General features: G+C 40.3%; 1 protein-coding gene and 1 long non-coding RNA gene across 3 annotated transcripts; both read left to right on the forward strand.

The window, feature by feature from the left end:
* Positions 1–19,886: 19,886 nt before the first annotated feature.
* Positions 19,887–40,958, forward strand: TPPP3 (tubulin polymerization promoting protein family member 3). Of its 2 annotated transcripts, none has more exons than XM_063438056.1 (4): positions 19,887–20,111; positions 37,170–37,364; positions 38,154–38,307; positions 40,601–40,958. In XM_063438056.1, the coding sequence occupies exons 2-4, from the start codon at positions 37,177–37,179 to the stop codon at positions 40,787–40,789; spliced, it is 531 nt and encodes a 176-aa protein (XP_063294126.1). In that variant the 5' UTR covers positions 19,887–20,111; positions 37,170–37,176; the 3' UTR covers positions 40,790–40,958. The 2 variants fall into 2 exon arrangements, with proteins under 2 accessions (XP_063294126.1, XP_063294127.1); XM_063438057.1 differs by lacking the exon at positions 19,887–20,111 and adding an exon at positions 20,803–20,891.
* A 1,588-nt stretch (positions 40,959–42,546) lies between these two features.
* Positions 42,547–45,740, forward strand: LOC134578958 (uncharacterized). The gene is made up of 2 exons (XR_010086151.1): positions 42,547–43,625; positions 43,659–45,740. It is a non-coding gene; the product is annotated as an uncharacterized LOC134578958 (long non-coding RNA).
* The last annotated feature ends 26,349 nt before the right edge of the window (positions 45,741–72,089 follow it).

The following is a 72,089-nucleotide window of genomic DNA, read 5'->3' on the forward strand; positions in this document are numbered from 1 at the left end:
GGCTTTTTTGCCGCCCCCTGCAAAGTGCTGCCCAAGGCAGATGCCTTGTTTGCCTCGTGTAAGATACATCCCTGGGTTTAGGGCTTTATTTTATATTAATTTTATTTAGTTTTGCTGCTGAATATTATTTTCATCCAACCAAGTACATTAAGCTGTGAAAACAACTTAAAGATATGACAGTTCTTCAGAGTGAAGTCTGGAACTGCATCACAATCTTCAAATCCTTGTTGACAGGTACTGACAAAAGAGTGATTTGTGAGTTAAGTTGCATGGCTCCTAGCATTCCACAGTGAAGTTAAGACGATGTAATTCTTTGAACTGTCTAATGATGCTTAATTTAATATATGTCACCAGAAACCTAGGTTACACAGTAACATGCTTTTTAATTTTAATTAAAAAAAAAAAAACAACTCTGCTAAATTAGTTCTAAATCATTGATGCAAGTAGAAGTGTTTTTTTGTTTTGTTTTGTTTTTTTAAAGTTTTATATCATAGCAAGGGGGGGAAAATAACAAGATGGCAAAGCCACTGTAACAATAAAATATATTTCTAAAGTTTTCACAATGATAGGTTGTGAACACTAGATTATGCCACTCCCAGCACTCGTCCTGAAAGTACACATCTGTGACTAGATCTGGACTGGCCACTGGACAAACCATGCAAATGCCCTTTGGACAGCAATGGCCACAGGCTGAGGACCAACTGGGGAGATCAGCAAATCCCCCAACTGTAAATGAAGGAAGTTTAAAAACCCAGAGTCTGCTGTCTTCCATGTGCAGTTCCTCCACTTCTCACTTCTGACACTGGGGAATTGCACTTCAAAGGGGATATGAACCAGAAGAGTTATTACAGGGAGCATCCTGGGCCTCTTACGCTCCCACAGGCATGGCCATTGGCCAACATGCCACAAGGGAGAAGGAGAATTCCGCGGCCATCAAGAGTAATGGTCCAATGGGGTGGGTTGACAGCAGATCTGGTCAGGTTAAGATGTGCCATGGATGATTTTTGTCCCAGTTGGGTGCTGTCTGTTACAAATTACCTTAACCCCTTAGTGACCAGGCCATTTTTCAATTTTATTACCGTTAAGGACCAGGGCTCTTTTTAAATTTCTGCAGTGGTTGTGTTTAGATGTAATTTGCCTCTTACACATTTACTGTACCCATACATATTATATACCATTTTTCTCGCTATTAAATGTTCATTCTAAAGATACCATTATTTTCATCATATCATATAATTTACTAGAATAAAAACAGTAAAATATGATGAAAAAAAAAACACAGCTGCCCATCATGCACCCATGTCCCAGTTGGAACATGTCTGAAGCCGGCCAATGTAATTCACCTCCGTCAAACCGTATGTTTTTGAAAAGTACACACCCTAGGGCATTTCACATGGTGGCATTTCAACACTTTACATGCACTAATTCTACCACCAGTCTCTGTCAAACGTTTTTGTGGTGTTATTTTTCACTCACACATTCTACTTTGGGCATAGATTCTAAGCTCCTGTTAGGTGTTACTGCCAAAGGACACCCCAATATGTACTCGGCATCATCTCCCGAGTACAGCGATACCACCCATGCATACGTTTGTCGGGTTCACTGCGGGGTGCAAAGCAAAATGTCTGATATGCGTTTTTCAAATTTTACATATCTTGTTTGCCTATCTTCCTTTTGGGGGCCTTATCAGATATCCCAGTGTATTTTCTTGCCATGAGCGTGCATATATTTGAAAAGTTGAAGAACGTGTGTGGAGGTAACTGTTCAATACTAATTTTTACACATGCACACCGCTTTTTGACTATGAGTTAGGAGAGCCCGTTGTTGGTTATTGCAAGAAAACACCCCGGGTTGTTTTCTGCAAGGCCTCCTTAGGACAACCGTACCCCCCCCCCCCCCCCCCCCCACCCCCCCATGCATAGGTTTGCCAAGATTTTGGGAAGATACGGTTACAATTGTATGACTTGCAATTTGAGTTGAAATTGAGAGTATTTCTTCTGATAGGCCTATCTTTTTTTTTGTAAATATATTTTTATTCGTGTTTATCAAGATTTTCATGAGGTAATCCAACAGTGTGGACGCGCAGGTCCAATCAAGTAGAGATATTATAGTGCCTTACAAGACGTCATAGAGTTTTCATGTTCCCTCTAGGGTGGACTCGCAGGTCCTGACTAATATGCAGTAAGATAGGCATGGCTCCAGGTTCCCAGTGTGTTTATTATACCTGGGTCTAGTGGTCGTCCTGGGAGTCACGTTTGGGGTCTCTTACGCTAAGGGTAGGTGTCTTGCACCGTGGAAGGGGGAGGGGAATGGTGGTGCATTCTCCCTCTTGGGGACAACGATGACTGTATGGGTCGGTCTATGTCTCGTGGTCCCTTATGGTTGTCTATCTACCCCTTGTAGGTGGCCTCCTAGTTTGCAGTTTTGGGGTTATCTGTCCGGTGTTCTTTTCCCCATCAGTGACGGTGTGTTAAGGTGCCCCCCTTCTTCCTTTGTCTGCATCCCTGTGCCTGATATGCCCTATGTACCGTGCTTGAGCCTGCCTATCTGTGGTGTCTCATCAATCCCTCCTATCTTTTGCGTGCCCTCGCCCCCTGGCCCACGGGTTGAGTTGGCCGTTGGTGGTCGCGTGGTATAGTCTTGGGACCCCATGTCCCAGGAGGCGGGCTAGCGTCTTTGGTTCCTTCCCTGGAGGGAAGGTCTTGTTGTGGGTCAGCGGGAGCAGTGGGGATGGTGTGGTGGTGAGTGACAGTGGTGTGGCCAGCTTATGCCACACCTGCATAGTTGCTTTGATAAGGGGATGTGGGGCCGCTAGTTGTCTGCCGTGTTGGTGGTCTAGCCAGGGGAGGATTGAGATGGGTCTGCCCACCTGTGCTGCCTCTATGTCCTTCCAGGGTTTGGCCACTCCTGGTTTAGTCCAGTCTACTATCCATTGGATATGTGTGGCTCTATAGTACCCTTTAAAGTCTGGGAGCGCTAGCCCTCCCTTTTCTTTTGGTAGTGTGAGTACGTCGTGTTTTATTCTCGCTTTCAATTTCTGCCAGGCGAACCTGAGGGCCATGGTTCTGAGAGAGGCAAAGAAGGCCTCCGATATGGCGCTGGGGATGGCCTGGAACAGGTACAACACCCGCATGACGGGGAAAAAATACAAAAAGTTGAAGAACTTGTGTGGAGGTAACTGTTCAATCCTCAATTTTACACACGCACACCGCTTTTTGACTGTGATTTAGGAGAGCTTGTTGTTGGTTATTGCAAGAAAACACCCCAGGCTGTTTTCTACAAGGCCTTCTAAGGACACCCATGCCCCCCATGCACGGGGTAAATGTAACAAACCCCCACCCCCCCAAAAAAAGACACAAAAAAAAAACTGAACGGCAAATTAAAAAATTAAAGTTAAAGTTAAAAAATGAATTAAAAATGGACCAGCGTGTGGTATCGTTTGAAGCAGTAGCCAATGCAGAGTCCAGGCTGTCCAGGGCAATCAGGACAGTAATATACACTATCTTTTCTCTGCCCCCTCTTAGAACAGACCCTGCATCTTTTTGGGGGATTCTGCTTTGCCGCAGTAGGGGGAATTTTAAAAATAAAATGTGTAGCCCCAACTCTGCTCTCTCCCATCACCGACCGGGGAGCAGGTGCATCACGGTACAAAATGCCCGAAATGATCTGGAACTGAAACTGTAAAAATCTCAGTTGCGTCCCGGGGTTTGCTTTTTTGAACAACAAGAAAGCGTTGTGGGTTGCAATCTGCATTAGGTAGATTGCAACCTTTTTGTACCCTTGTCTTTCGTATAATTAGGTAGGGCTGCAGCAGCTGATCTACCAGATCAACCCCACCCATATGCCGGTTATAGGCCTTGATGCACACTGGCTTCCTTGTTCTCTCAGCTCTGCCATGTACAGGGACCTCCACAGTCCCCTCAGTGTGAAGGGTGGTAAGAAGGTACACATCCTTCTTGTCTCTGTACTTAACTGCCAACAGCTCCTCTTGGCGCAGAGCTGAGGTCTCCCCCCTTCGTAGCCTGGTGCGTGCAAGTTGTCCTGGGAAACCTGTGCTGTTCTTTTTAATTGTGCCGCAAGCTACTGTATCAAAACAGTACAGTAGCTTGAACAAAGGGACACTTGTATAAAAATTGTCAGTATACAAGTGGTACCCTTTGTTCATCAGGGGGAATATCAGGTCCCAGACAATCTTGCCACTGGTTCCCATATGTTCTGGGCAACCTGGAGGGTCAAGGTGGCTATCCTTTCCCTTGTACACCCGGAAGGCGTGAGTATACCCAGTCTCGCTATCACAGAGCTTATACATCTTTACACCATACCTAGAGCGCTTGGAAGGAACATACTGCTTGAATCCCAGCCTTCCCTTATACTTCATCAGGGATTCATCCACGCATATATTCCTTTCAGGTGTATAAGCCTCTGCAAACCTGGCAGCAAAGTGGGTAATCAGGGGGCGGATGTTATACAGCCTGTCAAACTGGGGATACTCCCTAGGGGGACACAGGCTGTTGTCGCTGAAGTGCATGAAATGCAGAATCATTTCATACCTCTTCCTCGACATACATTGGGAGTAAATGGGGGTAGAGCAGATGGGCTACTGCTCCAGTAGGAGCGGATGGAGGGCTTCTTTATGATGCCCATCAGCATAGTCAATGCCCAGAATCTTTTAAATTCTGGCACATCAATGGGGGCCCATTGCTGCTTTGCCAAAAAAGAGTCAGGATTTGTAGCTCGGAATTGATGGGCATATAAATTAGTTTAGGCGACAATGTTCCCCAATACATCATCACCCAGAAACACCTCCATAAACTGCTGAGGGCTAAATCCTGTGACATCCAAATTAATGCCAGGATTTGCAGTAAAGGATGGGATGTCTGGCCTCTGGCGATGAGGCACTACCCACTCCTCAGCAGTTCTGGCGGCTGGAGCAGCACGTCTCCTTCTGGCAGGGGGACTAGCAGGCACAGATACAACATCACTGGATACATCACTAGCAGTAGACACTGTATCTAGTGATGATGTATCTGAGCATCTGGCAGGGTCAAAATCAGGGTCAGAGTCTGACATAGATGCGTCAGACTCTTGCGCAAGGGTGGCATATGACTGCTCAGCGCTGGTTGACTTCCGTGACCCATGTGACATGATCACAATCACTTTACTTAGTGACCTCTCACAAAAAATAAAATGAAAAAAAAGTCAAAAAAAATTAACCCCTAAAAAAATGAACAGACAGCAAAATAAGTGCTGCTGTGCAAGAGCCTGTGATCTGCATAGTGATCACTGGCAGGACAGGGGTTAATCGTTCTGAAAAGAGCTTTTGGGTCTCAAAAAAGAAAAAAGATCACAAAAAAATTAACCCTTTAAAAAAAAAGGCACAAACAGCAGAAAAGTGCTGCTGTGCAAGAGCCAGTGATTATAGTGCTCTGAAAAGAGCCTTTGGGTCTCAAGATTTTACAAATACCTACCTATAAATACCTAAATCTCTCTAGCTAAACCACAGATCTCTCTCCCTCCCTCACTAAACACAAGTGAAGAGAGGGAGGCAGATCCACACTAATCAGAGAAATGGGGAACACACTTGGGATGAAATTGCTAATGGGGCAAGCTGTGATTGGATGACCCCAGCCTGCCCCTTATGATGTGGCATGCTAGGGACACCCCCAGAAGCCCCATGATTCACTGCCTTTAGAAAAGGGGGGGGTTAATATTGATCATTTTATTTATTTTATATTTATTTTTTATATATATATATATATATTATTATATATGCACTGAGTGCCAGGACCCCTCAAGGCACTCAGCACATGCAGAGCATCACTGCAATACTATCAGAGCTTCCAGAGCTCAAAATAGCTGCAGACGTACCAGGTACGTCCAAGGTCATTATGGACCGTTTTCTGCCAGTCGTGCCTGATACGTCCACGGTCGGGAAGGGGTTAAACCTTGCCTATCACCAATCAACGGTTAGTGTTAACCACCTGGTTAATTAGAACTACTCGTTCTCATCTCGCATTCTTGCCACCACTAAGAGCATCCCTATCCTTCTGAGTCATGAAGAATCAGTTTACAGACTGAGATTTAGTATACCTTTGGAAATACTTATGTTTGTTTTACTAAACTGGTTTTAGGCATTATGGCTGGGGAAAACATTGTTACAGATACATGCTGGTAATGTAAATGTTAAATGTCTAGCACAAGGCATGGAAAAGAAGTCACTCCTTGTAATCCTATTTTGGTTTATTTAATAGTATACAAAAAGGGCCGTAACTGAATACATCATATATATATCAGATGGCAGTGCTAGGGAAGATACATTTGAAAGAATCACATGCATTATACAGCATATATTATCTTCCACTGACACTTAATATTTACGGGAAATGGAAAAAGATATTTATAAATAATTCAGTACACGCTGACCATTTACCCATCTATCTGCTTGCTGGAAAATTGGCCAAGCAATGAGCGATAGACTCTAAGAAGCCCCAATGAGAAAAGAAGAGTTAAAGCATGGTCAAAGAGATGGAAAATGAAAATGACTTTACATCATTGAAACTGAATCGATGAACAAGCAATTGTATTCCCTGCACACATGTCCGTGTAATAACAAAAGGGTCATGCATTGCACATCAATGGTACCATCCCTTTACAGTCTCTGTCTGTCCTCGGATCCATTGTTTAGTGTTTACTAATGTGATCATGTAGATGGGTCATCACACAGCAATCCAAAAAGACCATTTGAAATCAAAAATAAATGCAAATGGCAATGGGAACAAACTTTTAATGTAAAAGTATTTTTTTGTGAGAATATAACTTGTCTACCTTACTCCCTAGAAATATTGATTCTATAATAATGTAAAATCTTCTCCGGAGTATTCTGTAGTGAAACAAGAACTATAGTGACATATCGCAACTCCAGTTGAATGATCATCCCTGGCTGGACCTCACCCAGTCACCTTAGTTACAACAAAAAGTTTTTTTTTTTTTTTTATGTCATACACTTCTAGTTCACAGTATATCTTAGATGTCGTAAATAACCCTACAAGCTCTGTGGTCATTTTATTAAAAATACAAAATGGCTATAACATATTAAGCAAGAGTGCCAACAACCAAGGAACCTGATATATAGATACAATTCCAGAGGCCATGGTCAGATATTAGGCTGCTATCTGGAAACTGAAACATGTCACGTAAAGCGTCACTCACATGACCACTAGAGGTGCTTCCTACTTCGGCATCTCCACACTCTTCATGAGCCGTGGAATATTCCCCATAGATATGCATCGATTCAGGGCCAGTGGAAGGATTTTTTCTGCCCTAGGCAAAAGAAAAACGTGCCCCCCCCCCCCCAATGTGACATCACAATGCCCCACCCATATGATCTGCCATATGAACTAATGCCAGTGCTGCACACAGTGTGTGTTTACATTAAAAAGCCTGTAGAGACAGGCTATAGACACCAGAACCACTTAATTAAGCTGCAGTGGTTCTGGGAATTACAGTGTCCCTTTAATGTGAGGTAAATTAGCGATTAGTGTCACAAATAATATACTAGATTGTCTACTTACAACCAGATGAGGATGATGATGGGCTCTGGCTGAAGTCTGGCTCCACTGGTCTGGTGTAGAACAGGCTGTCTGGCGGCTGTTTGTAACAGTGGTCACAAAAGTCAATGTTCTGGGGGAACGTGATGCAGCTCATTTTTTTGGGCTCCTTGCACAGTTTTAAGTCTGGGCCCCCTGGGCCTGACGGTAAGTATGTCCATAAGGCCCACCCATAAGTCCACCTACATGTTCCACCCATGAGTTCGCTCACAGGGAGTGGAATGTGTAGGGGTGTTATGTGTTAGTGTAGAGGATCTAAAGTGTGTGCTTATGGAATGTAGTGTATAGGGATACCAGTTTGTGTGGGTGATGCAGTGTGTGTGTAGTGGATGCAGTGTGTTTTTGTGTAAGGGATAGAAAGCAGTGTGTGTTTGTGTGTAAGGGATGTATTGTGTGTTTCTGGTTGTGTTTAAGGGATGCATTGTGTGAATCTGTGTTTGTATGTGTAAGGGATGCAAGGTGTGTTTCCGTGTATGTAAGGGATGCAGTGTGTGTGTCTGTAAGGGGTGCATTGAGTGTGTATGTTAGAGATGCATTGTGTTTCTGTGTGTGTGTAAGAGAAGCAGTATGTGTGTAAGGGATTCATTGTGTGTTTCTGTGTATGTGTGCAAGGTATGCATTGTCTTTGTGTGTAAGAGTTGCATTGTGTGTGTGTGTGTGTGTGTGTGTGTGTATGTGTGTGTAATGGATGCATTGTATGTTTCTCTGTGTGTAAAGGAAGCATGGTGTGTTTGTGTGTGTAGGGATGCATTGTGTGTGTACTATGAAAGAGAGAGTTACTGGGGTAGGATAGGGGCTGAGTCCTACCAGCCCCTTTGTGCTTCTCTATTCCCCCCTTCCTCAGCCTTTCTCCCTCTTGTCCCTTACTGCTCTCCTCTCCTGTCCCTTAGAGCTCTACCCTCCTGTCCCTTAGTGCTCTTCCCTGCCCCACTGCCCCTTAGTGATCTTCCCACCCCCTTTCCCGTAGTGTTCTCTCCTTACCACCCTCCCATAGAGGTCTCTCCTCCATCCCCCCTTCCATGGTGGTCTCTCCTCCACCCCCACCCTCCCTCAGTGGTCTCTCCCCCCCCGTTCTCTTTACCTCCCCCTTCCCCAACCTGTGTAGCGTGGCCGAGCTCAGGTCCGATCCGCGGTACAGGAGCTTCTGTTTCCTTTACCCGGCAGGACTGACAGGAAGTGCTCACATAGAGAGCTCTTCCTGTCAGTCCAGCCGGGTACAGGAAATGGCCACGGTACAGGACTCGGCCACGCTACACTGAGGGACTGGCAGGAGGGAGTGATGTGCGCTTCCTTCCTGCCGATCCCTCTTTTCTTGCATGCCCAGGCCAGTGCGCCCTCATGGAGCACTCAAGCGGCTGCAGCATTTGAGGGGCTGCCCAAGTCGCTTATAGGAAGGGCCGGCCCTGCATCGATTCAATGCATCCCTATAAGGAGGTGCTGATCATTGCATTGGATTGGTTTGGATCATTAAGATTGATGCTGTGGATAAGGAGCCAGGCGAGGCCAGCCGAGTCGAGATCAGCGCAGCATGGGAAAAAGGTAAGTAAACTCACCTTTTCACTACACAGAGAGAGGGCCAGAGATTTAATTAGCTATACATGTTAGTATTCCTGACACTTTAGTGCTCCTCTTAACACTTCGGTTATTTTAGCATTAAATTAGCAATTCTCTTGTTTTTTTCACAATCATTTTTTTTTTTATTCTCTTACGATACATTTTTCAGTGGCAGCAATCTGGGTATCTTCGGCTGCAAAGATAACAAATAATTTTTTATGACAAATGTTTTGTTTGCAGAGTATGAAATGAAATGAACCGTAATGTCACTGGTTGGCTGGTTCCACTTATAAAAAAAACTATATAAACAGTCCTCAGACTGAGCACATAAGGACTTCTAAAAGTGGTTCTGTGTCTGCATATCATAAATTTTCTGCGCAAAAATAAAGAAGTTAAGAATCTTGTTTCTAGCTAAATCTTGGTAAATACACTGGTATCCTTGACAACTAATTGAATAAAAACATGTTTTTTTTGTTTGTTTTACCAGTATGTGTCTGACTATTTTTCATCAGTCATTCTTAGAATGTTCGTAAAATATTTGATTTAAGCAAACAATAATTAGCTGAAGGTTCCGGATCTTGGTATTAAATACAGAACTGAGTATAACTCAGTATTACCACAAATTATGGATAAAAAATAAAGATTATTAAGGTTAGTTACTAAGCTTCCAATGTTTAAAACATGCTTAAAAGAGGAAATTTGTAATCATTTGTCTAGGAAATTCACTACATTTACATTAGATTTGTGCACAATTGTGTCTCAGCCGGTACGAAGGAATCACATTTAATCTGCTTCCAAACAAATTGATCTATCCAAGATTCAACAAATAGGACTCATCAAGTAAATCCTGGATAGAGCAATCTGTTTAGTCTAGGATGAAAGGTACAGTAACGCCTCGGTTAACATCATTTTCGGTTTACAAATGAAAATCCATTGAAAAATATGCCTCAGTTTACAAAAGAAATTTGCAATACAAAGCATGTTTCCCCAGGATGCATTGCACCTGGGAGGTTTATAGCACCGCCCCCTGCATGCTAGAGCCTGTGGGTAGCACGTGGCATCGAGTGTGGAGGTGATGGAGCGGCTTTTGCATCAAGTTTTGGAGCCATTCTGGAATTTGTTTTTAGTTGTATTGGGACTTTTTGGTGCTTTTCTCAAGCTGTGGAAAGGTAGGGAGCTGAGCTTCATCGTTTGCATGCCTTTTATTGTGTGTTCTGCATTGTGGGTTGGTTTCCATGCCAGCTCATTTTGACTTTTTCTGACCTCCAGAACGGATTAATTGGTTTTCAATGCATTCCTATGGGAAACCGCGTTTCGGTTTACAAATTTTTCGCAATAAGAAACATCTTGAAGAACGCATTAAATTCATACACCGAGGTCCCACTGTATTTTATTTGCTCATACCAACTGAAATGCATTTGTCCACACGTCAATTTGCATTCCATTGTATTGCATAATGACACTGCCATTTTGAATCGAATTTGCTCTGAAATGCAGGACCTCTAAAATTATCCAAATTAGCCCCTGATACCCCCAAACAGCCCAACTCAGAAATTGTTCCCAATATTAATTACCCCCCAAAAGTCTTGAATAAAATATAATAAAATAGTGAGGGGAAAAAACAAGCTGAAATCTTTGAATCATCTACGAGATGGGCAAATATGGTGTAAATATTTGATAAATATTGAATTAATAAATTAATTTAAAAAATGTCCGAATTACTGTGCTTGAAAATTTGCCTGTTTCTGTGGCTCAATTTTCATCAGACACCATACTGCTCAGTAACGCCTTAGCCTATTCACAACAAATATATCTGTTTATCCTGCTACTGCCCTTCAAAAGAACCGAAATTGTATATTTGGTCAAATTTTCATAACATTTTGCAATTAAAGATACTTCCGAAACATAATTAAAAAGAAAGAAGAAAAAGAAGATGAAGGCAGAAATCTTGAGGTAAATGTTCTTGGGAAAACTGCAATTAAAAGGCAAGGGAAATTTACATCCTCTGAACAACATGTTTTACTTTGCGGTGGCACCCAGGGCCGCCATCAGGGGGTGACAACCATGACGGTTGTCACGGGCCCGGCGGCCCTGGGGGGCCCGGACTGCTCTGGCAGTCCTGGGCCCCACTTTCCCTCCCTGCACACATAGATAGCGAATATCGCTATCTATGTGTGCAGCCGCGGGCCCCCCAGCTCCCTGTTACCGCAGAGGGGGCCCAGGCAGCACACAGCTTCTTCTCTCTTGTAATAACTCTCGCGAGACCCGGTTGCCATGGCAACGCTCCGCGGGTCTCGCGAGAGTTATTGGAACAGAGGACAGAAGAGAAGCTGTGTGCTGCCTGGGCCCCCTCTGCGGTAAAGGGGAGCCGGGGGCCCCCCCACCGGACCACCAGGGATCATGGAATCTCCCCCCTCCCTGGACAAGGTAAGCAGGGAGGGGGGAGAAACATGTAATTAGATAAAAAAAAAAATATGTAAAAAAATTTCCCCCGTCCTCTGAGTCCCACCGGGTGGCCCATGCACTTAGGGCCACCCGGAGGGCTTGTATCAGCAGGGGCCCGGTCGGGCGCTTTTTCCCCCCACGACCGGGCCCCTTGCTTTCCGGCAGCCGGCTGGGAGGGAGTGAGGATGGGGGATCCTCACTCCCATCATCCTCAGGCACCACACTGGACCCCAGGGAATCCACCCTCCAGCAAAAGGTAGGTAGGTTTAAAAATGTACATTTTACATGTGTGTCAGTATGTCTGTGTGTCAGTATGTCTGTGTGTCAGTATGTCTGTTTGTCTGTGTGTCAATATATCTGTCTGTGTGTCTGTATATGTCTGTTTGTCTGTGTGTCAGTTTGTCTGTGTGTCTGTGTGTCAATATATCTGTGTGTGTCAGTAGGTATGTCTGTGTGTCAAAATATTTGTGTGTGTGTCAGTATGTCTATGTGTGTGTGTCAGTATGTCTGTCAGTGCATGTGCATGCATGTGTCAGTCTCTGTATGTGTCTGTGTGTGTCAGTATATGTGCCTGGATGTGTGTCAGTATTTCTCAGTGTATATGGGTGTCAGTGTGTCTGTCAGTGTATGTGCCTGTGTGTGGGTGTCAGTATTTCTGTCAGTGTATGTGTGTCAGTATGTTGATCAGTGTGTGTGTCAGTATGTCTGTATATAAGCCTGTGTGTGTCTGTCAGTACGTCTACAAGTGTATGTGTCTGTGTGTGTCAATATATGTACCTGTGTGTCAGTATGTCTGTCAGTGTATGTGCCTGCTTATCTGTATGTAGTCAGTGTATGTATCTGTGTATCTGCTTGTGTGTCAGAGTATGTACCTGTGCATCTGAGCCGCAGCTTTATATACAAATACACCCCTCCATTCAAACTTCAACACTACATACAAGCACACTCCTACATTCAAAAACAAACACTACACATAAATGCACACTTGCATTCAAACTCCACTACCACATACAAACACATTAACACAAACATACTTCATACAAACACATGCTTACATACAAACACACAAAACAGTGCTAAATACAACCCTGCAAGCATGGGAAATTGGTAGAGCCCCACCTGTCAAAGCATTGTTAGAGTTGCACGACAGATGGGGTTCTACCTTTAGTCCAATCTTGCAATTGGGTGTCCCAATAAAATTCATTCTATTTAATGCCGCCACTGCATTGGGATGGATGCCGTGATTGCATACCAGGGAGTGAGGGGCGACGGCGGCAGGGCCCAGGGGGCCCAAGCAAGCGATTGCCCAGGGTCCAGTCGTTATTAAAGACGGCCCTGCACACACACACTGCATACACTGACACAACACACACACTGCATACACTGACACAACACACACGCTGCATACACTGACAACACACACTGCATACACGAATACAACACACACACACTGCATTCACTAATACAACATGCACTCTGCATACACTACACACTAACACACTCACTGCATCCACTACACTGACACACACTCTGCATTCACTACACTAACACACACTCTGCATTCACTACAAATTTACACACACTACATTCATTACACTGACACACTCTGCATTCACTACACCCTAACACACACTCTGCATTTATTACACCCTAACACACACTCTGCATTTATTACACACTAACACACACTCTGCATTTATTACACACTAACACACACTCTGCATTCACTAAACTATGCACACACTCTGGATTCACTATACTGACACACACTCTGCATTCACTGCACTAACATACACTCTGCATTAACTGTACACACAGCATCCACTACACAAAAATCCTGTATTCACAGTACACACACTACATCCACCATAAATTGAAACACTCTGCATTCACTATACACAGACACTGCGTCTAATACACACACTGCATCCACTACAGACACTGCATCCACTAAACACATTTCATATAGTACATACAAACACTACATCCACTACACAAACACACACTACATCCACTACTCAAACACACTCTATGTTCACTATACACACTGCATCCGCTACACAAACACACACTCTGCATTCACTGCACAAACAGTATCTAATACACACAAACACTACTTCCATTACACACATTCTAATTTACTTCCACCATACACACCACATTCAGTCCTGCATCATTGTCAGCGGACTAGGTAGGGCGTGGGCGGGCGGGGGGGGGGGGCCCAGACCTTGTGCTTTGTCAGGGGCCCCAAAATTTCTGATGGCAGCCCTGGTGGCACCTACGGTCAGATTAATGTCTCAATTGTATCATTCCTTTGGGCACATAAATGTTTGGCTGTATATAATAACTTGAAAAGGGCAATTAACCAGCACTCATTTTATCTGCCTCAGAAGAATGATGAGCTGAGTAAACCCTGACAGGATTTGAACCGGAAACACACAAGGGTCAGACTCTACTGATTATGCATTAGCCCACTGAGCTATCTCATTGGCCTTTAAGTAATGCATTAATGCATATCCATGTGCAGTATCATAGGAATTTATGTGTCTGTGTGTAGTGTTGTGTAATTGCATCTATTGGTGCATAACATACATGTATTTTAAAAAAGCTAAAGGGTATTCAGCGCCAAGCAATAACTGGAACAGTCCAAACGGCAGCTAAATCACCGGAGCCGGGGGTCTCTCGTCCCTCCACAAACAGATAAAAGTACAAGGAGTGGTGCAGCGCCTAAAGTGTCCTCAAAAATATATATATAAAAGTAGGGAGAAAAAGAAAAAAAAGGGAAAATATATAGTGTAGTATGTCACTGTCCAAATAAATAGAATAAAACAAAAGGAATACACAATTTCCTGCAGCTAAAATTGTAGCTCCAACATGAACGCCTGGGCGGAACAATCCCCACCTATGCATATAGTGTGGCTCTTGGTGGTTGCAGTCACTCAAATAGTGCAAACATAAGCAGCTTTGCGGATATGAGCTTAGGATATTATAGTGTAGTGCCCACTTGTAAGTATAGATGATGGTCTTTTCCCTCCAGAAATATAGGAGAAAAAGGAAAAAGAAAAGCCAAAATAGTGTGTACCGTAAGACACAGAACACAATTAAAGTGGTAAGAAATGTACTCACATTTGATAGAGCAGTTGTGGATTGCCCTATCCCTCAGGCTTGGGTGGTACAATCTCCACCACGGATACGGTAGTTCAAGCAGAATAGCAGCAAAGGTTGGTCCAATAAAAAAGTACTTTATTTAAAGGTAATTGATATAAAAATATAAAACAAGAAAAAATACACTCAAAGTGAAGTAGATAATAATAATAAAAATAATAATAATTAATACACTTAATGCATTTCACCTGGCAAGAGGCTTTATCAAAAGTGTTTTACAGACATGGGGAACCTCAGCTGCTTAAATAGGGGGGGAACATTTGAAAATACGGGTTCTGTGACATCACAGGTCACATGACCAAAAATAATTAAGATAATCAATCATACAAAAAATATTTAAAAACTTAGTAAGGTAAAAGAGAAGGGTAGTGGGAAGTGGATGGTATTGGAATAAGTAAAAAAAAAAACAATTGTTTTTAACGCTAAAAATAACTTTGATCCAAGGAGAAATTGGACTGCTATTTTGGCATCAAGAGTAAATGTTTTCCTAATTTGTGGGGAAATTACACATTGTTTCAAATTGTGTTTCTTCTCTTCTTTTGGATCAACAGCAGAAATACAGATGTGTGAAAGGCTGCCCATGGAGTTTTTCTCACCTATAATCATGAAAAATCATAAAACCAAAATTAAGGTGCGATGTAACTTTTCATGAGTATTCCCACTCTCATATAAAAGTGCACTATGCCTTTTTAGGTGAAAAAAAATACTGTGCACTATTGTTACAATAAAGTTCATCAAACAAAAGTGAAAAACATTAGTGTACACACACTTCCTTGTAAAATGCATACACATATATGATAAAGTGTAAAAACACTTAATCCAAAAGTGCATCAAACATATAGTGCAAAGATAACTTCAAAGTGCTTAGAATTTACAACCAAAGGTTGTTCCATTCATAAAATATATGTAAGGAAAAAAGGGAACAATATAGTGTAATACTGTAAATGCCAATAATAACTTATACTGTACATAAATATATGCACACTCACAAACAGGGAGCAGGTGAACACGGCTCAGGCTATAGATGATCCAAATAAATTATCCACCAGGCAGCAGCTTTCTTCCAATAATCTTTATTAATTAAAACAGGGAGAAGTTTAAAGAGACACTCCAGTGCCAGGAAAAAAAATCATTTTCCTGGCACTGCAGGTCCCCTCTCCCGGCAGAGGAGACCTAATGCGCATGCGCGGCAATGCCGCGCGCGCATTAGACCTCTCCCTAGGAAAGCATTGAAAATGCTTTCAATGCTTTCCTATGGGGAATTGAGCGACACTGGAGGTCCTTACGTAGCGTGTACTAGAAGCCAGGAAGTGCCCTCTAGTGGCTGTCTAGCTGCAGGGTTAAGGGTAGTGGGAGTTGGCACCCAGACCACTCCAATGGGCAGAGGTGGTCTGGGTACCTGGAGTGTCCCTTTAACATAATTCTCCCTGGAAATTAAGTCCCCCACAGACAAAGTGAAAAATCATGTTGTCCATAAAAAGGCTACATGCACAGACACGCACACACATGTACACATACTCTTTGGCAATAATTACACAATGTGTAATATTACAGCATATGATACAAATCTAGAGTTTAGTGATTATTTTTCATGATTTTCTCATATTCTAATTATACATTTTATATATACTTTCTATCACATAATGGATCTGACATATCGAGTTTTGACAGCTATTTATTTATGTGTATAACTGTAATTGTGGTAACCCCTCTATCAACTTACCCCTTGGTCATACATCTTCCTGTTATCTAATTACATTAAGTCATTACATGGAGTAATCAACCAAAACATTAAAACCACCTGCCTAATATTGTGTAGTTCCCCATTGTGCTGCCAAAAAGCTCTGTTGCATTGGGGCATGGACTCCACAAGACCTCTGGAAATGTCCTGTGGTATCACAGGACATATTCAGAGGTCTTATATTGGCTATTGGCATCAAAGCATTAGCAGCAGACCTTTCAAGTCCTGCAAGTTGTGAGATGGGGCCTTCATAGATCAAATTTGTTGTTCCACCACATCCCACATATGCTCAATCGGATTGAGATCTGGGGAATTTGGAGGCCAAAGCAACACCTTAAACTCTTTGTCATGTTCCTAAAACCATTCCTGAACAAGTTTTGCAATGTGGCAGGGAGCATTATCCTGCTGAAAGAATCAATAACCATCATGGAACACCATTACCATGAAGCGGTGTATGTGGTCTGCAACAATCTCTAGGTGGGTGGTACTTGCCAAAGTCAAAGCCCAGCAGAACATTGTCGAGAGCATAACACTGCCTCCTCCAGTCTGCCTTCTTCCCATAGTGCACCCTGCTGCCATCTCTTCCCCAGGTAAACTATGCACCCAGCATTGCACCTGATCTAAAAGAAAATGTGATTAATCAGACTAGGCAACATTTTTCAGTTGCTCTAAGGCCCATATGCAACAAACTGTGATGCACCGTGTGTCCTGACACGTTTCTATTATGGCGAGCATTAAGTTTTTTAGCAATTTGAGCTACAGTAGTTTTTCTGTGTGATCAGATCAGATGGGCTAGCCTATGCTTGCCACTTATATCAATCAGCCTTGGCTACCCATGACCCTGATGCAGGTTCAGCGGTTGTCCTCCTTTTTGGCACAAGGCTTGCCATTTTGGAGATGCTCTGACCCAGTCATCTCACCATCACGATTTGACCCTTGGTAAAGTCACTCAGATCATTTCACTTGTCCATTTTTGCTCCTTACAACACGTAAAATTCAAAAACTGACTGTTCACTTCAACTGACAGGTGCCATTGTGCCGATATAATCAATGTTTTTCACTTCACATGTCAGTGGTGGTAATGTTTTGGCTGATCAGTGTATATGTCATATTCGCTGTGAATGATCACAAGGCTGGAAATATTGCTGATTTGGATAATTATTACAGTTTGGCTATTTTAGTTCTTGAAAAAAATCTCTGAATACAACTTATCACTAAACTGTTTATTTTTTTAAGTAAAGTTTAGAAGTGTTTTTTTTTTTAGAAGTGATAGTTCTGCGAGCGATGGCACTGAGGTGTTCAAAGCTAGACATAATATTCTAAGAAAGATCTTACAAAAGATTTATAAAGTACTTTATGTTCTTTCTACTTATCTAGACTTCCGCATTCAGGTATAATCCATAACTGGGAATTGTTGGGAATTGATCAGTAAATTTAAAATCTGGAAACAATATAGATACTGGAATAAGGAAGAACTGAACTGGAGATTTTTTTTCCAGTTGTGCTATTGTGGTCTAAAGTGTACAATTCCCTAACCAATTCCTGACAATTTTATTTGGTGACTAATCTATTGCAAATCTTGGTATCTAAAAACAGAAATGTTATGCACTGCTGCTGAAATGTCCATGAATCTATAGAAACATAAAATGAAAGCCATGGGAACAAGGCACACACATAGACAGACATACAGATACTGAATGAAACAAATAGATAGATAGATAGATAGATAGATAGATGCTGAAAGAAACAGACAGACAGACAGATAGATAGATAGATAGATAGATAGATAGATAGATAGACAGATACTGAACGAAACAAACAGACAGATAGATAGATAGATAGATAGATACTGAAAGAAACAGACAGACAGGCATATAGATAGATAGATAGATAGATAGATAGATAGATACTGAACGAAACAAACAGACAGATATATAGATAGATAGATAGATAGATAGATAGATAGATAGATAGATACTGACAGAAACAAACAGACAGACAGACAGATACTAACTGAAACAAACAGACAGACAGATACTGTCCAAAACAAACAGACAGACAGGCAGATACTGACAGAGACAGACATACAGGTAGATACTGACAGAGACAGACGGACAGACAGACGGACAGACGGACAGATAGATACTGACCGAAACAGACAGATAGACAGATAGATAGATGGATGGATAGATAGATGGATGGATAGATGGATACTGACAGAAACAAACAGACAGCTATAAAAGTGTGTTCAGACCAATGGACAGGGGAATGACAAGAAGACAGGGACAAACAGATCGACAAAAGGCATGCAGAGACGGACAGGATGGCAAACAGGGAGACACATTTAGAGTCCTCAGAGTTGGCCACTATCTGCCTACAAATTTGGCTCATCTGGATTTACAGTCAGTTAGGGTCCTATTCAAATGCAAGCTAATACAGTGCAGAAATCTGTCATTAACACCATTTAGATATTTCACTCCTAGGAACAAAGGTTTAATACATAGTAAATTGTACTCCAATAATCAATGCACAGAAGGTTAGGGTATAAAATGCATTTTATATGATCATTATATACACATTTTACATAGTAAAACAATATTATGTTCTTAATATTATAATTCCACTTGGGCTGCTAGTGGGTAAATACATTTTATTGCATTTTCACCTACAGAACCTACAGGTGAATTTATTTAACACATTTAGCTTATACTGGTTTTGTTGAAAGTGAATCTGGGTGAAATCTTGTGTTTGATAACATGCAAATGCAATATTGATAGAGGATTTGCATGACATTTACTGATTTCAGAGGAGAGACTGGATGTTATCAAATGTAATATGCTCATTCGGTTGAAGTGACCGAATTTGAGCCAAGCTTGCCTTTTAGGAATATGAGAATGGCAAATCCCTTCGAAATTATGTTATTTTATCAGCATTTTGTTTAAAATGTGGTGTTTATTGCTTAACAGTGCAAGTTTCTTGTGTTCCAACTCAACACACAAAAAATAATGTCCACATTTAAAAGCCAGGTAATAATGTCAAATATCAGAAAATACTTATTTTTTTCTGTATAAATATAACCTCTTAATATTTTAAAACATTTGCAAAATTCTATTTTTTTTTTAACAGTTTCATTGCATAAAAGGGCTGAAAAGAAAAAAACATGCAAAAATTAGATCATAAGCAAAGAAAAAAATAAAATAAAATGTAATAACTACATAAGCCAAGAGTCAAATCAATGCAGTAGTGAAACTTTTTAAAAGAGCAGATAGCAAATGAATGAATCCGTATCTAATTGCCAGTCTTTGTTCTGCATGTCACACCCTCTGCAAAGGCACTGCATCCAGATACTTGTAAGGGAGATTCAACCAAGTGAAATCTTGTCTGCTGCAGCAAAGAAGGCAGGAGGGTACATCTCTTACGCCTCTAAGTGACCTTGGTCATTTGTATTTATATTACACTCCCTTGATGTTTTACAGGATGTCTCCATGGATACAGGAATAAACAGAAGATAATAGTCCCACAGCCTTTAAAGCAGCATTTCATTCTACAGGCCAGGAGGACAGAGTAGGCGTCTACAGCTGAACCCAGGGAATCAAGAGGTAGGAAAAGAATTCTGTCTGCAGCATATTGCACATAACACAACACACACACACAAAAAAAAAACCAGAATAATAAAAAAAAAAACATAACACATTCATGCATTTATTTTTTGCATGATTTGTTATAATTTGTTTATTTTTTTTTATAATCCGCAACAAACTGATGTTACAGATCATTATGCTTAGGTATGGTTCCTCATCTTGTTAAAATAGCAGGTGCATTTTTTTTTGTGTTTTTTTTTATAGAGAAAGATTCAGAGAGAGAGAAATACAGAGAGGACATTGCAATAGGAAAAATACACACATTACACATCCCTGCCGAATATTTTCCTACAAGAAATAAAATGATCCTGGGTTTACAGTAGCAGTGAGGGATGTGTTACAATGATAGGCTGCATGCTTTCTTATAAACACTGCTGTGCTGGGAGCTATTTCAGAACCTCTTACCCCTCTACATGAATTATCCCAGTCTCTGCTTCCTGGCTACTGTTTGCTAGAGGAGAAAGACACACTTTACATCTGTTGCTACAACAAGGGGGAAAGCCCTCAATTTTCATAGCACTGTAATGCTTTATTAAGATCCTGCTTACTTTTTGACTGGATGGTGTGTTGTACTTTTATTTTTTTTTTTTTATTTTTTTTTAATAAATCTGTTACATGGAGTATCACTTTGCAGAAATCCTGATGGGAAAAGCTGTTTGTTTATAAGGCTGTCTTTTATTCCCTTTTATGGTTTATATATCACTTGTACCCCTTGGTGTGCTTGTGGAATATTATAAGGTAATAATGGGGATTGGTAGGAAATCATTGATCTGGGGTGTGGGGATGTTTGGGAATGTTTGTTGCTGGTGGGTTGGGATAATATGTGAGTCATTGGTTAATGTCATTGCAGTTTCTCATTATTAGAGATGTGTTTATATCACGGTGTTTACATGAGTCAGATTCTGTGTTCTGTTATTAACCCACTACAGGACAATCATATTAACGATATCCTGAAGGGATTATTCTGTGTGTGAGGGTTTTGTTTAATATGGTAGCATGTTTGATTGAAATAAGTCTTTTATAGGAGGTAAGGTGTGATTTTGTGATGTGGATTGCTTGTTTTGACTGTAAATATGTCACTGAATGTATACTTTGTATCAATAAATGTGATCTGCAATAATTGTTCTGTAATGCGTATTTGTATATGTGTGGTAGTTTTGGGTGTGCTGATTGTATCAGGGTAGGTAGTTATTTGTGATATAGGCAAGCCAATAGCCATTATAGGTAGTTTTACTGGTGTTAAGTCTCCCATCCACTGATGATGTATTACTAACCTAATAGCAGATCAGTGTGGTGCTATGTACATTAGTGAAATTATTTACTAAACTTGGAGTTGTGGTGAATTGGCAAAAGAACTGATTATATGGTAGAGTTAGAGCAATTTGCAGATGCAATATTTTGGTTTCAAAATTGAAAATTGATTTATTTAATTCTCCACAATGCCCATCATTTGAGTGAATAAACCCCAGGGGTAGTCTATGTATTTGTCAGTTTATGTTTTACTGTAGAAAAGGCTGCAGTAGCCATAAGGCTAACTGGAGCAGCTGCCTTGGGCTCAGGTGTTAGATAGGGGGCTATCAACATAAAAATACTTAGCAAAGCTTGGCTCCATTTATCATCCTTATACTAAGATTGAAAGATGACCCAAACTACCTGGAGTCCTGTGGGAGCTTAATTCATCTCTGACTGTATATACATATATATTCAATACACACACATATACATACACATGTATACAATACACACACACATATACAATGCACATACACATATATATGTAGAAAAATGGAATAGCATTCTAGTATTTGATTAAAAAAAATATTTTATTAGGATCAACATTTTAGATTCACATAGAATCTTTTAACAGAACCCTAATATATTATCCATATCATATATAATAGTGTGTGTGTGTTTGTTTTTGTGTGTGTGCGTGTGTGTGTGTTATTAAATAAGCAAAGGGGATGCAATCAGTGTTTATGAGATACCACGCTGCAGTGTTCCCAGCTTTGTCACTGTACCACGCCCAGTATATCTATTTTTTTATGAGTGGGTATTTTAACAGTTCTAAAATATGGCTGTTTTTAATAGGATGTGAAATTTACAAAGGCCAAATAGCCATTAACCCTTAAAGTGCCACATCGCTGTATAACGCCACACAGATTTCGGATTTAGCATCGCTTGCAGTTTGATTTCTGGTACATAGAGTGCCTTGTTTATCCGTCTTGTGTTTTGCAAGCCCCTCTGGGAATGAGCACATGGATCAAGTGCAACAAAATAATTTTACTGAACCCACAGAGAATATCCATTTTATAGTAGAACATCTGCTGCGTTTGACTCCCCTTGAGAATTGGTGATCACTGCACTAGCCCAGAAGACACCATTATCTCTGAAAAGTTGTAAAATTAAATCTCATCCCCTCTCTCCCCCCCATTACATTATAGGCCTAGGTTAGTAGCAGCATGCAGAAAGCAATGTTCTGCAGAACCCACTTTCCAGCAAAAAGACTTCAATTAAAATCTTTATTAGCAGGAACACCATGAGCTTACAGAATGTTAATCCAATCACTATGTGGAGGAGCCCGGCTGTCTCCCACCCTGAACATTCTCACAGTTACACTTTGCTTACAACATTACAGCCTGTTGTCATGGTGATCTGCATGATGAGAAATAGCAGTGACATGATCTGCCTGCAGGGCTCTTTAGCAATATACAGCAGGGTGATGGATCTGCAAGAATAATAAATAAATTAAAAAAGGCACCAATTATGCACAGGGTTATATTAACCACTGTAATGCCGAGGAGTGCAAGGGGATCTAGAGTCATAGAAGAGATTCATATTTTTATCCCCTGTTTTATAATAGTATTCCATCTTTGCATTAATGACGTATTTATATTTATATTCCTAATAATTGTATTGTTTTATCTTTAAGTACAAGAAGGTTATTGTTGTTTATGGGAAAAAAAAACACGTTCATGTACATTTTGAACTAATTCATACACAAATCTTAACATTAAAGGGACACTATAGTCACCTGAGCAACTTTAGCTTAATGAAGCAGTTTTGGTGTATAGAACATGCCCCTGCAGCCTCACTGCTCAATCCTCTGCCATTTAGTAGTTAAATCCCTTTGTTTATGAACCCTAGTCACACCTCCCTGCATGTGACTTGCACAGCCTGGCCTAAACACTTCCTGTAAAGAGAGCCCTATTTAGGCTTTCCTTATTGCAAGTTCTGTTTAATTAAGATTTTCTTATCCCCTGCTATGTTAATAGCTTGCTAGACCCTGCAAGAGCCTCCTGTATGTGATTAAAGTTCAATTTAGAGATTGAGATACAGTTATTTAAGGTAAATTACATCTGTTTGAAAGTGAAACCAGTTTTTTTTTCATGCAGGCTCTGTCAATCATAGCCAGGCGAGGTGTGGCTAGGGCTGCATAAACAGAAACAAAGTGATTTAACTCCTAAAAGACAGTGAATTGAGCAGTGAAATTGCAGGGGAATGATATATACACTAAAACTGCTTTATTTAGCTAAAGTAATTTAGGTGACTATAGTGTTCCTTTAACCCCTTAAGGACCAAACTTCTGGAATAAAAGGGAATCATGACGTGTCACACACGTCATGTGTCCTTAAGGGGTTAAACCCTTACCCTACCCTGTGACCAGAAAATGTTTAAAAACAACAAGAAGCCATTCTTAGTGCCAGGCGTTTCTATTAGAACCTGAGGATGGTTGTGAAAGACAATCACTATTGTTTATATCTTAGTGGTCCACTGTGATAAGTGCAAATTGTGTTTCTTAACGCCTATTATAAATATTTAATGCGAGGCTACAATGGCTAAAGAGTTACTCCAAGCACCATAACCACTCTAGTGATTTGAAGGGGTCATGGTGTCTGGAGTCTGTATATGCAGTGTGTCTGCATGAAACACAGTACACGTAGATTTTACCACCTCTGCTGGCAGAGGTCTTACTCCACCTCGTACAGCTACATTGGGTTGTCATCAGCGAATGTCAAATTTATTTGCACTGAATATCGTTCATTGGTTGAGAGTGGTCAGCTGATATTTTTAGCCAATAAATGCATTGTGCACTTGCGGACCCAAGGAAGAGGGCTAAATGGTTGCCCCATGACTAGGGAAATGGGCCCCGGTACTCCTTACATCATAACCACTACAGCGAGCTATAATGGTTATGATGCTCAGAATAAACCCTTTAAATGAAGAGAATTAATAAAGTCAGTATTGTATTGATTAGTCTTATATCTGCAAAGGTCCAATTATATAGTACACTTTATTCTGTCTTGTGTATTATTATATGTAATATAAATGTGTATCATTTACATCTGAATAAAGTCATTTGAACATGTAAGTCTATGGGTGTATCTGCCTAACTGTACATACAGAGTATACAATATATGTAACTAGCTCCTGTTTAAAGCTGTTTACAAAATAATTTATATAACACACGTGTCTTTATATAGTAAAGTTACCAGATGTCCCCAATACCTTATTTTAGAATTAAACCAAGTACTCTTTCAACGATAACAATGTCTGTAAAGGGATCTTAGGGATTTTAAAAATCAGAATTTATACATCCCTGGAAGCGACATGTATCCACAAATGTTTCCTATAACAGTGTATTCAAGGAAAAATAGGTTCTCATTTTGTATTCTCAGTTTCTTAGTTTTTTTTGTGCACATGAGCAAATTTGGTTGATACATTCTGTTTTGTTAAATATAATTATGCTGTCTTTTAATATTACACATGATTTATTCTTAAGGGGACACTGCAGACACTGTAACTGCTTCATCTCATTGATGTGTTTCTATTGTCTGAAGTCCCCTGGCGCGGTCCTTCATTTTGGCGTTAAATCGTTATAATGTTTTAATGCTAAATGAGAGTCCTCTGCAAACCATTTTTGCTACTTGGGCCAATGAGGAAGCATTAGCCTGAAGAGCAGTGGGCAGCTATGATTGGTTGAGTGTGTCAGCTGATCTCTTTCAGCCTATCACAGAGCCCACTCCTGGTATGCATTGGTATGGCTACAAGTAAGGGTGTAATCTCTGCCTTAGCCATACGTGCCAGGGACATTAAATGTTACACTACTTAAAAATTTTTCAACACTGAAAGGAGGGACAGTGCCAGGGGACTCCATGCATTATAATCAATTCAATGAGATGAAACGGCTATAGTGCCTACATTGTCCTTTAAACACCAGTCCCATCCTTAATATTTCTGGCTCTGTATAAAGATGATGACTTTGGAGATTCATGTCCGATCAACGTAGTATACAACAACAACAAAAATAAATAGTTCAATTCACAGTCATAATTCCCATTAACAGATACAGTAGTGTCTGAATACCATATCCTTTTCTATTAAGGAACCTGTTGTTCCTTAGTTTGAATTGTATTATAAATCCTGCTTTTGCTTTGTTCCGTCTTGATTAATGCAATTGCTTTCTTTGTATGTATGCTTTTGGTCCCTGCTTGTCATCCTTTTCTACTTTAATCCTTAACTGACCCCAGATTCATGCAACCTGAACTCTGTGTATTTTTGTGGTTCTCCTGTCTTATCATTGCCTTTCCCACTCCTGTCCTTTCCATCCCAGTACATCCATCATGCAGTCTCTTTTTTATATATATGTTAGTAGTTGTGTATCTTACTACTCTGTACCTGCTCGCTTCTTTTTTTCCTCTCCAATCTGTCTTACTCTCTTAGTCTCCTGTCCATATTGTGTGTTTTTCTCCTTTTTGGTCCCGTTTTTTTTCCACTGGTCACCGGCTTTCTCACTCTTGTGACCTGTCCAGTAGCTGCAAACATAAAGTCATTTTATGCTGAAGTCAATGTGTATAAAGAGGAAAGACACGTTTAGTGTAATCAAGTAGACAAATCGATGAACTTCAAGTACGTGCGTTAGCTGTGGTGGCTCTGCCAATCACACATTCATTTCATATGACCCGACACTAGTCTATTTGCAATAGGATTCTAAGGAATTCTCTTGGAAAATCATCCCATAAACTTGATATACCACCTACGCACCTTGTGCATCATTAAATATATTTATCAAAAGTACCTGTAGCTTTGTGCTTTTTTTGTGAAAAATTTAGAGATATCTAATTCGTGAACTAGTTTGCATACTAGTTCAGTAAAATAAATCATGTGATACCTCTGTAATTATACACGTGACCTAGCACTTGTTTGCAACTTACTGCGTCTACCCTAGGGCAAGCTACTGAGCTTTTCTCTATTCTTAGTGCAAGTCTTTTTTCTGTTTTTTCCATCTGGAGCATAAGTAATACTTTCTATATCCTGAACTTAACATTGTTCTACTTACTATTCCTTCTAAGGATGCAAGGATGTCACAATCAATCTGCAACAACCAGTGGTCTGGAAAAATTTTAAGGGGCAAAAAAAATCATGCAAATCCTGTAACAATAGTCCAACATAGCTGTTTCAATTCGCATACTGATAAAGTGGATATAATTACATAGTTTCATTATGCATACTGAATTTTTAAACATAGTCATTGGGGAAAGCCGACAATTCCTTCTTAAAGTGGACTTGTTATTCATAAATAGATGACAGGTCAACTTTGGATCTATATTCAAATTTTATTTATACGTTGTGATCTCTGGGGCACTTGCTCTGCTGAGTCAATCATCCATTTGTGACCCCATTGACCACACCGAGTCACCAGTGGCATTCCAGGTCTGCAACAAGAGACCTGAACCATATTGTTTATGTCATAAGACACATTGTGTTCTTCCTCGATGCCTTTTTAACTGACCCCAATATTAGATAGGCCTTTGTGGACATCTGCACAATATTAACCACCTTGGGCATTGACCTATTCATAGCTGGAGTCAGCCAAAGGCCTTAGTATAACTTGGGCCTCCACCCAAAGCCCTGTGCCCCACCATTCTGGTGTATACAGCTAGGCAGGAGGCATAGACAGCAACAGAGCTAATAAGATTGCATGAGATGGAACACTCAACCCTATCGCCTGACTTAATTCTGTGAAAACATATTGGACGTCTTAAAAATAATAAATTATGCCCGTTTGGATCAATTTGTACAGTGAGCTCTGCTCGTATTTCTGAATTCTATCTAGTATAATTGCTTTGTGAAGCCATGTGCAAATATATTTTGCATAATTGTTCGTCGGATGTTTCTTCTTCCTAATGGTCGCCTGAGATAATGGGCATCTTTGCCATTGCTCCCTTTGCATGACTAGTCTAGTTACCATTTTTATATGAGCTGTTATTTTCCTGTTATAATAATTACTCTCTTTTCTCGTTCTGTGATCCCAGCAGTGGTATAGATGCTGTTATTGGGGGTCATACAAGTAATCTCAGTAGAACTTCTAGCAGAAGTAATCACTTGGGCCTTAGTAGCGACAATGGCCTATCCTTAATCAAAGAAGCTTCTGGGACAGATCTAATAGTGCCTGTACAGCAGCAATCTTCCTTTCAATACCGTTATTCTCAAAGTAAGCATTTACCTTGTCCTTCCCAGCATCCATGACACCACATGTCATGATCTCGGAAGAAGTAACTTGTCAGAGTTAAATTCCAGTCCATATCTGAATTTTATTGGAATTTAAAGGACAGGATAAGAGCAGCACAATCATACATAGTTATGATTTTTCACACTACAATTCTATCACTTGTTATCTTATTTTTGACCCTGTGTTGTTGCTTGGTAACAGTTACACACAGTATATACTGCGGGCATACAGAATAGGCTTTACATACCTTAATGTTGTTTGCACAATTTTTAATTCTTAGACATGATCGTGCACATCAAATGCCAGCAAGACTATGCAAAATATAAACATGTTTACAGTTCCGTACAGAAGCCGTATCCTCTGTTTATCTATTTGTCTTAAACTTTCCCATATGGTAAAATGTTTAAGTATGAAGATGTTGATTTTTCAGTATGTCCCATAATCTTTATTTAGGCACAAGCATAAATAAACAGACACAATCCCTCAGGACCAGCAGCTGTTATAACCCACCGTTTCTCTATTTTATCTGTAATCCTTCTTAAGAAACACATTAAATTGTTATGTTCCTGGGAACTGAAGCACAAATCTGAGGCCAAATTGGGTTTAAAATATCTTAAATCTGGTTTCTAACCCCGAAAGTATCCAGCTAACATTTGTCGTTTTTTGAAGTCGTTTACTGTGGGTTTTTTTTGTTGTTTTTTTTAAATCTTCCCTAGTGCCATGGCTCATATCAATGTTGCTTTTTTTTTTTTTTTTACTTACAACACGATCAAACCAATTTCACATCTAGAAACATTTATTTCTGTAGTTAATAAAACAGTTGCTCTTTTTGTACTTGGTGTAAGCTGGTATTAACTAGTTGGTTGCCAAAATGCCTAAGGCAACTCCTTATTTTTTCTCCATTATTTCATTCTTTCGTTATCAAGTTTTACTTGTTTTCAAAGTGAGCCTGCTTCACTGTGTACACATGTTGTTGAAGACAGGATTGTAAAACAGAACTGATTGCTAATGTGCATGTGGCAAAAAGATGGGTTTGCTTGCATTATCCTTATGCTGCCTATGACATCATTAGTACTAACTCTGCTATAAATATATAGTTGAACTGGAGAGTAACTGTTACATCTGCAAATCGGTCATTGACATAGACGAGAGGAGGTAGGCATTTATACTTTGGTTCATCTGTTAGCTAAAGACTTGTTATGCTTTCCAAGCATTTGCCAAACTGTATTTATAAACAGCAACAAAGCAGTGAAACAAGTATAATAAGATGGTTTCCATAATCATGGTGGGGTGGGTGCTATAAACTAAACCTTGCATCTGGTGGCTAAAACTCACCACTTGTGCATCTCCCTCCTGTCTGCTACTTCTCACTGAGTCGCTCAGTTGAATGATTGCGAGGAAGAGTTACAAATAGTCTGCATCTGCAGGTGCGGACCATATGCTCCATTACTGTAGTAGAGGGGCACTCAAGGCAAGCTTGGATATCCTTTGGGGGCAGCTTGACATACATGCCATCAGTTGCCAACCATTGACCATAGATAGATAGAGTGATAGACAGATAGAAACCTAGCGAGGGAAAGAGGTGAAGAAAGAGAGATATGCAAACAATGATTAAAGGATCTTACAAAATGCTTGACCCTTCCATGGCCCATATGAAGTTAATTTTAACTCTGCTTAGTGTCCTTGAAGAACAAGATTAGAGTTGCAAATAAATATGGAGAATATAAGAGCAGAAACGTTAAAATTAATTGAAATATAAAACATATAATTTTCTTACACATATTTTTATAAAGACGAAAAACAGATAAAATATACATAGAATTAAAAAAAATGGTTGTAAAAATAATAAGCATGGCAGTTCAAATGCATGGACAATTTATGGTTATTTCCATTTTACATGTATCAGTTTAACTTTTTGCAGTTTATTTTAAACTGTCTCCGCACAACAGTTGAGAAAATGAAAGCACTGAACTAACACATGTATTTATAAAAGTAATAAACAAGCCAAGGCAGGCTTTTACCCAATTGTTCTTTCAATTTTTACAAGGACATATTTATGTCTACACAAGCTGGGTCATTTAATTCCACTGGCGCAGTGTCTTTATATCCGTGACGTGATAACATACATCACTGAGGATACAGCTGCTTCTGGATTGGGAGTCAGGACAGCAGGGGAGGCCAAAAAGATATCCAGATGTTGCCGAATTTGTAGTGTTCTCATGATTAAGGATAAAAAAGCACCACATCAGTTGTAGTTCTACAACAGTTAGCTCTCTACCTTTTCTCCACTTCCATTAGTGGAATAGATGGATCTGTTCTGGAGCTAGCAAATAACAATTTGAGCTTGGTTGTATACCTGGGGATCTGCCTTTTGTCACCAATGTCCTAGTGGAACCAATTGACATACGATGCCTGTTCTTAGTAATATGGCCTCACAAAATATGGTGATCTCAAGTCTGCTATTCCTTTATTGCTCATATTTATTAGTGCCAGGTACTATATGCCATCTGGTATATTTAACATTTTTGGAGAGTGATGCTGGCATCCTCACAGTAGATGCAGCAAGCCCTGGATATACCAAGGCACAGAATTGCAAACATCATTGGTTGAGAGGGGAGTTCAAAAGCATCTTGTGTAGTACACCCCAAACATGCTCAGCATAATTCCCCCAGGGCATTTTCCTGGCACTAGTAAAATCTGGAAATATGATTTTGAAAGCGAACAGAAATGACTGACTTTTCATAATACAGAGAGTACTTTGATTCAACAATACATTATACTACAATGAAATCTATAATGCAGTTCTGCTGGGGCACATTTGGCCACATATTGCCTACTTGATCCATTCTCATTGCTGAGACATATACAAGAATAATTAATTATAGGTAGTAGTTTGATTCCAGACATCAGCATATTAACTTTACCCAATCTCCATTGAGACCCACCTAAATCCCACCCACATGAAGTTCTGCACCTTTCCATCACTATACGATAAGGGGAGTACAAAAATAAAAAGCTTGAACTCCAAAGATAACCTATGCTAATATATCACAAGCTTGTAAAAAAAAAAAAAAATGCTGTAAAAACTTTGTTTGCAATCCATGCACTCACCTTAAAAATGCTTTTTAAAATAATTTCACAATGTAATCAAATATTTGGATTAATAGTTCATTAATCTAGGGTCAAATGATGGGATACACAGGTCTGTTCGTAGTTTGCAGAGCTATTAAGATATGTGAATAGTATGACAGTTTCACATTACAGTATACATATTTTTTAAATGCACACAAGATGTTAGGGTGTTTGTGTTTTCTATAAGTTTTTATATAGCATTAAAGCCTTATTCATCCTTCCCAAATAGGGTTACATACAGAAGTATTGTTTTATGATTACTCACGGATACAAAAGTAATAAGGAACGATGCCTTGGCTCATCTAACAGTACAAGATAGGCCATGTGCTTACATTCTTCAGGGATGCTTTCGGAATTCAGTTATACTAATTAGCTGAATAATTATATGTCTTGAGATTTATATTTAATCTTAGATCTGTGTCTTCCAGTATCCCTATTGGGATAGCATTTAGGTTAGTGCATGAGATGTCTTTGTGCAGTCTGGTAAGTGAGAGTCATAAGTGGTCAGTGTAGGGTGTGAACATACTTCTTCTCATTTGGTCTGGTTTAAGCTGCGGCGAGTTAGTTCTGCTAGTGGTTGTAAGAGACAGCTCAGAAAAATCTCCCCCAAAAGAATAAGAGAAGTAAGGTAAATGAATGAGTAACATCCAGTTTATATATTATTATTATTATTATTATTGTATTATTTATATAGCGCCAACAAATTCCGTAGCGCTGTACAATGGGTGGACTAACAGACATATAATTGAGATCAGACCACTGGACGTACAGGAACAGAGGGGGTTGAGGGCCCTGCTCAATGAGCTTACATGCTAGAGGGACAGTGGTACTGTGAGTTATGGTACAATAATGCCATCAAAGAGTTAAGGTTAGACTAGGATTAGGGTAGAGTTAGGGTTAAGGTAGGGCTAGAGTTAGGATTGAAGGTGGGAATTGTGTAATAATAATGCCATGCTATAGAAAGGTTAGGATTAATGCCATTTTACTAGTCGGGCAGAACTGGGATACAGATGTCCTTAGATCGATAAGCGTTATGCAAGTGCCATTATTAATTCAGCTCCTCACCCGATAGTGATTTGCTAAGAGAGAAACAGAAGAGACAGAATCACACTATTTGTGTGACCTCAGCTCCCTCCCCACACACACAAACACACACGCGCTAGCAGATTATAAATTAAAATGGCGACAGCTGCATGCACGAAGTGTTGCCCAGGAGTGAAGCTTGGCTCTCACTCACCTAATGGCATGGATGATGTCACTCAAAGTGTGATATCGAAGTTAAAAATAATGTCTGCCTCTTGTGAGGGACAAATAACTGAAGCATGGTTAGATGAGGGCAAATAAAGATTTTCAAAAAACATATGAATATCAGTTCATATACAAGGTTGTTCACTAATGAATAATGTGTTTTGTATTGCTATATGATGATCTTATACTTCATAATACTAGGGAGTTCTATTGCCGTGGGGCTCTAGGATAATCATGCACACTGTGCATAACTGTTGCTTAGTTGCTATGGTGCTCACCAAACATTCTGGAATACCATAAAGAGGGCAGGGATGATGGATAGGTTAATTTAGGCCAGTGGTAGTCAACCTTTTTCTAACTACCGCCCACTAATGCATCTTTTTGGTTGAAAAAATTTCCTTACCGCCCACCAGTTTTCGCGCAAGTGCGGAATATTTTTTTCGAAAGAAGGGTGTTTTAAAAAATAAATAAATGTACGTTCATTTATCTTTTTATTTCCAATTAATGCATGTTTATAATGTTTTTAACTTTATAAAGTTTAATGCGAAAACAAAGTAAATTGAAATTACCTTTACTAGTGATTAATGAGATCCTTGAGGTTGATGCTGCAAGACTAAATATTTGATATCTGGTTCGATTTTCGTAAGGAACAAACGAAGGTCTCCTCTTTCGGTGATATTCAGACGACTTCTCTGTTTGCGCATAATAGGATTTCTCATCTGTGCGTCATCTCCCCTCTTCTCCCTCCTCAATTCCCCTCCCCACCTTTTTTTTTCCCTTTTTTTTAACCTTCCTTATAGCAATGCCCAGTAGGAAGGCTGAGCTAGGTATCCCACTATAACAGACTGGCACACAGGGCCGCCATCAGGACATGACAACCGTGACAATTGTCACGGGCCCGGCGGCCCTGGGGGGCCCTGGCCCCACGTGTATCAGCGGAACTGCCGCCGGTGCATCTGCACCAGGGCCCACACGCTTAGGTGGCCCAAGCATTTAGGGCCACCCAATGGGCCCTATTATCTTCAGGGGCCCGGTCAGCGCTGTAATAGCGCGACCGGGCCCCTTTAAAAAAAAAATGCAGCTCGTCACTTCCTCCCAGTTTACTCCGCGCGGGAAGGAGGAGACAGAGGCCGCGAGGAGAGGCAGCCGACTCAATCATCCCCAGCCACCCTCCTGCGACGAAATGGTAAGGAAGAGAGGAGGGTGGCTGAAAATGAGGTGTATGTGTGCATGTCAGTGTATGTGTGTGTGTGTGTCAGTGTATGTGTGTGCCTGTGTATGCCTGTGTGTGTATGCCAGTGTATGTGTATGCCATTGTGTGTTTGCCAGTGTATGTGTATGCCATTGTGTGTATGCCATTGTGTGTATGCCATTGTGTGTATGCCAGTGTTTGTGCACTGTGTGTATGCATGTGTGTATGTCTGTTTTAGTATTTGTATCTGTTAGTGTGTGTGTGTGTGTGTGTATTCCTGTGGGCAGGATTTGGAGGCTTGCCTTGAAGGGGGGCCCAGACCTTGAGCTGATGGCGGCCCTGCTGGCACACATACATACAGACACACATACAGACAGACAGGCACACATGCAGACACACAAACAAACATACAGACAGGCACACATACATACAGACACACACACACAGGCACACATACAAAGACACACACATACAGACAGACACAAGAAACATATACATACAAAGACAAGACACACATACATACACACATATATACAGACACAAGAAACATATACATACAAAGACAAGACATACATACACACATATATATATATATATATACAGACAGACAGACACACACGACATACAAAGACACACATACAGACAGACACACAAGACATACATACAAAGACACATACACACACAAGACATACATACAAAAACAAGACACATATATACAGACACACACAGGCATACATACAAAGACACATACACACACAAGACATACATACAAAAACAAGACACATATATACACACACACACACAAGACACACATACACAAGACACATACATAAGACACACATACATAAGACACACATACAAAGACACACACACAATCAAACACACATTATATTTAAGTCACCCTCCTGTTTCCTACCTTTAAGGTGCAGGAGGGTGACTTTCCCTGGGGTCCAGTGGTGGCTCAGGTGGATGGGAGTCAGAGTTCCCACTCTGACTCCCCCCTCCTCCTTCCTCCCGCGCGGCTCTCAGTTTTAGCTGGGAGGAGTGACCGGGGAATCACTTCCTCCCAGCTCTGTGATGTCATCACAGGGGGCACGGTCGTGCTGTTAAAGCGCCCAGCGCTGACCGGGCCCCCCTCACAATCCACATCCATCGGGTGGCCCTGACAGCATGGGCCACCCGATGGACCCCTCCATATGAGGCCCCGGCGGATTGCCGCTGGGGCCGCAAGTGGTGATGGCGGTACCCGGTCGCAGGGGTACCGCTAGCTCGCACCCGCCCGCCGGCTCACCCAATCTATAAAAAAATTTGAAAATCCCTACCGCCCACCTGGAATCCCGAAACGCCCACTAGTGGGCGGTAGGGACCAGGTTGACGACCCATGATTTAGGCCTTTAAGAGGGAGTGTATTTACAAAAGAGGCAACCTAGTAAATTGCACTGGGATTGCTTGAGCAGGTTAGAAGACGTTATACATTATCCTGATTTAATAATGTTTTAAAAAAAACAGTTATCACAAGTAGAAGGACTGCGAGCGCTAATGAGTGAGTCAATGTTGTGTGACAGGTCTCCTTTAATGGGAATCTTAGCTGAGCTTATAATTGCATGAGGGATAAGCTATGCATTACTGCACAACACTCTGGCACCGAGTACATAAAAATTCTATATTGTACACTAACAGGTTGCTTAGATACAAGCAACACGTACACATATGATTATAGACAGTTTGTGCTTAATGCCAAATAGCAACAGGTTGTTGCCACAAAATACACATCAAAACAAAATATGAATTCTAATCACTTGCCTGAGAAAATGTAACTTGCCTGTGCAGTGTAATATTATCTTGGCTGTAGTTCAAATTGCAACAGATTGCGTAATTGTCAATATGACTTGAAGCACATAGGAGAGGGCAAGAGCATTGTACTGATGGTGTGTACCCAGCAAGCCATAAAGATATGTACATTTTTATAGACGCACAATAAAGTTTTAAAGGCACAAATAAGGTTCACAGCTGATTTATAGTTCCTTAATCACGTCCTGATAGAAATTGGATTTCTTGTAACTATATAACTACAATAACAGGGGTTTCTATTTTGCTACATAAAATGCATATGTGGACAACCAACAGAACACTGCAAAAATAGTAATTAGCAAATGGTGTGCTAATAATGAACGTGAATAAAAATGCCAATATAAATTATATTGTATTACTTATATAAACGTCTCTTTGCTGGGACTGGCTGGCACAGATATTCCAGCCTTTCACACTTGGCAGAAATGCTGGTGCCAATGAATAGAGCAATTTTTAGAAGGCACAAAGCATGCCATTATAATGGAGTCATACAATGCTGTAAAATTGTACATATTTTTCAAAAACATTTTTATTTAGCATAAGGAGAAGATGAGGTCCTGGGGAAATCCTATGTTATTAGTTTTTTTTTTTTTTTTAAGTAAGCAATCAATTGCAAAACTCTATATTAGAGTTAGATTTTTTCTCTCTCGTGTTTTAGTGCTGTGACAGTGCATCATGCTTTCATTATCTGTCCTGGAGCGATGACATGGATTAATTAAAGTAACAGTATCAATTCAGTTAACAGTAATAGTATAACTTGATTTTGCCTGACCCCCACTACCCTGAGATGCCTGTTCGATATCCCACATTTCTTGTACCCGAAGAAGGTATTTGTGGTGAAATTTACATTGCACATGCAGATATCTAGCTAATAATCTAGCCTGAGTTTAGTTTGCATGTGCTGTTGTGTTTTGTTGTAGCAAAAAAAGTTGCCTGAAGCAAATATTCTATCATATTATGGCCTGCTTAGTATCACCTTAAGTACTCGAAGTCATGTTGATCTATTGGGATGCAGTTTGTTGTGTTATGCATAAGCAAAAATAGAATTCTGGGAAATGCTACAACATACATAGGTTCCAAATATGCTAAGATTTTTAGGAACAGTTACCAGGGAAAAAACCCAGGACACTAGGACAGGAATGTAAATTTGTGACTGTCCCGCGAAAGGATGATTAGGAGGCCTGCAACGTTATTAGTGTTACTGAATACCTCACAACATTTCAAATAAACAAAGAGAGACACTATAATTTTAGGGGTGTGAGTGGGGCTATGGCCAAGTGTGGGGGTGTTCTGAGAACTTTAGATAATTTACTAATAACAATTCATGCAACTAAAGTATCTTCTTTACACAGACTGATTTCTAAAACCATAAAGAGTTATGCCAGGCACCATGACTTCTTCAGTTTTTTGAAGTGATCATGGTGCCTGGCGTTTGCTTGTGCATCTTGTTCGCTGTAAAGCGATGCACGTACCATGTTTAACTTCTTTGCTGCTGTAGGCGTTTAATAATAAACGTTTCCAAAATATTAAAAAAAAAAAAAAAAATGTATAAAAATATATAATTATATCAAACTGTCAAAATAATACAAAATTTAAATATTTGTCATAATATTAATTTAAAAGGTTTATCCAAAAATATTAAGCCATTTGGAAAGCTTATCCAACAATATTAAATCAAGGTCGTATTCTCACATTGAATGGTACTTGTCATACATTCAAAATATTGTCCCACACTAAATAAAAAAATAAAATAAAACAGTAGTAGAAACACAATTTTGATTTGTGCCATTTAAAAAAATAAAAACATTGGTTTTGAAACACAGTTGTAAATAGCTTTCTATTTGGTTTTCCCATCTTTTAGATTGACTTCGAGAACAGGGATATAGGAAACGTTATTGTCAGTGGACTTGAGTTTACCTTCAACATAAATTACCTTCGTCCTATTGATATTCCAAAAAATTGTACCTTCAGGTCAAGGTCCCAAAAAGAGCACACCTAGAATGGTTACAGTTTTCCACCCAAAGCATTTGCCTGTGTATTGTCTTTTTTTCTGAAATTATACATTATATCTTCTTTATTGTAGGTCAACCATGGCTGAAAATTCAGATGTTGCCTCCCTTGAAGACAGCTTTCGGAAATTTGCCATCTATGGTGATACCAAAGCCACAGGTCAAGAGATGACAGGAAAAAATTGGGCGAAACTATGTAAAGAATGCAAAGTTATCGATGGAAAGACCATTACTACTACGGACGTCGACATTGTGTTCTCTAAAGTAAAGTATGTTAAATTTCAATAACTTTTGTGCCTAAGTATTATAACCACATATGTCATTTGTAACATAGATTGTTATCTTCTGGGTCAAGATTATAGCTCAGGCCAGCCAAACACACATGGAGTAGAATAACGAAATGTTGTATTTTAAGCTGAGCATGTATGGAAAGGAAAATATCAGGCCTATTCACTTAAGTGAGAATTTAGAGTGAATTTAAAGTAAATTTCAAATTTAAGGTTAAAGTAGCTGAACTGGAAGCTTTGCTGAGAATTCAAGATGAATTCAAAGAGAATTAGGACAAATAAGTGAAACTGGACAAATTCTCTCAGTCGGCAATGCTTCCAATTTGGCTGTTTTGGCCTTACATTTTAAATTCACTTTGAATTCGCCTTTAATTCTCACTTTGGTGAATAACCATGTTTGATCATTTTTCTAGTTTGGCTATTTTCACTTAAATTTGAAATTCACTTTGAATCCTCACTTTAGTAAATAACTCAAATCTTGAAAAAAATTTGTACACAAAAAAAGCAGTTTCTATGAATGTCTGCAGCCGGGTTATGTTCAACTGAGCTGTGTATGTACACTGATAAGGACGTCTTTCTGGCATTAGGGGGGCATGGCTAAGGAGGCAGGCTTATGGTGCACCCTTCTACAAAACATTTTTTTTTTCTGCAAAAACTGTAGAAATTTGAAAATACATACAAATCGCTGGAAGAGATCAATTTTATCAGTTTTTATTAAACATTAAGAACATAAGATAATTCTTTAACAATTACATAATTTGTGTTTTGCAGAGGAAAGACAGCCAGGGTGATAACCTATGAGGAATTTCAGAAAGCACTAGAGGAACTGTCAGCAAAGAAATATAAAGGGAAAAGTAAAGAAGAAGCTTTTGAGGCTATCAGCAAACTGGTGGCTGGAAACGAGCCTGCTAGCACTGGGATCACGGTACGAGACAATATCCATTTCCGTTCTGTGATGCCATGACTCATGCAACTTCTTATGGCATATACACAGAACAGCAGTGACTCCTGCACAATAAAAGTGGTAATAGGAAACAGTCTTATTAGGTACTAGATCCCATACACAGTGAGCAGGGCTACCTTTTGGTTGTAAGACCGTCACGTGGCTATGTTTTAAAGCAGCTTTGTCACCAAATCTAAACGTTATCTAATCTGCTTTTATATAGTCCCCTGTGTCTGACTCTGTTTTTACTCTTTTCCTGAGCACTTTAGTTTTCATAAAATACATAAGGGAGAAGATCAACTACTTTTCCTTATGTGTAGCAATCAAGATGGCTTAAGCAAGGTTCTGTTACCAATCAAATGGATCCACAATGCAATCAGTAAAATCAATCTCACAGAAGGCCAAACTGCAGACATCATGGGCAGAGGAGAACAAATACAGAGATCTGGCACAAGGGAAAAGAGATAATAAATATAAGTAAAGACAATAGAAAAAAAGCTACAAGTATTATAAAGAACCTAACTCAATTAATTTAAGCATAAAAAAGGAGAAGGTTTGAGAATGAATCCCCCACGTCCCAAAAAAGGGGGAACGGTGGGAACAAAGTCTCAAAACAATAACCACCTCTAAATATATGTTGTAAAAAAATTTTGGTAGTACCAGAAAAGAATCTCAGATGGAATACAGAAGACACTTGACCATATCTATCTATTTACACAAGTTTCTCACAAATACAGATGTTGGATCAGACAAATTGCATCATATATATATACACAATCTGTCTACACACATAATCTATTCTTCCTAATAGTCCCAGATTCAGCGGGACAGTCCAAATTTAACCTCCTGCCTTTTTTTTTTGTGTGGGTCCCACCTATTGTCACTGCCCCCATCTGAACCACAAACCTGTCTGACCAATTTCCATATCAGCATCCCATCGAATGACTAGGAAGAAACATAGAAGAGTTTCTTTGAACTAAATGTATAGGAACACTCCAAAGTTATAAATGAATGCATTTATTTATGACGCTGCAGTGTTGTATGGGCTGTTCGGATTACTGCTGAATAGAGGCTAAGAAACAGGTAGGGGAAACCTTCCATGTTCTCCAATGTGGTCCCTGCCTTTAGTTTATTTTTTGTTATGTGGCTAAATATAAATTGATAGTATTTTCTGTTTTCATTTATTAGTAAAATCTAGCCTGTCATTTCCAAATTAGTAGTTCTTCTTGATTGTGCTTCAGAAATTAAATTAACTTGCACTTAGTGATTATGTAACATTCACCTTTTACTTAAGAACATTTCCTGAATCCACACCCTATTTGGAAATTGTTATAGACAACAAACTAGACAACAATATGCAATGTCAGTTGCTAAGGACAGGAAGGTATTGTCATGTATATTGTCAGGATGAGAATATAATTTTGCCTTGTTGTAAAATCACATTTTGAATATGCTGTGCAATTTTGGGCACCTGTTTTAAAGAAGGAGATTATGGCACTAGAAAAAGTGCAGAGGCGAGCTACAAAATTGATAAAAAAGGAATGGAGCATTTTAGTTATAAAAAAATGTTAAGAAATGTAAATCTTTTTAACCCCTTAAGGACATATGACATCTGTGACATGTCATGATTCCCTTTTATTCCAGAAGTTTGGTCCTTAAGGGGTTAAACGGCGCCTCAGAGGGTATATGGTAGCATTATACATATATATTTGGGGCAAATACAAATCATTGTCTCAAAACCTATTCATAAACAGGATTATATGTAGGACACAAGGTCACGCATTTAGACTGGAAGAAAGGAGATTTAGTCTAAGGCAAAGGAAAGGTTTTTTTTTACAGTAAGAACAAGAAGGATGCAGAATTCTCTGCCTTAAGAAGTAGTTTATCAGCGTCTATACAGATGTTTAAGCAGCAACTGGATAAATACTTGCAAAAACATATTAGCAGGGATATAATTTTTAATTAGTGGGGTAATACCTTCTTGATCCAAGGAGATATCTGACTGCCATTCTGGGGTCAAGAAGGATTTTTTTCCCCTAATATGTTGCAAAATGGGATGCGCTTTAGACAGTTTTTTTTTTTCTTCTTTGGAATCAACAACAAAAACAAATGTGAAAAGGCTAAACGTAATGGACACATGTCTCTTTTCAGCTATGTAACCCTATTGAAACAAGCTGGATCCCTTTGCCCATGTATGCGTTGTGACTGCACAATACTGTGTCACTATCAACTCTAGCATTAATTGCATATTTGTTCTTTTGCATCCCCTCTCCAGAAAGCTGCAGCTGTGGGAGCAGTGGACCGACTCACAGACACCTCAAAATACACCGGTTCCCACAAGGAGCGTTTCGATGAGACAGGAAAGGGAAGAGGAAAAAGTGGTCGTGAGACCATCGTGGAAAATACCGGATATGTTGGCGCATATAAACATGCTGGCACGTACGATGCCAAGGTGAAAAAATAAGGTGCACCAGCAGGTGTGCTACAACCATTGCTCCTGCATAGTTACCATTAACCTTTTAAGTACCAAGCCTGTTAAGGGATAAAAGGCGCTACATTTAAAAAATATAACCCAGTGCAGCTAAAAAAAAAACTCAGTATATTGTCACTTCATTCACTAAATAAACAGCAAACTTTCATTATATTTACCTTTTCGATATATATTCGCAGATTGGTTCTTTTTTTAGTCAACCAATTATTCATAGACCCTGTGTAATACAAATATAGAGCATACCATAGTGTAATTTGTTAGAACAAAGTTGAGGTAGTGAATAAAAATGGAATATATATTGAAAAGGTAAATATAAATTAAAGTTTGCGTTATCACCATTATTAACCTTTTCATTGCCAGAGCAGTAAGGTAGGTCAACCTGGTGCTGAATGCGTTAATGGTTACACTGCAGTGTGTTTCTAGCACCAAAGAAAGCCAGTGGAGAGGCAATGTTTTTTGGAGATAATACCCTTGAACTTTTTGTTATACATTTCTTTTATTCATTTTATGGTTTGTTTGTTTTTTTGCTGTAAATGCAGCATGACAAAAGAGTTTCTAATAATTCATAGTTCCATTGAAGTGACACAGCGTACCCAGAGTAAGTAGATTCTATTCTCTCCAGTAAAGGAAATTGGTAGTTTAACTGCACCTTTTTACTGAAAAATAGTGAGTTGCCAATTGGAGCATGCGTATGAGCAGCGTTTTGTGTACATTCTACACTGTTGTATTGCCTTTTTTCTTAACAGAACTACACAAATATGTGATATAACTGCTCTGCTAACTGCTGTTTTGGTTTGATTGACATTGCTGTCTTCGGAACATCACTAACGCCTCCTTTGACTGCTATTGACCCTTCATTCGCCTTTTTGCCCTACCCTGGTATTGAAAGACTTAAAAAAAAAAAAAAAAACACTAAGAATTCGAAACATGAAAAATCTGTAAAACCCTATTTGGTTCCAAAAATACTCCAAAAAAAGTCAATCTCTATACAAGACAACATTTCCCTTTGATGAGTTGTTTACAATGTGCTTTGACTAGGTGCTACCCAGGACTGCAGCTTTAAAGGGTATTCACATCTGTCCATCGTGATGTGAAGCCTCCTCCCAATGGAGAAGTGGTTTCATCCAATGATATCTGTAGAAGCCTATATCCAGCACATTGAATGGGGGATATTGGGTATTCTGTTATACATACAATGTAGCACTTATGTCTCAAACTAAATCCTTAACTACCGTATGTTTTCTTATGAATAGTATGTTGAACAAAGCAGTTTTAACCTTTACGCCTTTATGCCTGGGGCACATATTTACCAAGCTATGCTATTTTATTTGGCTCTATTTAGACATATTACATCAATCTTTTCTGTAGCAAGGATACACGTACCTTATTCCATTATAGTGAATTGTGTGTGTACCCACCTCTAACTTACTGTTGATCAAAGGACCACCTCGAATATACTGGAACGTCTTACCTATTCACCGGACAGTGCCTACAAAAAATGCATTGCTTTGTAAACATGGCCCAATTTCTGTGATCAATATATATACACAAGTCTTTGTTTTCCCTTAGGACAAACATGTCAAAATACAGACCCAAGAGAATTGTGAAATGAATAACCAAATTTCTACATATATATATATATATATATATATATATAATTATTATTTTTTTTTTTTTAAATGCCAAATCTCAGTTTGAGGTTTCGTTAGTACATCAATGCCAAGTAACACTTGCACTCTTGGTTATGCTATATATTTGTGTAGGGTGAATTTAGTTAACAGTAAATTTCTGCACTTCTTTGATAGAGCCTTAAAGAGTTCATTTGCACTAACCATTCAGAAAGCAAGATTCTCCTACACCTACACATGTTCAATTCGCGTCAGATTATTTAAGGCTTTTCACCAATAAACCTCTTAGTCTTGTACATATGTGGCAAATTTATATATTTATCTTCTTGTTTGACCTAAGTTTGAAGACTTCTGTATATATTACATTCTGTGTGTCTTCTGATTTTTATTTTTTATTTTTTTTTTAACGCTATGGATATGTCATCCAGCAGAAATACACCTTATTATCGCAATATCTAATTTTGCCGTTGTTAAACTTGCTAGAATAATTATTACAAAAATGTGTACATTTGTTTTAATCCTTGCTGACTTTACAATGGGCCAATATTTATCTACATAACAATAATAGTTTGTGTCTGGAGTTAGCATTCAGAAAAATTTAATGGGTGTTGTTTTGTTTTTTTATTTATATGCTTTTTGTCTTAAACATTTACATTAACATTGTTATAAAAATTCACACTACCAGCTGCGAATTCATTTTTTTGTTTGTTGTTAAACTCAAATTATCGCCAAGCTTTCTACAATGTCAAAAAAAATCTCAGCGTTGGTCACTTAAATGGGCCACGGTTTTATATCTTATTTAACGTATTATCTCAGTCGCACAATAGAACATTTCTGGATAATCTATTCTCCTCTCCAAAAAAAAAAAAAGAAGAAGATTGCAATATTTTTGGGGTAGACCCCAACGCGTTTTACATATTAAACTCCTTTGTAACAAGTTTGCCATATTTAATGCAGAAAATGCAATTGAAAGGGTTTCTCAAACTTTAACTACAAAAATCTGTTACGGGTTTTATGTACAATGTAAGCTTCGCAATAAAAAAGTATAGGGCAGTGTAAGATGGAGTAACAACAGAGGATAAGATTTCGCTATTGACATAACTGTCATGACATCATCTTTCTGCGCTACATATTCAGTAATGTCCTCCTCACTACAAAAATATGTGGTAGCTGTTCAGAATGTTGATAGTAAGTTTTATTATTAACAATTGTAGCAAAGGAAGCATCCTTGTCTAAAAGGAATTGTGTGCTGATACACAAAAAAATGATTCTGGAAAAACCTAAAGGATCAATTCTCTTGGAAGACGATTCATTACACGCAACTACAGCTTTAAGTACATTTTACATACCTGTGTTATTTTTAATATCTCAAGAATTTGTTTTCAATAACATATTACAACATGTATTTTAGAATTTAAAAAAAAGTGATTTTCTGAATTCTCCAGATCAGCTAGTATTCCTGCTCAGCAAATTTGGCCTAACATTTGCACTTGCTTTGTCAAATCAAAAATCCTATTTTTTTTCTTTTTTAAATAACTTTTTTTTTTTTTATCTAATGACCTTTTTTTGGTAACTATAGAGAGCTATGTCCTGGGCAAGATCTCCCTGTGAATCCCCTTCTGAGGTACCACTAGTTATTGCTTAGTATATGACATTATTAAAAAAAAAAAAAAAAAGCTACAAGGAACTTAATATTGGGTCCACTCACACTTCACTCATGTAAAAAAAACAAAAACGAAATGGGAGCATGGCCGCCTATTATCTGTGATGCCGGGGTTATAGTGTGCACATGGTAATCTTACTGCATGTTACTCATAAACCACATTTCTGGATTTAATCATATTGCATCTCCAATACTGGCTGAGGATAATAGGAATTATACTTGTTCTGATATGGCGCCACATTCTGGTCACTGCTGATAGTGCATGCTGTACGCTTGCAAGCTATAGTATGATAATGCATGCCATAGTCCTTCATAATAAACAGTATATCTGTAGCAGACATGTAACTCAAATCTAAGTATTCCACAGTGCTTAGAATATTATTCTTCAAGTGTTCTCATGCTTAAAAAAAAAACCTTTTAACACATGACTTATTCCTTGTTAATGCCAGTTTAGCAAACACACTTTCATAATTTAATTTCCATATTCATAGTTGTATGAAATTTTTTTAAAATTACACAACTTCTGTTTTATCATGATGTCATAATTAAGCAGGCTAAATGTTTATATTACACATATATTCTAACCAGGGTCGGATAAACATAGAGACTAAAGGAGCTGAAGCTCCAGGCCCATGCAAATGAAAGAAACCCACTGTTTAAAAAAAAAATAATAATAATTTTTTTTTTTTTTTTTTTTACTACTTTTCTCACACTCTTTCTTTGTGCAGAGGGAATTAAATCTGGGAACATAGGAGGGATGCAGAGGAATAAAACTTGTGTGAACTTGCTGGCCATAAATTAGTAAAGATAAAGCGGGTTCTGCCCTTGCTGCTTCTGTCTCTCTAACAGTGACATGTACCCTTAATTCTACACTCACTACATCCACCTTTTTCTCTGTCCCAGACTGCATACCAGAAGTTTCTGCTTGCTAGTAAGAAAGGAAGGAGAGAAGTGGAAAGTGTGTGATGGGGTACACCGGGGAACTGTCCTCAGAAAGCGTAGAGGGCGTGCATCAGGGTGCTGAAACAGCGCTGTCTGCCTTAGTTGGCTGGTCTGTGTGATTGGCAGGCAGCCAGGCTGGCCTTCAAGTTTTTCAGACAGACCTGATTCTTTTTTTTTTAGGTGGGTCCAACCCTTTGGGCAGTGCCTTGACATGATTCACATCACTGGCCCACGTCTATTTACTATTTACTGCGCTCACTGACATCCCGCTTCACAGGACTCCGATGATGGGGGGTATGGATTTGGTTGAGAGATGAAAGCGAGAGATTAGCATAGGGTATGTGTATTCTTATAAATGCATCCAGTGAGTTTCCCTCTAGCACCACCTCCACCAGATACAAGACACTCGGGTGGTATAACTGTTTAGTGCTCTTTGTCAATAAGATTTTGTAATTAGGCCCATCATAATTGTCAGCACCAGGCCCAATGGGTTTTTTATCCGACCCTGATTCTAACTAATAGGTTTTCTAAATTCTGCGGTGAGTTATGGCATTGTATATCAGTTGTATAATATTAAGTTAGCATCCTATAAAAACATGTATTAGACAGCCTCTCTCTCTCTCTCTCTCCATCAGTATGCTTTTATATGTATGTGAAATTTGTTGTATCTGCAATAAATATATCTTTTTTATGTTTGTGTTTTTATGCTCATAAAATGTTAGATAAATAAGAAAGCATTTAATTTTTACTGATTACAAAAAAAATAAAATAATAAAAAAAGATATTTAATTGGTGGGAGGAAATAATTAGCTGGTACACATGAATTTAATTAAGACTTTGTAAAAGGCATGCCTGGCACTGGCAGGGTTAACAGTTGAGAATATACAAGCGTTGCCACGAAGCTTCGTGTTTTGCTAACAAAAACATCAAGATCGTTACTACCAGGTGTTTTCAATGTTTTTGAGTCGTGTGTTGCTGTTTCTATGGTTACAAAGTCTCAACTCCACTTTCCATGACCCTGAATTGACAGAGCCTATACCACATTTACATCTTTGCATTATCATCACTCGTCAAGAGACAATGTTCGATACATACTGCAGGCATTACTAATTCTATGCGGAACTACATGCGTGGACTGCACCCAACCATTAGGAAGTAGACCATAACAAAACAATTTTGAAAGTAGACTGTGAACTTGCTTCTGACGGTGTTCAACTGAATTGGATGAAGTTAGAAGATATTGCATCTGGTCTGAAGCAATATGGATACATCTGATAGAGTTTAACACTTAGAACAAGTGAGGTTAGAGACCTGGACACCTCCACCCATGTCCCTTCTCTAACATCAGTTGTTTTAAGTGTTAAACTCGATCAGATTGGTCAGTATTGCTTCAGACCTGAGGAAGAGAAGAAAGCTTTTGAAAGCTTGTCTTTTAAGTATTATGTTAGTCCAATATAAAGGTATCATTGCATACTGCAATACTCTGGTATTTTGGCATCTTGTCTACCGGACTAATATGGAGATTCCAATCTACACATTAAAATAGCCACAGGAGTAAAACTCAATAACATGGGGAAATCTATCAATTGTCTCATTTACGTTTCCGAAGAAAATATTCCTAACCAGAGGTACATGAGTTAAATGAGCTTGTGACAAACACAACAATGACTTCTCAAGCTAAACATCTAGCAAATGTGTAGACTATGAGTTTTAAAAATTTTTTAAGTGTGTTGAGGACATTAGCACCTGAAAACCAACAAATATAGAATGACAGTACTAAATGACAATTACAGTTGTATCTGTGCGTTACGAGACACCATGTGCATTGTTTACATGCATTAGAAGGAGGTATTTTAGAAATTACATATGCATATCATATGGACGTTTACTAAGGTGAAGGAAAACCGGACTGCCACCACTTGAGAGATAAACAGAAGGGCTTTTAAATGACCCTAAACGAGCTACATTGCGTGTGAGCAGTTATGTAAAGCTGGGTGTATTAAATCATTTTACTTTTTTTTTAATACTTTTCACAAAATGATGATGTAAACACCCAGCATACCTCCCAATATTTTAAATAGACACAGAGGGGAACTTTAGTTTTAGGGGTGTGATTGGGAGTATGGCCAACGGCAGGCTATTCGGAGAAATTTTAGGTGACTTTCCAACAACTATTTCTGCAACTAAAATACAATTTGGAACAAGAATAATGTGTTTTATTTACACAGACTGATTTCTAAATGTGTTTAAAGACACATTACTCTTAGTATTATTGTCGTGGAGCTATGTTATACACTGAGACCAAAAAGCAATAGGTAACCCTTGGAAACAAGGGGCATTAGCATGGAAAAGAAGGACAAACAGATGGGGAAAATAGGGACTGTCCCTCCTAAATAGGGACAGTTGGCAGCTATGCACACACATAATTGTGCTTTGGCCTTTAAGAAACCCAACAGCCCTCTCTCCTAAGGCATTATTACAAACGGTCTCTTTAACGCACAGAGATGCCGCTGACTATGTTAATGATTATTATATCAATAAGTTACACAATTATGTTCAAACTATTGCACAAACAGACACAAACTATGTATTTAGAATTAAAGAAGCAAATTCCATTTTAACCCAGATTAAATCTATTGTTGTGCGTTGTGTGATCTCATAAAATAACTTAGTATTTTCTATGTAAGAAATCAGTGCATGGATTAGTATAAAGCGAGGCAGTGCTGCTTTGTTCAGCTTGCCCTAAGTATATTTTTGGCACATTCTCGTGACCATTCTGTTTTTCTGAAGATATTTGTCAAAAATCTAACAAGCATCTGCTCTACAAAGATCTAATCCCACAAATCGCGATCCCACAACAAATGTCTGCACCAGTTATTCCTCTTTTAATGAGTGGGATAAATATTGGGACAACACATTGGCAGCAAACGCGAACCGAGTAGCTCAGCAATACCTTTGAATGGAATTTGGACTTAGATAACCTACATCTGCCTCTGTATTTAAACTACGGAATCTATGGAATGTGCCAACTGCGGTCATAAAAAGCTTGCAGATCTTCAATACACCAGTGTTTTGCTGTTCGATATTCAGCACCACACATGCAGATGAGAAATGCCACCTGCTTGCTATATTACTGCTATGAGATTATATAGGTGGTACAGTGCTATCTGGGAACAACTGATTCTCTCGGTTCAATAACAGCCCAATTTCCACTCCTTATCAAGCCTGGAGTTAGATGACTAAAGGTAGTTGAGAAAAGTCAGGTTACGTCTATATCATTTACGTCTACTAAAATATTTTAATAAAATACGGTATGTTCAAGAAATACTCTAAGTACCAAAATCACTTTATCTTAATGAAACAGTTTTGGTGCAGAGAAACTGCAATGTTTAAAATGTGTCTTAACCACGCTTTTAGTGTCTATTAGAGTGAGGTGCATTGGATTCAATGACTCTCCATGAGAGGGATTCTTCTAGCTCAGGGGTTCCAAACCCAGTCCTAAAGTACTCCCTATAAATCCAGGATTTAGGCATTACCCTGTTGTGTTTTAAGTTTTTTTTTTTCCTTCTTTCTAAAATCACCTTAGACACAACTGGGTAATCCCTAAATCCTGGGCTGTTAGGGGGGTACTTAAGGATTGGTTTGGGAACCCCTGTTCTAGCTGATTGAGGTGATTTACAATACATGCCCAGCAGTTATCAATGGTTCTCTATGAGAAGCATTGGACTGGACCCAAGATCGTCCAGATCACCCTCATGTATATATGTTTGGACCACCACCAACCATGGGCGTAGGAACCGGGGGGGATGGGGGAACGCATCCCCCTCAGCAAATCATGCGGGGGGGACAGGTTATGGGGAAATCCCCCCCAGCTCCGCTGGCCCCCCTCATGCTGCAGCCGCTCTGCAGAGAGCCTCAGGCGGCTGCAGCTTTGCCCGGGCTGGTGCGTCCATGAGGGCGCACCGCCCGGGTGCAGCATGAGGAGAGGGGCTGACAGGAGGGAAGCGCTCAGCACTCCCTCCTGTCACTCCCTCACTGTAGCGTGGCCGAGCCCTGTATGGTCCGCGGGTACAGGGAGCATCTGTCTCCTGTACCCGGCCGGACTAACCGGAAGTCCACACTTTCTTTCTCCCCCTCCCTCCCTGGTGACAAGGGAGGGGGAGAAAGAGAGTGACAAGGGAGGGAGGGGGAGTAAGAAAGTGACAAGGGAGGGAGGGAGGGGGAGAAAGAGTGACAAGGGAGGGAGGGAGGGAGGGAGGGGGGAAAAGAGTGACAAGGGAGGGGGAGAAAGAGTGACAAGGGAGGGGGAGAAAGAGTGACAAGGGAGGGAGGGGGAGAAAGAAAGTGACAAGGGAGGGAGGGAGGGAGAGAAAGAGAGTGACAAGGGAGGGAGGGAGGGAGGGAGGGAGGGGGAGAAAGAGAGTGACAAGGGAGGGAGAGAGATTGACATCCATCACACACACACACAATCATGCAACCTTTACACACACAGAAACACACAATGCATTCCTTACACACACTCAATGCACCCCGTGCACACACACACACATACACAATCACACAATCATGCAACCCTTACACACACAGAAACACACCTTGCAGCCCTTACACATACAAGCACAGATTCACACAATGCATTCCTTACACACATATCAGGACATCCCCTACACACTCCACCCCCTGTGAACAAACTCATTGGTGGAACATGAAGGTGGACCCTGGGACCCAGACCTTGAGCTGTGTAAAGGGCCCCCAAAAAATGGAGCTGCTTCCCGTTCTCCCAGAACATTGATTTTTGTGACCACAGTTACAAACAGCTCCAGAGAGCCTGTTCTACACCAGGCCAGTGGAGCCAGACTGCAGCTAGAGCCCATCATCATCCTCATCTGGTTGTAAGTAGGCAATCTAGCATATTATTCGTGGCACTAATCTCTAATTTACCTCACATTAAAGAAACACTATAGTCCCCAGAACCACTGCAGCTTAATGTAGTGGTTCTGGTGTCTATAGCCTGTCCCTGCAGGCCTTTTAATGTAAACACGGCGGCACTCCAGCACTGGCGTTAGTTAACATGGCAGAAAAATAATTGGAAAGGGTTAGGGGGGCTACTAATAAGGATAGGGGGAGAGGGGTAGGTAGAAAAATAATTGGAAGGGTTTAGGGGGGCTACTAATATGCATGGGAGGAGGGGGGAGGTAGAAAAATTATTGGAAGGGGTTAGGGGAGTACTAATATGAATGGAAGAGGTAGGGTGGGTTCTAATATGCATGGAAGGGGTTAGGGGGTACTAATATGCATGGAAGGGGTTAGGGGGGTACTAATATGCATGGAAGGGGTTAGGGGGGTACTAATATGAATGGAAGAGGTAGGGTGGGTTCTAATATGCATGGAAGGAGTTAGGGGGTACTAATATGCATGGAATGGGTTAGGGGGTACTAATATGCATGGAAGGGGTAGGGGGTTAATATGCGTGGAAGGGGTAGGTGGGGTTCTTTTGTGCATGGAAGGGGTAGGGGTGGTTCTAATATTCATGGGAAGGGTAGGGGTGGTTCTAATCAGGAGGATCCCTGCGCTGTATCCGGGTAAGTAAAACCCCTTCCCTGTAGTGACCCTTTAATGTTATTATTTAATCATTTATATAGCGACTGCAAATTCCGTAGCGCTGTACAATGGGATAAACAACTCCTAGTTTACGGAATAAGAATATACCCGGCGAGTAAAAATGCTATCCCCCCCAGATTTTTTGGGGTTCCTACGCCCATGGTTGGCGAAACAGGGGTGTAGGCAGAGTGGGGGGGGTGCAAAAATCAATAGTCACTGTGACCAGTGTGTTTTGCGTCCACCACTCTGCCTGCAATTATGAATATGAATGCTAACTTTGGCAAGCGTTTGTGGCTAAGTGGCTACTACAGAAGACTGGACATCCCCCATTTTGAATACCCTGGGTTGTCTACTTTTTCAAATGGTAAGTCATGGTGGGGTTAATTTTAATTTCTGGGCTGCCATACCGTCTCCAAGGAACATAGCCAATCTGGCAAATAGCAATTTACAAAAATAGAAATTGGCAAATCGTCTGTTTGACCCTGTAACTTTACAAATCACCATAAAATAAATACTTGAGGGGTACTGTTGTACTCGTGAGACATTATTCTACACAAATATGAGTGTTTTAGAGCAGTACAATGTATTATACTGATAATATCATTGGTGAAATGGCAGTTTATGTGTAAAAAAAAACAAAAACAAATATAAATGCTAATTTTGGCCAGTGTTTGTAACTAAGTGGCTACTAAAAAAGAGTGGACATACACCATTTTGAATACCATGGGTTGTCTATTTAAAAAAAATATATTGATGGGTTAAATTACATTAGCCAACTTCAAAAATTTCCCAAATAGGACATGGGTGCATGATGACCAGCTGTGAAAATTAAAAGTTGGAAAACTAGAATGTGCACCCTCCAAATATGGTATTTTAGCCCCCAGAGAACTCGACACACCTATACATGGGGGGCATTACTGTACTCAGGAGATGTTGCTGAACACATATTGGGGTGTTCTTTGGCAGTAACCATTTAAGTTCTCCGTACATATATTCTTAAATTGCTGTGTATTTATTTAAAATTTGGCATAGATTGGTGGTAAAATGGTTGCATGAAAAGAGTCAAAATACCCCAAGTTTAATACCCTAGGTTGTCTTCTTTTAAAAAAAATGTATACATGTGAAGGGTTATTCAGGGATTCCTGACAAATATCAGTGTTTCAATGTTAAATAATTGAAAAAAAAAAAATGGTTTGGAAATAGCAAAGTGCTACTTGTACTTATTGCCATATAACTTGCAAAAAAATAAGCTAAGAACATGTTAACATTGGGTATTTCTAAACTCAGAACAAATTTTTTTAAACTATTTGGCATGGGTGTTTTTTGGCGGTTGTAGATGTGCAACAGATTTTGGGGGTCGAAGTTAGAAAAAGTACGTTTAAAAAAAATATTATAAATTCATCATATTTTATAATTTTTTATAGTATATGATATGATGAAAATAATGGTATCTATAGAAAGAACATCGGATGGCGAGAAAAACGGTTTATAATATGTGTGGGTACAGTAGATGAGTAAGAGGAAAATTACAGCTAAACACAAACACCGCAGAAACGTAAAAACAGCCCTGGTCCTTTACGGTAAGAAAATTGGAAAACAGTCTGATCACCAAGGGGTTAATATGCATGAAAGTGCTTGTAATATTCCTTGAAAAATAACGGCATAAGAAACACATCCAGCACATGTTTGAATTTTTTTGTGACCCTTCCCAAGCCACCAGTTGGACAGCTCTCGAGTAAAGAAATTTAGTTTTTAGTTTATTTTGCTGAGTGCTTCATTATTTCTGATTGAATATACAGAGGACATATGAATTATTTTGTTCACATAGTCACAGTTTGGACTGGCATCAACTTGAGTCTAGAGAAGGACTATTTCAATGATTGACTGCGAAAGATTCTTGTTCTCTAACACCCCAACGGATTACACATCTTGGAAACAATGTTCAGCTAAGGTCCTTTAGACTTTGTGTTAAACCCATTTCTCGACTGAGACAAGTTCTATTAATATATGTCATTGTTATGGCACAGAAATTGTCTCCATAATGCCAGATGTCAGGTTAAAACATCGGTACTCAGACTTAGTTTTTATTCAAACTTTATTGATCTAACTTATGGAGTGCATGGTTCGGATTGATTTAAGGACAGGATCACCAAAAATAGCGAGTTATTAAATAGTTAACCTTGGAAGGTAAACCTTGTGTTCCGGGCCAAATTTGCATCGTAAGCGCCTGTAGGCACAGAATTCTTAAGCGCCCCACCCATCTCCCTCCTCAAAACTAATTTTAAAAAAATACTTGGACTTTTAAATAAAACAAGTGTTGTATATATATATACGCACACACACACACAAAGATATGTTGTATATGAAAGTTAGTATACAGATAGGACTTGTTTAAAATGTATAAAATGTTAATTTAATTTGCTCAAAAATAAAATATCAATGTTTTTCATCAGGTCCAAAAGATGAACGTTTTATCTGTAAAACTGAAATGTTGATATGTTATTTCTGAGCTATTAAAAGTTACATTTCAAACATTTTGAACAGGTCCTGGGAGTGCTATCTGTATACTAACTTCTGGATTTTGACAGTGTATATATTCACAGTTGCCCACACACACTGTTACCCACACACGGCTGTAACTATTCAGCTAAAAATTCAGCAAAAAGGAAAATGAGGAGGAAGGGAATGGGATCACCACTTAGAAGATAATATACCAATTTATGACTGTTGGGGACACCAGGGAAGATGGTTGATTAGGACACTAGATCCCTGCAGGGAGCAGTGAAACAGTGCTTCATGCAGGTCTTGCCTTCAGTGGGCCAGTCTGCAGCACAAAAAGCTGACTTGTCATTAACTAGGGCCTTGTTTCAGTGTGGATCAGCCACTTTGTGGCACAGAGCTGGTGATGCGATTGCATCCCTGGATTGCATCCCATGTTACCTCCCTCCCACTGGCAGTGAATGTGAGGACTTCGAAGGAAAAACAAGTTCTCAATCTATCGTGGACTAGCTGGCCATCAGAGTTTAATATATAAAATACACAATTAAAATGTCCATAAACGCGTTTCGCCTATAATGGCTTTATCAAAATGGATAAAGCCATTATAGGCGAAACGCGTTTATGGACATTTTAATTGTGTATTTTATATATTAAAGATTTTTTGGTCACTTTTTCATTTGTGCCATTAATCTTTACATACACTCCATCTTTTACCTGGCATTTTCTACCTCGGAACTCCAAGCAATCCTTGGTGGGGATTATTCCACCTACGCTATCATCAAGGAGCAGTCAGCCTGCTCCATTCTTGTGAGTACCATTTCATTTATTTATTTTACTTCTTCATTATTTTATACAGAGAACACTATTGGTTGTGTCTTTTTATTCTCTTTGAGTGTCATTTTCCCTTTGAAGAAAAGAAAAAGCTGCAGTATATCCTACAAGCAGGGATCTAAACCGCTGTACACGTTCCACACTAGAGCTAGTTTTAGCTCTACCAAATGTGAGTGCTATACTATTCTTTTTTTATTTGTCATACTTTAGTGAATATATTACACTATTTTGGATATTTGTTTTATCTTTTCATATTATTGGATTTACCTACGGAAGGATAACGAGGACACCGTTCCCCATCCATCATTGTATAGACTATCCTGTCTAAAGAAGATCTATTCAGCTAAGGCTTTACTTATTTTATTTGGACTTTCTCTTTTATTTGGACTATTTTATAGACTTATTTATTTATTATTTTAGTGGCGCAGCTTTTATTTTTTATTTTTATTTAATTGTGTTTTGAGGGATTCCCTTTTAAAGTTGCTGCCTTGTTCTGTTTTTAGCGCTAACCCTTTTCCTCTTCTTTTTACAGTGATGAGATTGATTTAACACATGTGATCAGGGACGTTTTAGCCGCGAGGCAAACAAGGCATTTGCCTTGGGCGGCATTTTCCAGGGGGCGGCAAAAAACGCCGCCCCCAAATGCCCAGGGCAAATGTCTTGTTAGCCTTCCGGCTAACAAACATGCTGGGCGGGCTGGTTGCAGGGTGGGCTGCTGGGCTGGCGGGCGGCGCTGGCGAGGGAGCTCTTCCTCTGAGCTCTCTGCTCAGCTCCCTCGCAGAGTGAGGCTGGGAGCCGGAATATGATGTCCATGACTGTGACTATCAATGTGCACATGCATCAGCTTGGTACAAATGTGTACAATACATACACTTCTGTTATGGGTGTAATGCACCCCAGATGTCACTGGCATATCCACGGTGGCTCCCCTCAATATGAGGTAGATCACTAATATCTCCCTTATAACAGCCACCCCCATAATTCAGTGCTGACTTTCTCATTGTAAACAGTAGTAGCAGTGACTAGTAGAAGTGTCTCTGAGTAGGTAGGTGCAGAGGGGGTAGTTTTGATGACAGCAAAATAAATGTGCTGGGAGTGGTAGATACATTCAGTAGTAGATAAGTGGTTAGTTGTGTGTGTGGTCCATGTATAAAAAAATCAGATCAAAGTGCTCAGTCCTGCGTTTGGAAAGGGTTTGCTTGGAAAATAAATTATTATGACTGATGTGAAAAGATGGTTTTCAATTGACACGTATTCCGGCTTGTGAAACTCACGGAACAATGAGCTTTCTGTTACAATAAGGGAGTGTATAGGAAGAAACCCTCATCACTAAACTCAGAGTATTGCCACACCTGGCCGTCCCATGGGGATTCTGCAAAACACAGCAAAACAAAATCCACAAAAGAAAAACCCTTTATTGAGATATTAAACAGGGGATGTCAATCTGCTGCCACTCCTCATAATGTTGAACTACAACCCCCATAATTCCCTCTCAGTTTATGAATGGCAGAATTATTAGATTTTTAGCCCACCAATATTTAGGGTCCATAAGTACCTCTACTAAATACTGTCCAGAAAGTACAATTATTAACGTTTGCAGGACTTCTACACTTTAGTATCTGCACAGCACTCAGTACATGGTCTGCCTTGAGGGGTTATGCTGTCAATCAGCCTGGTCATCCACTTTATGGGAGTACCAGCTCCTTTGATGGGTTCGCCCACTCCTCTCCCCGAGAGAGAGTTTAATGCTTGAGAAATACCTTGAATAGAAAGAAATGTGTCAAACAATTGCCTGATCCTCCATGTAACTCCTGAGACTTTCATAGGTGGCCCACCATATTGTAACTATCTCCTCGCTTACTCAGGGGGTGTCACAGGACTGAAGGCACGTGTTTATTTAATGCTCTGTGCCCATGCCTAATCACTACAGCATCCCATCCACCTCAGCAGGATGCAGAGGTTATAGTGATTGGAGTGTCCATTCAATAATAAATGGGAGATTCTGAAAATCCCCTTATGCTATACCGCACTTTACTCTTACTTCACATCAAGGTTGTTATGTTCCATAATTTGTTAATAAAATGTCAATAAATATTTAAAATTAAATCAGTCTTTTTTTTTTCTTTTTTTTTTACAACACTAACAATTAGGGCCTGTAAAGTTAAAATCTGCCCTGACAATTCAGAGATAAAAATGTAATAATTTACTTTACTGTCAATAGCTAAGCCACTTATCATGTAATTAATATTTTGCTTTCCTTTGTCGCCTCTTGCAGATAAAGTCCATGTCTTCCCATCTGTATACTTTAATGAAATCAAATATTTCCCTTTCTATGAAAAGTTCTGTCATAAGACATTTTGGGTAATATGATCAGAATGGCCAGGATTCCTTCAGCTTAGCACGTTCATATATAAATCTGGCATGGACACAGGGCCTTAAATCAACATGTGCCTTCAGTCCTTGACCCTGTGACACCCCCCTGAGTAAGCGAGGAGATAGTTACAATATATGGGCCACATAAGGAAGTCACAGGAGTTACATGGAGGATCAAGCAATAGTTTAACACATTTCTTTCTATTCAAGGTATCTCTCAAGGATTAAACTCTCTCTCTCGCCTAATGAAAAAGCCAAATTAGTGGACAATAACCATTTACATAAACTACCCTTAGGTTTTCACCTACTTTTCATGTTGCATAATTTATTATTATTTTTTTTTAAAGAAACTCTTTTGAGCGGGGGGACCTTTTCAACATAATATGCCCTACTGGGCACTACGGGGAAAGTCTCCCTTGCAATTCTCTGTAAAACCTTGAGAACACATAGTAATCGAGTGTCATGCGAAGCTTCAGTCACCACACCCTCCTGACGTCACTGGGGCAGTGTGTGGTGCAATCACAGGCGTGAGAGCGAGCTTCCCCTTGCAAGGGCTCTGCCTGCACGCAGTTACTAAAGCATGAACATAGTTGAATTACATACAATTAATCAAGGCAACTGACTCAATTTCGTCTCTAAGGCGGGCCAATTTCTCTTGTGGGAGGCTAGCTTGGAAGGAAACTGTGTCCAGTGCAATACCCAGAAAGACTAGTTTGGTGGTGGGCCCCAGTGTTTTGTCTGGGGACACGGGCACCCGCAGTGATGTGAAAAGGGCTGTGGTGCTGTGAATGCTGCTAGGTGTGCTTCCATCAACAAAAAATCACTGCATGCGAACAAATGATTTAATGAACCGATTTACCTGAAAGGTTAGGTGAAATAACGTGATGAAAGACCAATTAGTAACTGTACGAATGAAATGAGAGACGAAATTGGTGAAAGACTGGTAAGCTAATGCTTGGACCATTCGTATGTACGAATGTTATAGTAAGGTACTAACAAGTGTACAAGGATTTCATAATGGATTATACAGGCAGCGGTCGACAAAATTTGCAGCACGAACGGATGAATTTAAACCAACGGGTAAGTAAAAATAAGAAGGAAACCTATCCCCACGTTTTTAGGCCTGAACATGGGAAATAACCAAACGTTATTTCCCACATGGCACTTATGTATGTGACGGGTCTCGTGAGCAGAAGCCTGGTACAGCATCTGTGGAGAAGCCAAGCGGAAGGATCGGAGGTCGGAGGCAGTGGACACTGCTGAAACAAAACGTTTGTCGGGTATCTTGTAACGGAAGTGCTGGTTGCTATGGGGACGCAATCAACGTGAACGGCAGAGGTGAGTAGGGGCTCAGAGTTTAAGTAGGGGACATAACTCCTCCCACAAATAAAGGCCTAATGTCCTTTTAACATATGGGAAAATAAAAGAAGAGAAAGGAGAAAACATTTTTTTTATAAAAAAAATTCTACCTTTTCTTTCTTTATAACTTTTATCATAGTCCTCTGTATATCTTCCTCGTCCTCTTTTCACTCTGTTGTTATTAAAGCTTTTTTATTTTATCGGTTCCTTTGTCCACTTCTCCAATTCTTTTGGTCCAGCAAAAGTTTTCTTTGTGTCTTTCCAGAACACCAGTATTGATTTATCAAGCCCCCAACGGTATCTTATATTACACTGAAAAAAATTATAAATGCAACACTTTTGTTTTTGCCCCCATTTTTCATGAGCTGAACTCAAAGATCTAAGACTTTTTCTATGTACACAAAAGGCCTATTTGTCTCAAATATTGTTCACAAATCTCTAAATGTGTGTTAGTGAGCACTTCTCCTTTGCCGAGATAATCCATCCACCTCACAGTTGTGGCATATCAAGATGCTGATCAGACAGCATGATTATTGCAAAGGTGTGCCTTAGGCTGGCCACAATAAAAGGCCACTCTAAAATGTGCAGTTTTATTGTATTGGAGGGTTCAGGGAGGGGGGTTGAAAACCAGTCAGTATCTGGTGTGACCACCATTTGCCTCACGCAGTGCAACACATCTCCTTTGCATAGAGTTGATTAGGTTGTTGATTGTGACCTGTGGAATTTTGGTCCACTTCTCTTCAATGGCTGTGCAAAGTTGCTGGATATTGGCAGGACCTGGAGCACGCTGTCGTATACGCTGATCCAGAGCATCCCAACCATGCTCAATGGGTGACATGTCCGATGAGTATGCTGCCCATGCAAAAACTGGCATGTTTTCAGCTTCCAGGAATTGTGTACAGATCCTTGAAACATGGGGCCATACGTTATCATGCTGCAACATGAGGGGAGGATCGTGGATGAATGGCACAACAATGGCGGCAGAATCTTATCACAGTATCTCTGTGCATTCAAAATGCCATCAATAAAAGAGTCAAATCAGTCAGGAGCTATTAACAGTTTAATTGATATGCTTTTATGAAGAAGTGGGTTTTTAATGATTTTTTTTGAAGGAGTGGAGACTGGGTGATCATCTAACGGAGGAGGGAAGTGAGTTCAACAGGAACGGTGCAGCCCTCGAGAAGTCTTGAAGGCGAGCATCAGAGGTGGGAGTATGGACAGAGGATAGACGTAAGTCTTCAGCAGAGCATAAGGGCCTAGACGGGACATACTTGTGTATTAGGGAGGATAGATAGGTGGGAGCAGCATTATGTAGAGATTTTAAAGCAAGAACCAGAATTTTAAATTGAGCCCTATATCTTACTGGAAGCCAATGTAGGGACTGACAGAAGGGTGAGGCGTGGGAGGTGCTGGCGGACAGGAAGATGAGCCTCGCTGCCGCATTCATTATGGACTGTAACGGCGCAAGTTGGGAGCACCTAAGACCACTGAGAAGCGGACAACAGTAGTCAAGGTGAGAAAGGACAGTGGAATGGACCAGCCTGCGTGGTGGAGATGATGGTAGCACTGTTGACTTGGAGGGAGACAGACACAGGAATAGCAACATTTGAGGGAGTAAAGACCAGAATTTCAGTTTTAGTCAAGATGTGTTTAAGGAATTCGGCAGCCATCCAGTTAGAAATAGCAGAGAAGCAGTCAGGGACACTAGTCAAGAGGGAAGGGGAGAGATCAGGAGAGGACAGATTTATCACCTCTAAACATAATATTTACAGTTCTGGTTGCTTTGTTTTTTCTTCTACATTTCTAGTTAAACTACATGGATGCATATTATATTCGGCTGCATTTTATATTTAAAAAAATACAGCATTTATGTGTTTTGCTGGTACATATATACACACAAATGAAGAATGAACAGCTAGCTGATGTTTGTATAATAAACAGGAAAATATTTAATTTATTCCACTGAGTAATGGATCAATTTCCTGAAAAGACACTATGTTCTTGCAATGGGAATAAATTATATAACATGTTGCTCGGCTTAATTCAGTGAAATTCCTCAGTGCAGCGTTGGCTACTGAACATTACATATAAGGAAAAAGGGCCAAGATCGCTCCTTCCTGCCCTAGGGCGTGATTTCAGACATTTGAATGATGTCACGCAAACAGATTGTGTTTATTCGGTTTCACACTTTGTAAGTAGCTTAGCTGGCTATTTATTGAACTTGTTTTATCCTTTAGTAGCTAACGATATCTTGTTGAGAAGCAGTTTAACTATGGTTATTCAGTAAGCCTGGGGGTGTGCAGAACTTAAAAGGGGATGGCAAATTTTAAGCCAAATAACTGAATTGGAAAAAGTTTTCAAGCAAACTGCTTCTTGCTCTTAGATGATTTGACCTAAAATTCAAAATTCTCTTGCCAGCTCTCCACAATTCCCAGTTTAGTGAGCATAGAGCAAACAAACTGCACATAAAAAAATAATGTTTCTAAGCTCGGTTGGATCTACTATTAACCTCCGAAAGATGAAGGTTGTTCTTCTTTAGGTCTACTGGCTCAGTGTGTCCTCACTGGACTCCAGTAGCCAGGAGACTATGTGAGGGAACCTTTGGGTTAACTATTATTGTTTACAACATTGTTGCATACCTACAACTCGATGGGACTCTGGGACGAAAGTGTGTGACTCAAGAAGGGGCAATGACCTGGAGGGGTTTCAAAATGAGTGGTCCTCCAGAAAAGGTGCAGTGTCAGTCTGGCGTGAATGCACACATGACTCACTGACAGCAACTCTCACCGTCCCTTCACCAGGCAGGCTATGCACAGAGCGTTGCTGAAGTACTCTGTAACAAGTTCCTGATGCCCTGATACCCTTTAGTGCAGCGGAACCAAACCCAAATGGCGAGTCAAGAGCACAAAATTGGCATTGTCCCACTGGAACAGGGACTATTGGGAGCTATGCTATTGTATTGACATTTTAAGTGCCTCACGTAATGATAGGATTATCCTTATCACAGTAATACGTATTATATTTTTATATTATGCTGTGTTGTTTTAAAATGTTCTAAAGATACATTTTATTAAACCTTATATAAACATTTCCTCGGTTACATTGTAGACATTGAGTGATATATTCAGTGAATTGTAAATTGCTGAGTGGACAACAGGAGGTTTGGAAAATATAGGTCGAAATAATATAAACAAAACCTCAAAGAATTGATTCAATCTTCTACATTTCTCTAGCATAAGCGATGAATGTATTTTGGTTCCATATTGTAATATGCATAATATATAGGTTCCTTCTTTCATGGCTTAAAATACTACTAAAGCCACTCAGGCCATTTAATCTGCTGTGGTCCTGTAGGTTTAACCCAGCAATGTAAAACATTAAGTTTTGTAGAAAGTGCAATGTTCACAAAGCAGTGTTAAAACGCACTCACAATGGCTGTCATACTGAAAGCTACTTGTCTTGCTTAATGCTACAAAAAACAAGTAAAATTTGGTCGTGTGACTGCTTTCCCCATATGGAAAACATTGATTCAATGCTTTCCTATGGGGTAATTTTATGCGCATATGGGACCCCCAATACTCTGGTATGAGGAGCGTTGGATTGGACTGACTCCGAAGCAGAGAGACACGGGAGAATGAGAGGTGAAAAGCTGCAAGGGAGCCTCTGCGCTGGAAAAAGGTACGTAAATAACGCTTTAGTTTTTTTTTTAATTCTTTATTTTTGGTGCAAAAGATTTTACAGGCAGGCCCGTGGAGCCACGACAGCAGACAAAGGCAGGTTAATGCAGATATGGTCGTGACTTCATACAGTTGCACAATTTTTAAATTATGAAAATGACAGGCTAATAAACATTGCTTATATAACAGGACATGCTAAAGTAAGTAAGCATAGTAATAGTTAAACATAAGTTTGAAGTGTTATAAAAATTTGTGTTGTGCTCTCAAAAAATGCGTATTTAGGGTAGTATATATAGTCAGTCAAGAGTTATGTTTGAATAAGTGGAGAGTGTCTCCGTGATTGAATGGTTGCATAACATGCTAGGTAGATTGGTAATAGCGATCAATCCTAACAACTCTTTTGTAAGTGAAGCATGGGTTAGTTAAGATACTGTAGTTGTAACCTGTACTAATCACCAGTGCTACTGGATTAATCATCAAGAGGAACTAACCGTTAGGATTAGCTAAGTAAGACATAAGTGACTTATTCTTTCCCTGTGGCATAGGAGGTTTCACCTTCTTCGCATAGATATATATAGGTAACAAACATTTACTTAAGCTTGACGGAGCCATTATATTATCAGAGTAATAACGTGAAGTAGTGCTAGATTGGCTATGCCATTGTAGTTATGAAAAGAGTAAGCTGTTGTGCCAAGGGCTAACTGAAGTATTATCAACAGTCTAGGCTTTCACTAGTGCAGCTGTGATACCTCTTAAAGCGCCTCCATATTGCTGCTCTCCGCTTATGGTTAAGGGTCATCAGGGCGCAAGGGTATAGCGAGCAGAAAAACAATGGCATAATAAGAAAAAGAACACCGAAAAAAAAAGAAACATAAAAACAGGTCACATAAAAGAGGGTCAGTTTTAAATTAGGTTCCCTGGTAACTGTCTGAAAGTGGGGAGGCCTAGACATTATACAGCGGGCCTGTCCCTATCATAGTCACCAGTCAGCCGATTCCCAAGTTCGGAAAAGGCCAGAAGAGTGCTGTTGGGCTGTAAAACGGCTCTGATAGAAGTGGGTGCACGGGCTGCCAAATCACACCACTCCAGTGGCCCAAGTCCTCTGCTAGGGCCCCTGTGCATTTCCCAGCGCTTCGGTCCCGCTTGATTCCGCGAATGATATCCCAGCTGGTAGTATGCTTGGCTTGGGAGCGAGGTTTTTCCCGCCTGTGGCTTGTAGCTTGTTTCCAGGGTCCCTTCCGATTAGGCGTATGGGGCCGGGTACTGTGTGTCCCAGGACGTGGACGGCTTGTGGTTTGGTGGGCTTTCTTCCTTGGATGCGCTGAGCGGGCTGTGGAGAGTTGAGCTTTGCAGGGTTGGAACCTCCGTGCACCTTCTTCCCTGCTCTTTTCTGCGGTCTTAGCTAGTCTGAGTTCAAGCTTCAGCCAGAAGGCTCGAAAGAGCTCGTCTAGCCGTTTTTCAAGCGGCTCCAGTGGGCCTCCAGTAGTTTCTGTGGGTGCTATGTTCGCCATTGTTGCCAGTCTGCTTGTCGTGTGCCTCTTGCCGCCCGCCGCCATCTTGGGCTCGCCATGTGAGGAGCTATCTCTGTGAGGCATTGGTCCAGGCTTGGTAGGTTGTGTCAGTTGGCAGCCCTGGTGTCTAGTGCGGACCGGGATGACCCCCGCCGGTCCTGGGGGGGGGGGGGGGGAAGAGAGGCAGGAGCGCCGAGGTTTCTGTGCGTGGCTTTGTCTTCGAGGAGAGCGGCCGCCTCTCCCCGGCTCAGTCTCTGGTAGGCCTCAGGCGCTTTTTGTGGGTTTCCGGGCTTTGGGGTACTAGAGTTTGGTGTCATTTTGTGCCCCCGGGTGTCCCCACTCTGTCTCTTACCCTCCGGCTGGTGGATGCGCCGATTTTCGGGGTGTTTACCCTTGTTTTTGTCGCATTTCGGCAGGAGCTGATGTTCAGCACGTCCTTCCAGCTCGGCGGTTAGGCTCCGCCCCCAACGGTTTAGTTTTTTATGGTGACCTGAGAGGGGGACCCCTGTAGACAGGGTCAGGTACACTAAAATGTTACGAATATATGTTTGTGTTCTTTTAAATTACTTACAACTTGTTCAAGATTTGAATGGGAGCTATGAAGTGTGTCTCTCACACTTTTTGTCAGCCTTATTTGCATGCTATTAGGATCACACCAAGTCGAAAGAAGTTTTCAGTGGCAAAATCAGGATTACCACGACATGTCTCCTACCATCTATTATTGATATTTTTGATTTAGATTTGAATCTTTTGGCCTTGGTTAAAATGTGTCCGTTACTTTGCTACAATTTACCATTAGGCTGGCAAGCATCTCCGCGATGATGGCGTGATGAGAGGCAGCTCAATGAGGAAGGCTTACAGAATTTTTTTGGATTTTTTTTTTTATGGTAGTATAAAATTTGAATCCTTCCGGGAAATGAACCGATTTGATTTTCTCCTTAAAAAGTCAGCGTTCTATTGCTGCTATGATCTCTTTGAATGTTATGTGTAGCATGCAAAACAGTCCTTTTTGGATGAGTAAGTGTTAATAATAGCAGGCATCATGTCATTCTGGCGACAGTCATGTTCACTGTGGTCCAAGCAGGAAGTAGAGTGCGGTGTTTGTGTGTGTGTGTTGCTCGGTAGCCAGTGTTTATTGAGGGACACACACACTGTCACACTTAACAACCAGATCACCCAGCCCATGTGTGGATGTCATTCCTAAATTCTTGCAAATGCCATGAAAGGAATCAGGATGGATACATCATTTATGAATCTTTCACTGCTAGAGAAGAGATCATTGTGAAGGGTGACCTGGGGTAGCCATATGTTACTTTAAAAAAAGAGATGCTTACACAATTAAGGATTGTAAAATAAACGCTTAGCTGCATTATCTTTGTTTACAAGGGAAGCATCAGTGAGTTAATGAGGTGTTCTGATTCTGATCCAGAAAGACAGGAACCGTTCCTTCTTCCCTTTTAGCAGATAGGAAAATATAAAACAATGATAGCCCATGGTTTACAAATACCAGCAGGGCTGACTTCCTGTCTGCACTAACTTAAAGGAACACTCCACACAACTAAAGCATTTTATCTTGCTGAAGTGCTTTATATGTGAAGAGTGTGTCCTCGTTTTTCCATTTTACAAAAACTGCATATTTCAAACTAAATTGACACTTTTATAAATGGACCTTTTCACCTCTCACCTCCCCCCAATCTGATAAACGGTCCTGTTACTTCTGGATTTGGTTAGCTCAGTGGTGCTAAATTTAAGAGGCATCATCAATTGCTCAGAGCAAGTGCCTTGTAAATACTTCTCATTGAGCTGCATTGGGAAGTCTGTGATTGGACTGCTACAGAAAGTGTTGGCGGGGTTAGAGAAGGAGGGCTTGGAAAGGCAGCAGACAAGAGATCTGTAGCTTTTGCAAGTTGTTTTTAGATATACTCCCAATGGAAAAAAAAAAGCATAATTAAGTGCATGCATGCTTTTATTGAAGGCAGCAATGGAACTAACGCCAGGCTGCTGGCACCAGGATCTGTGCGCTGAGGGGGGTCTATCAGGTGGCCCATGTACTTAGGGCCACCAAATGGCAATGTGTCTTTAGGGTCCCAGTCACCCTCTGTTGCCCTTTAATAGCGCGACCAGGCCACTTTAATACTGGCAGCTTGGGTGCAAGTGAAGGAGGGCCGGACCGTGCAGAGAGGGGCTGCCTGAGCTCCCAGGCAGACTCCAGGATCGCGACAGCCGTCGGGGGAATGGCGGGGACCCAGTGAGTACAAAGGACAGCGGGGACATTCAAATCCTCACCCTACGGAGCTCAGTCTGCGCTGTGCCCTCGTTGGGTGAAGATGGATTATTTTTTTTGTGTTGGGTTTTTCTTTGTGCTTTTTTATTTTGCGCTCGGGTTTTTTTTTTATTTAATACATTTGATGGATATTATGGATTTTTATTTGCCCTTTTTTGGGGCTGAAAAAAGAAGGTTGAAGAAAAAAGAAGACCTCTAATGGTAAGTATGATTTTTTTTTTTCATTTACAGGTATTTTGTTTTTTGTCCCCCCCCCCTCACTATTTTTTAGGGTGAGGGGGGTAGGTAGTGTTTAATTTTATTGGGGTGGGGGGTGACTAGGGGCTTTGGGACCCCTGTGGGTGGGGAGATTTGTCTACATTTAGCCCTTACTCAGGGTCCCTACAAGCCACTCATGGGTGGGGGCTGGGGGAAGGAGAAAATAGGTCCCATCCCTCACTTTTGTTACTTAGGGCCCCCACCTGCCGCTCATGGGTGGGGGCCAGGGGGGGGGACCCATTCCTGCTCATGGCTGGAGGCTGGGGGGGGGGGCATTAATTCATTTGGGGAGTGGGGAGCTTAATTTTTAGAATACTGTTAAGTAGACATGCTCCTACTCGCAGTATAGCGAGTAGGGGCATTCGGGAAATGTACACCTCCCTTATTCACTTATACAAAGCAATCTTTACTTAGTATTAGTAAATATGGCTGAAAGACCAATTTATGTCTTTCAGCCTTTTAGTAGGTAGCTCCCTAATTCCCACGGTATTAGGAAACTATCTCCTCGTGGCACGGATAGATCGGGATTTCATTCATTTGAATGAAATTCTGATCCTAACAAAAGTCCTGAATTGCATCCTAACAGGAATGAACAAACTGTTCTCATTCTGTTAGGACGAAATTCAGTAGTTTTGCCGGTGTCCTGTCTAAATGACAGGACGTTCGGGAAAAGTGAAAGGAGACAACGCAAGATCATGGAGCAAAGGTGAGAATTGTGGGAAATTGCTCTGACCACAGGAAGTGGGTCAAAGCTTGTCAAGCATAGAAAAAATGCATGAGACAAAGTAGTCCCTGCTTTGTCTTTTTTTTTTTTAAAGAAAACTAGAGCAGACAGGAAAAGAAGAAGAACATCTCCTGATAGAGGGAGAGAAGAGGAAGTGATAGGTAAGGTAAGTTCGGCATGACAGTGCCGCTTTAACAAAAAAACCCAGCATTTTATGAAAGTGCACATGTATGTTAATAAGTATAATCAATAAACAGTGTTTTCATTTAAAGGGACACTATAGGCACTAGCACTGCTACAGCTTGATGTAGTTGTTCTAGGTTCAGATGTGCACATGGGAAAAAACTTGTGTTGTTTCATCGGAAATTAAAATACCAATTCAGATTATAGAAAATTTGTTAAAAATGTAAAAAAATTAAATTCGGATGCCCATAATTCCCTAGGAGGAATAATAAAGCTGCCATTCACAAAGTTAAAAAGGAGCAATTTAGGGAGTTATCTGCTAAACTGTTGAAAGTTAAACAATTGCTGTTTAGTAATTTGTTACCCTTTAACATTTAAAAACCATTAAAAACAAATTACCGTAATTCAGTTTGTTATGGATCCATTCATTTTTATTTCATTAAAATTTTGCGCCAATTCGGAAATTTGGATGCATCTTAATTTGCCGAATTGGCACAATGTTCTCTTTTTAAACATCTCCAGCCAATTGAAATTTCAAAACACACACAGAATTTTTACATAAATATTTCCACTTACAACCTGCAATTTGTAATCAAACATCATCATGACTCACCTCCCCAGCTGCGCTTGTGGCAAAAATAGTGAAAATCAATGGGATATATGAGTGAATGAGCGGACTGTGATTGTATGCAAGATCAAGATGCAGGAAACAGCTGTCACTTAAATAGTGTTTTAAATGGACATTCTTAGTCTCTACTCAACACTGTGCCTCCTACACCAGGATGTGTAATTAGAGATGTTCCATAATGTCCTCCTTTTAAAAAAAAATAAAAAACCCCATTAACTTATCTTCTTTCACTTCGATGAACCTAAGCACGTGTGTCAAGGGTTATGTTTAATCCTTTTTTGGCATACTGCATGCCTTTTTCTATATAATGCATATATGAACCCACATGTGCACCAAAAATGGTACTCAAGGGCAAATAATACCCGAATATGCATAGGCCCCCAAAAACTGAGAGCCCGTCAATACAGGAGTTCCAGTTGGCTATGTGTTCTACAAGGAGTCCAGGACTATCTTGACCTCAAGATATTCAATAATCCATTTTGCTAAAATGCCTGGACTATTTTAGGTGCAATATATTTGGCATGGGCGCACTTGCACATTTTTTAGTATTTTCTTCTTTCCAATATCCATGTTATCATTCACATGCCCTATTTCATACCCAAGAAATGTTCTCACCCATTTGAGTTCTCGTGACTATTTGACTAAGTTGATAGTGACTCTCGAAGGTCAGAGATATTCCCCCAGGATCACAATTATTGATTGCTCTATTTTCTAGAGACTTTGAGCATGTAGGTAGTGCGGTGGATCTAGCTTAGGATATGATTTCTTCTGGGATAAAACATATGTTTGCCTTTACTGAGGTTACAACGATAGAGGGATATTTAGCATAAAATACTTAAGAACTATCCACCCCATGCCGAAATCCCCATTGCTTCAATCACAATTTGTCATCAATGTGTGACTTACTCTCTGAGATTGTAAAGAACAACAACTTTTGAAACGTTCTCAATCCATAATTATAAATACAGAACAATATTCTAAAAATTTCAACAAGAGCACACGTTAATTAAACAAGTTACAAACACACACAGCATAAATCAACCTCACTCTAGAATAAATGTATGTTGGTATCGGGGTTGATGTCTCACAGTCTATTTTCACTTATGAGAAGATAGAGTTGTCTATGTCACATATTAACCTATACGTCTAATGCTAATTATGAACACTGAAATTAATAGGATTCCCTTTTCTCAAAGGGAACCTGTGTCTTCCCCAAATTTTTTATATTATGTTTACTTGTATATATTTGTGAGGTATGAAAAATAAAATCTCAATGTAGAAATCCATACATTTACCCTGCATCTGGCTGCCTCCATCTTAGCTTCCTGTTAGTCAATGTTATAAGATGTGTCCTTTTTACTTGGTAGTAAGCATACACAATGCATACTTTCTAGAAATTAAACAATATTTCTGTTTCTCCTCCTGACTGCCCTGACTCTGAGCTGGGTTTGATGTAATTTGATAAATTATTCTATAACTCAGGTAAATTAATCTGATAATAATGTGCCTTGTGTATGGTTGGCCCAAGAGTTTGTGGCTCTCAACATGTTCTTAACATCACAAGTAGCAAAAAATGAAATGTTAATCTTGACACATTACATTAGAATTCTATTTCATTTTTAGGATTAATAATAATAAATAATCTCTTGACAAACCCTGAAAATGTAACCTGTCTATTTCCATAGAGTGCCATTGTTTCAGATATCATTATCATCTATTAATGGCATCAAAGACAGTGATCTAATGTGTGTTATTAATGTGTATTGTTGGACCTCTTCCAGAAGCACTAAAGGTGCCAGTAATGCAAGATATCATATCAAGTGTTACGTAAATTGACTTTGCGGAGGACGCACTGGTTAAACACTTGGACAGATGTAGAGAAGGAGTAAGCGAAAAGATGATCCACACTTCACTAATATGTAGATATATTTAAAGCATAGCTGAAACATGGAATCTAGTATAGAGTCAAGCAAGAATTTTCCATCAGATTCACTGTAAAAATGTAGACTTGTAAAATTAAAAATATAAACACATTAAAATGATGTAATTATGATGTGTTACAGCAGCGGTTCCCAAACTAAGTGCCGCAAAATGTTTCCCCGGTGCTGTGATCATACCGTGCCTCGCTTTCCCCAGCCGGCTCTGCAGGACCGGAGGGGAGATCAGAGACCTGTCTCACCAGTCCGCTAGCACCAGGGCCGGATTGGGAAAAAAATTAGGCCCTGGCATTTTTCAATCAGAGCGGCCCCCTAAGAAGGAGGCGGGGCAGAGAGGGTGTGTTCTGTCATCACTAATGACAAGCACGCCCCCTCTCAAAGCATGTTGGTTCAATGCGCAGAGCCCTTCTGAAGAGCTCTAGCCCTGTATTTGTTCTGCACAGCGCAAGCAAATTTAATAACATGCTTGCGCTGTGTTTGCTTTTAACTTGTCTCTGGTGTCTCCACAAGTGGCCAGGAAAGTGTATGGTGCATGTGTTTGGAGCCTGCTTGTGGGATTGCGTGTGTGTAGAGTGTGGTGTGGTATTGTGTAAATAGGTCAATTTAATTTGTGTTTGTGGTGTAATATGTGTGGCTAGGGGGTGTAGAGAGTGTGTGTATAGGGGGCATAGTGTTATAGGGGATGTAGCGAGTGTGTGTATATGGGCTGTAGTGTGTGTGTATAGGTGACGTAGTGTGTGTAGGGGTTGTAGAGAGGGTGTGTTTAGAGAATGTTGTATGTGTTTGCTGTCCAGGAATGTAGTGTGTGTGTAGGTGGTGCAGTGTGTGTGTGTGTGTGTGTGTGTGTAGGAGATCTAGTGTGTAAAGGACCCAGAGTGTGTATAGGAGATTGTGTGTGTGTGTGTGTGTGTATAGAGGATTAAGAGTGTATATAGGGTAAGGGATCTAGCGTGTATCTGGAGCGTAATGTGTGTAGTGGTGCAGTGTGAGGGGTGCTGTAGTATGTGTATATATATATATATATATATATATCTTTTTATATGTATGTATATATATATATATATATAAAATTTGGACGTATTGTATGTGTGAGGGGCGCAGTGTGTGTGTATGTAAGAGGGGTGCGGTGTGTGAGGGTGTTTTTATTTGCCGTCACATTCTAGGTTTCTAATTTTCTTTGTTAACTCACTGAGGGTTATTTTATTATATATATTTTTTATTATTATATATATATATATATATTTGTATATATATATATATGTGTGGGAGTGTGCTGTGTGTGTGAGCGAGGGTGCTGTGTGTCTGAGGGTGCTCTGTGTGTGTCTGAGGGTGCGGTGTGTGTCTGGGGGCACGCTGTGTGTGTCTGGGTGCTGTGTGTGTCTGGGTGCGTCTGAGGGTGCTGTGTGCGTCTGAGGGTGCTTTGTGTGTGTCTGGGTGCTGTGTGTCTGAGGGTGCTGCGTGTGTCTGGGGGTGCTGTGTGTGTCTGGGTGCTGCGTGCGTCTGAAGGTGCTGCGTGCGTCTGAGGGTGCTGTGTGTGCCTGAGGGTGCTGTGTGTGTCTGAGGGTGCTGTGTGTGTGTGTCTGGGTGCTGTGTGTGTGTGTGTGTGAATGTATTTTTTATTTAAATTAAAATATATCTTTTTTTTTTAATAATTTAAAAAAAATAAAGTTATATCCCCCCCTCCCTTCTTACCTTTAGCCTGGGAGGGGGGGGGGGAGCCGTTCTGCCTGGGAAGGGGGTTGCCGTGGTGCCATTGAGGGAGCCATGCTTCCTTTCCTGGTGGTCCAGTGGTGAGAGTGAACTCTAGCCTGCAGGTTAGAGTTCACTCTCGCGAGATCTGAGTGTTGCCATGGTAACCACGGCAACGCTCAGACCTCGCGAGAGGACCCGGCGGAGCTGCTGGCTAGAGCTCCTCCGGTCCTTTCTCGTGCCTCCCTCCCTCTCCTGCCGGCGGCCGCATCTCAGTGTCTCTGGGCCGGTGAGGGAGATCTTTGAACTCCCCACCGGCCCATGGAGGCACACAGCAGGGCTGGCGCTCGGATAGCGCTGGCCCTGCAGGGGCTGGCAGGGGAGATCCTGTGATCTCCCCTGCCGGCCTCAGCCCCACGGCCCACCGGGCATTTGCCCGGTATGCCCGATGGCCAGTCCGGGCCTGGCTAGCACTAAAATGCTGTCAGCTGGCAGGGCAGGTAGAGCGGATCCGGGGGAGCTCTAACTTGCCGCTCCGCTAGGGGCTCCTCTCGCGATATTCGGAGCTTCGCCAAGGGGGCTGCTAGAGCTTTGCCTCAGGAGCTGCTAAAATTCAATCTCACCACTGGGACCACCAGGGCTTCTCCACCGGACCATCAGGGATTGTCTTGGGCTGTCCCCCCTCCCTGGCAAAGGTAAGCAGGAAGGGTGGATGTGGAAATATAATGTTTTTTTTAATTACAAAAAAAGTTTATATTTATCTGTGTGTGTCATTGATATTGTCTGTCAATGAGGCTATTTGTGTGCATTAGTAAGATTGTCTGTGTCTGTATGTGAGTATGCTTTTCTGTATAATTTAATTACCCTGAAAGGACTAATATTTTGAATAAGAAGAAGAAATGTATCAATAATATATATATAGTGAAAGAAACGGCAGCACTCACAGTCAGGAGTGCTTGGAGTCCTCTGTGAGCTGCCGTAGCTTGTCTGGGGGTCTCGCCGTCCCACCCTGGATCAAACTCCTGGATCCAGCTCCCAGTTGGAAGGCCTCTCCTCCAAGACAGGTCTAGCTGTGAAGCTCTTACAAGAGCTAGTGGTTATAGCTTGTATAGCAGGTCCCTATAAACACGAGGCGAGGCTCTATGTTGAGAGTAAAGCAGGACTGGTTTAATGGTAGCCACACTGGCCTTTTATACAAGTCCCAATGCAAGGGTGACACTCACATGGAACTTGTTTGGGACAGGGACACAAACTGACAAACCAATAAGAACAGTGATTAAATGCATGACACTCCCACATACAATACAATAAGCCTTCCCCTTTACTTAGGAAATAATTGAGTCAAGCACTATAGTAAACTCAATTATCTCCAAACACAAAAAACACACATTTTTACAAAACCCCCCAAAAACACAAAAAATCCCCATAAAAGTTACATCCCCTGATAGTTCTGATCTGGGTGACCAGCATATCCCAAAATCTAGTG

This window comes from Pelobates fuscus, chromosome 12, assembly GCF_036172605.1.
Source record: "Pelobates fuscus isolate aPelFus1 chromosome 12, aPelFus1.pri, whole genome shotgun sequence".
Lineage (NCBI taxonomy): Eukaryota > Metazoa > Chordata > Amphibia > Anura > Pelobatidae > Pelobates > Pelobates fuscus.

Excerpts from the sequence above, each read along its gene's own strand:
- TPPP3 (XM_063438056.1), top strand. The coding sequence starts at position 37,177 with ATGGCTGAAAATTCAGATGTTGCCTCCCTTGAAGACAGCTTTCGGAAA. Across the intron at positions 37,365-38,153 it reads ATTGTGTTCTCTAAAGTAAA|AGGAAAGACAGCCAGGGTGA; the intron begins GTATGTTAAATT and ends TGTGTTTTGCAG. Across the intron at positions 38,308-40,600 it reads CTGCTAGCACTGGGATCACG|AAAGCTGCAGCTGTGGGAGC; the intron begins GTACGAGACAAT and ends TCCCCTCTCCAG.